General features: G+C 39.9%; 3 protein-coding genes across 4 annotated transcripts in view; all 3 read right to left on the reverse strand.

Moving 5' to 3' along the window:
- Positions 1-930: 930 nt before the first annotated feature.
- LOC130020256 (eukaryotic translation initiation factor 2 subunit 2-like) lies at positions 931-2,324 on the reverse strand. Its single transcript, XM_056110870.1, has one exon. It carries the CDS (start codon positions 2,221-2,223, stop codon positions 1,204-1,206), a length of 1,020 nt encoding a protein of 339 aa, XP_055966845.1. The 5' UTR covers positions 2,224-2,324; the 3' UTR covers positions 931-1,203.
- Positions 2,325-13,922: 11,598 nt separating this feature from the next.
- Positions 13,923-42,225, reverse strand: RPE65 (retinoid isomerohydrolase RPE65). 2 transcript variants are annotated; one of them, XM_056110868.1, is made up of 14 exons: positions 42,215-42,225; positions 41,153-41,235; positions 37,521-37,671; positions 34,025-34,132; positions 33,781-33,922; positions 29,037-29,184; positions 27,408-27,489; positions 27,056-27,188; positions 26,809-26,948; positions 25,319-25,448; positions 18,831-18,945; positions 18,628-18,722; positions 18,413-18,524; positions 13,923-14,074 (listed from the first exon to the last, which is right to left on the reverse strand). In XM_056110868.1, exons 1-14 carry the CDS (start codon positions 42,223-42,225, stop codon positions 13,923-13,925), a joined length of 1,602 nt encoding a protein of 533 aa, XP_055966843.1. The 2 variants fall into 2 exon arrangements, with proteins under 2 accessions (XP_055966843.1, XP_055966844.1); XM_056110869.1 differs by lacking the exon at positions 34,025-34,132.
- Positions 42,226-57,843: 15,618 nt separating this feature from the next.
- DEPDC1 (DEP domain containing 1) overlaps positions 57,844-72,089 on the reverse strand; it is a 21,335-nt gene continuing 7,089 nt past the window's right edge. The window contains exons 5-12 of the mRNA XM_056110959.1: positions 71,379-71,509; positions 69,991-70,038; positions 67,646-67,786; positions 64,274-65,122; positions 63,653-63,825; positions 60,457-60,633; positions 58,801-58,986; positions 57,844-57,984 (exon numbers count right to left, since the gene is read on the reverse strand). Coding sequence (XP_055966934.1) covers positions 57,844-57,984; positions 58,801-58,986; positions 60,457-60,633; positions 63,653-63,825; positions 64,274-65,122; positions 67,646-67,786; positions 69,991-70,038; positions 71,379-71,509 — 1,846 coding nt within the window. The remainder of the gene's footprint in view (positions 57,985-58,800; positions 58,987-60,456; positions 60,634-63,652; positions 63,826-64,273; positions 65,123-67,645; positions 67,787-69,990; positions 70,039-71,378; positions 71,510-72,089) is intronic.

Here is a 72,089-nt window from a genome sequence, read left to right on the forward strand (position 1 = left end):
GGTGATTTTAATGCCAAGATAGGACCGAGAAAATCAGCCAAAGAACTCCACATCGCAACCCATGGTGTAGAATGGAAGAAACAGGGTGAAAGACTGTCTGAATTTATCATGTAGACCAAGACCATCCATGGTAACTCACAGTTCCAAAAGGCAGAATCTAAACATTGGACTTCGGAGTCTCCTGGTGGACGGTTCCACAACAAAATTGACCACAACATATTCAATCAACGGTTCTGCCTGACCGATGCTGCTGTTGTCCCAAAATTCCAAATGGGATCAGACCACTGTCTTCTTCATGCAAAATTCTACTTCACAGAGTGGGGAGAAAGGGTTGTAAAGTTTAAGAAGAGAACTCCCAGAACAACCACCAACTGGGAGCTCTTTGGCACTATTGCGGCAACATGGGAAGATGCTGTCATTGACAACATTGATGAGGAATACGATTGACTGGTTCAGCACCTCCATGATTGTGTGAGGAACGCCGAGAGAGAGATAGTCACAAAAAGACGCCTGTCTTCAAAAACTCTTGAGCTTATTCATTAACATGGCTTGGTGCATACCTCAGGCAACCACAAACGAACGTCCTTACTCACAAAGCAGTGCAGAGAAGTGATAAAGAAAGACCTCAAAGAGAGAAGAGCAACAGTGCTGGCAGATGTGGCAGAAGCCAGGAAAAGCATTCACAATGCCCACCAGTCCTTCACCAACTACAATACCAAGAAGATTGCCCTCCGACGTCCTGATAGATCTATCATATCTTCCAGAAGGGCAATGGAGAAGATTATCCATGACTTCTACTTGGATCTCTTTGATTGCCACGTCCACCTACTCACATATCAAATTCTGCAGGATGGATATGTCGTTCCCAACATTCTCCCTTCTGAAATCTGACACGCCATTTTGTTTTTTGTTTTTTTTTGTTTTTTTTCCCACTGTTATAATAACTTTAATTTATCTTGCATTTTACAGAAGTCTATGAAGGATTTTAAAAAAGCATCTCCTTACCCCATCATGTTTCTGACAGTTGTTAAAGTAGGCAATGAGTATGTCAACAGCTTGCGCATCAGCATCCGCCAAGGATTTCGGACCAACCAGCCATGTGCCAAAGACGTTGGCAGCTTTTCTATCTTGTTTTAATACAATGGTATATCCTTTCTGATGGTAAACCTGTCCAGCCAAATCTCCACAACACACTTTGAAAAATCAGTGGTGATTAGCAAATAAGTTAGCTTTGGCACGGAGCTGTGCTTGCTTGCCTGTGACAGCCTGGAAGCCGGTTTTGATGCTGGCAACAGAGCATCGAGAGTGACAAGTTTCACACTGTAAGAAGTAGAGTCGGGTGTCCTTTTGCAAGATTGTGTCTGGCGATCGGCATGTGTGACAGGTGACATATTCCTTGATATATCTTCTCAAAACATTTTCTATCTGTTTCTGCTGGAATCTTCCTTTGATTACAAGCTGGTTATTACCATCTATAGAACCACTTGTACCCAATTCAGCCAATAAAAATGCAAGAAGATGTTTGGGTTGACGATGTAATAGTTTACAGATATCTGTAAAGTTGACAAAAGAAGTTTTCTTGGTTCCTACTCGGACAACCTGTGGAGGTTTCATCACAAATTTTCTTTTCTCTCCAGCAACCATATCTGGGTTCTTTTCCCTCATGATGTTGAACACTCGATTCAGTAACTCCTCATACGTGTAGTCTCTTTCTGAGCCTGCCCAAGCTGGGCCTGTCTGGTTACTGAATGAGATACCATCATCTTTTTTGCTGTCTTCATCTTCTAAAGCTTCATCTTTCTCTAATATTTCATCCTCATCGGGGAACTTAACATTCTTCCTTTTCTTCTTTTTATTTCCAAGCATAATGTCAAGGTCATCCTCTGGTTCAGCAGTTTCTTGAACATCACTTTCAATCTTAAGATCCTTTACACCTTCTTCAGCTTCATCAATATCAAATATCTTTTTTGTTTTTTTCTTCTTTTTCTTCTGATTGAGGAAGTTCAAGTCATCTAGATCATCAGAAGCATCTTTTTTCCTACTGTCCTCTTCATCAGCTTCTACATCTTTGTCTTCGGCTGGCTCTCGTCCCACTTCTTTTGTTTCTGAGGGCTGACTTTCTTCTGTCTGCGCATCCCCTTCCTCATCTAACATAAAAGGCTTCTTCTTCTTCTTTTTCTTCTTGCTCATAGTAAGATCAAAAATAATCTCGTCCCCGGACATGGCTGCGGCTCGAGTGGGCACGGCATGAACGGGAAGTCAGACGGGTCAGCCTCAGGCCCCGACGGCAGCGCGGCTCCAGCCAACAGCTCTCCCACCGCCGCACCAGGGCTGACACGCCATTTTGTCGGTAAAGAAGCGAACAGCACCTGGCCCAGACAAGGTCAGATCCGAACACCTGAAGAATCTGCTGTTGGTATTCATCAATAAACTGGCTCAGCTCTTCACACACTACCTGTCTGAATGCAAGTTTTCATCCCAATGGAAAACCAGCAGGACTGTACTACTGTACAAGAAGGGGAACATCCACAACAATGGCAACTATCCCCCCATCTGCCTATTGTCTGTAACCTACAAGCTGTTCACTTGAGTCATCCTAAATAGGATTGGCAGAACACTAGATGAAGGACAACCATGCAAGCAAGCCGGGTTCGCAAAGGATTCAGCACGATTGATTATATCCACACGATAATCAAGCTCATTGAGGTTTCTCAGGAGTTCAAGATGCCTCTCTGTCTAAAGTTCATTGATTTAAAGAAAGCCTTTGATTCTGTTGAGACGGAAGCAGTCGTTGAAGCCTTACTATCCAAAGAGGGCGTTCAAGCTCAATACATCAGGATCCTACATGAGCTGTATTACAAATTCAGAACCAAGGATCTCATCATTCTACAAAGAAGTGATCATCCATGTCAAGAGAGGGGTTCAGCAGGGTGATACCATTTCACTAAAACTCTTCAGTGCCACCTTCGAGAACGTCATGCGACAACTGAAATGGGAAGGAATGGGAGTGAAGATAGACAGTCGGCAACTACACAACCTCTTCTTTGCTGATGACATCATTCTAATTACACCAAACATTAGCCAAGCAGCACAAATGCTGGCCGACTTTGACTGTGAGTGTGGAAAGGTCGGACTACAGCTGAATCTCACGAAGACAATGTTTATGAGAAACGGTCTTGTTCCTGACATTCCATTCGTTCTCAACAGACTGAACATCTCCAAATGCAACAGTTATGTGTACCGAGGTTGAGAAGCCAACATAACCATTGACCTGGCACCTGAGTTGCACAGGAGGAAGAGAGTGGCTTGGAATGCCTTCAAGAGTATAGAAGAAATAGCCAAGAGGACAAAGAACCTCTGGCTCCGGGCACATCTCTTCGATTCCACTGTTCTTCCTGCATTAACATATGACTCAGAGACCTGGGCCCTAGGAAAACAGGATGAGAACACTAATTGGGTCTCCAAAGAGGAATTGAAAGAGCCACACTTGGAGTATCATGCTTCACTCAAATGAGAGAAAGAATCCGGAGTACCGACCTCTGTCAAAGGTCAAGAATCATGGACACTGTCTCGTTTGCCAAGGCATCGAAAATCAGATGGGCTGGACACATAATGAGATTTGGAGACAACCACTGGACTAGAGTCGTTACCGACTGGATTCCACAGGATGTCAAAAGATCACGTGGCCCTCAACCTACGAGATGGTCAGATTTCTACGTCAAGAGCCTGAATGATTGGTTTGAGGCTCTTCTTGTTCCTAGAATGAGAAGACGCTATTGGGATAGCACTCAACAGGGATGAATGGAGACGTTACTGGCAGCTGCTTCATCAAATCGATGAGTAACGGGATGTCAAGTGATCAAGTGATCAAGAGGTTTAAAAGTTTTTGTACTTATAGTTAGTCCTCTGATCATTATTCAACTTTTTTTTCACATAACATGTGTTGGGGGGAGTGTTCAGATTCATTCTTTTACTTATGGATGTCCAGATTTTCCAGCACCATTTGTTAAAAATATTTACTTTTTTAATTGTTTTTGATACCTATATTTAAAATTGTTTGACAAAGGCTGATCTGTGTTTTATATTCTGCTCATTTAATCTTTGTCCTTAACTTTGTATCGCACTGTCTTGATTTCTATAGTTTCATAGTGAATTCTGAAGTGGGAGCATATAAATATTTCAGTTTTGTTCTTCATTTTAAAACCTATTTTGTGCATTCTTGATCTTTTGATTTTAACAAGGATTTTGTCAAATCTTTCATTTTTATAAAAGAAACTGGGGCTATGATATAGATTACAAAATACCTGCAGATAAATTTGAGTTGTACTGACATCTGAATAATGTTGTTAACACATAAAATGTTTATTATAGTGTGGAAGATCCTTTGATCCTGATTTCCTATTCCTACGGTCCAATGCAAGAGTTGCACTTATGGATTGGAGAGACAATTTTTCTCAGCATCTGGAAGAAGATGAAGATATAAATATAGATAAATCCAAGTTTAAGGAACTTGAGGAAAAGTAAGTTTTGAGATTTTTTTGGTGCCAATTTATTAAGCATCTAGTATGATTTATGTTATAAATTTTATGATCAATTGAGAACAATCATACCATAAAAGATTCGATTTTTAATTTTAATTTAATCATATTAATAAACACTAGTGTGATTTTGGATTGAAAATTATTTGATTCAAGTATGAATTTATTTAAATAACACTTGTCTAGCCATGTTCCGGCATGATTAGAACTTTACCTCTTATTAGAAATTCAATCTTGGGGGTATGGTGCCGCCATCAGGTCAATCTGTACCTGTGAGGCGAGTGTATCAGCAATAGACCAGCAATAGAGTGTATCAGCAATAGAGTGTATCAGCAATATGACCAGCAATAGAAAACAAATTGTCTACTGTTGCCTTTTTGGCAGATCTGAGTGTTGGGGTAAAATCCCAAAAAATAATGGTGGGTCTGGTGTTGAAATGTTGAATGTGATCAATGTATAGAGAGAGTGATTTGGAAATCATCTGCCCTGCAGGTAGGGGGAGGGTATGGGATGGGGGTACACTGGGGTTTTGGGGGGCAGATAATGGGCACTGGTGAAGGTATGGGTGTTTCATTGTATGACCAAGACTTTAACCCAAAAGCTTTATAACTGCTCTCACGGTGATTCAATAAATAAAATTATAAAAAACGGGAAAAAATTTAAAAAAAAAAGAAAGTCAATCTTGAACAGAGGTTCTCAAGATTTCTTGGTTCACAAAGTTTTTCGTGTCTTAATAACTTTTTTTATAGCACTCTGAAAGAAATATTTAATGATACTATTTATTAAGTGCTAGTTAAGCTCAAATGAAGTAAAGCACATGTATTTGTTCTACCACCTTAGCCTCTTTGGAGCATTGTGTGACATCTCAAACTTGGCAAACAATGAATACAACCATTTTGTCTACATTTAATTTTTGTGTTGTACTTACCTTGTCACAGAAACTACTGAAGATCTAGCTTTTTGGAATATTGAAAGGAATATTGTGGCTAAAGATTTTTCATACTTCATCATTGGGAGTCAGATCTCTGTTCTTTGTGGAAGCTTGCACACAAGTTATTTAACTTTATTGATATTCACTTTCCTCACCCAAAAAAGAGAAAATCTGCACTTATTATTTTTATAGTGCTTAATGAAATTCCTGGAACAATAATTAGTGTATATGTGGTCACTGTTATTTGAGGATCATTTTGGCCCACAAATCAATCGTAAGGGTTTGTTTAACTGTCAAAGATTTTATTTGTTTCCAAACCTGATGAATTTATAGTAGAATTGTGGTTGTACTTAAATAAAAATTTAAGTTGGTAGAAAGTATCAGAAATCACATTCTCGGGGGCAGAAGAGAGATAGTATGGCAAGTAAGGTGCTTTTCTTGCACATGGGTGGCTGACCCAGTTTTGATCCATGGAACCCCATATGGTTTCCTGAGCCAGTCTGGAGTGATACCTTAGCGTAGAACCAGGAGTAAGCTCTGAGAACTATCAGGTGTTGCCCCAAAACCAACCACAGAAGAAGAAGAGGAGGAGGAGTATGAGGACAGATGAGGATGAGAATGATGATGAGGAAGAAGAAGAAGGAGGAGGAGGAGGAGGAGGAGGAGGAGGAGGAGGAGGAGGAGGAGGAGGAGAGAAATAAAAGGAAGAAAAGAAAAGGAAAAGAAATAATGTTTTCAATGGGGGAAATTCTTACATTTAGATTTCAGTTTAATGTTTGTTATTTGTTAGAAAATGACTTGTCCTCTCTTTTTTTGTCTTTTAAATGGAGAAGATAGTACATGATAGTAGTATTAGGAATGCTATGGTGCAGTATTAGGAATAATTTCCCTTTTCTGTAAAAGATACATAAGTGTTTGTAACAGAAGTTACCGCCAATTTTGTTTAGATTTATTTTTACCATTGAGATTGAATCTTATCAGACATGATATTCTTTAGGGGTGATCTGGAGGAGCTCCTTTGGAGGGTATTTCCCTTATAATTACTAATAATTGAAACTCTTTCTATAAGGCTAAGAGAAGAAAGTACTGCATTTTATTCTTCAGACAGACTGTGGAATGATGGAATAATTATGCCTCAGAATTCCCGGAAGGGTATGTATCTTTTCTAGTTGTACAGTACAGAAATTTTGCTTGTAATGTGAGACAGTCATCAATTATTATTATCATTTGTTGTTTTTGTCAAAGGTTATATTATACTTTCCCTTAACTGTAACCAAGATAAGGTGTTGGAATAGAAGATGTGGACGCCTAAGAACTTGTTTAAAAATTAACTACAGGGTTTAGGGCTGGAGAAATAGCACAGCAGGGATGGCGTTTGCCTTGCATGCGGCCGACCCAGGTTCGATTCCCAGCATCCCATATGGTCCCCTGAGCACCGCCAGGAGTAATTCCTGAGTGCAGAGCCAGGAGTAACCCCTGTGTAATGCCGGTGTGAACCAAAAAGCAAAAGAACAACAACAACAACAAAAAACCCACAAAAACCAAAATTAACTTCAGGGTTTAATAGCCCCAGGAGGAGATATAACAATCTTCACATACTTTCCTCTAAGGAAACTTTTTGGAACCATTTTTATCAGATTAGTCATAACAAGCAATACAAAATAAATTAGGTCCTGCTTTGGGGGAAGGCTTGGGTGGTGGTGGTGGTAAAATTTGAAATAAAGGTAGTAGGAAGGTGTAATGGTGGTGGGATATGGAATGCAATAAATTATTGTGAACTTTATAAAAATAAAATAAAATTTAAAATTATAAAATAAAATAAATATTAGTTACAGGGGCTGGAGAGATAGCATGGAGTGAAGGTATTTGCCTTGCGTGCAGCTGATCTAGGCTTGATTCCATCCCTTCCCACAGTGACCTGAATAGCCTGTGGTATTGTGAGGCCAGAGTGGCACCACATCCTCAGGTCCTTGCATAGAGTAACCTTGGGGTTGGCTAAAAATCACAAGGAGTGGCCCTGGGTTGTACACTTGCACACGGATTGTACACTTCTCATGGAAAATGGATGGAAAGAAGGCAGGAAGTGATTGACAAGTGTAGAAAATGGCAGTTTAGGGATTTTATTAAATTTGGATATTTTATTAAATATAAAACTTCATAATCTTTTTTTTTGCATTTAAAAATAGATAAAAAGACCTTCTTAGTGGAATAGTGTTTGTCTAGAGACAAAAATAAATACAATGTTCTTTTATGTATGGACCACATATCCCATGAAACTCTTTTTTTTTTTATGTAAGAGTACTTCTGGAACTGTGAGTTACCATGGATGGTCCTGGTCGACATGATGAACTTAGACAGTCTCTCACCCTGTTCGTTCCATTCTAGGCCATGGGTTCCGATGTGAAGTTCTTCAGCTGATCTTCTCGGTCCTATCTTGGCATTAAAATCACCCACAATGATCTTGTAGAAGGTGTGGTCTTCTTTATAGAACTTCTCCAGCTCCATGTAGAACTTCTCGATTTCTCTTTCATCATAATGATATGTTGGTGCATAAACAACGAAGACAGAAACTGCAGGCAGTGAGCCACATCTATTCAAATGTAAATGTCCGATTCAGGTTGTTAGGCATTCGAATGAATCAATGCTCTTGGCCAAGTTTGTGTTGACAAGGACACCTACGCCTCCGACACCTCTTTTATCATTTGTTCCGAGGAACAATTCTTCTCCAGTGTCGAAAACGGCATGGTGAGATTCGTGCCTTCTTGTCTCGGTCAGACCAATGATGTCGTACTTGATCATTCGCGCTTGTACCATCAGGTCCTCGATGGATGTATCTGATGCTAGCGTACGTGCATTGAAAGTACAGATGATCATTTTTGTCTTCCTTCGTTGTGGCAGCCTAGTTCGGCCTTGAGATTTTGTCGGCCTCTCCTTTCTCATCCTTCTCAGTGCTGCCATGTCAGTGAAGCCTTCAGGGTCAGGTGAATGAGACCAGTTGTAGTTACTGGTTTTGGCATATCGAATATACAATGGATAGCTTGCCAGGCTCTTCTGTGCGGGCGGAATACTCTCGGTAGCTTGCCAGTCTTTCCGAGAGGGATAGAGGCTTTTGGGGCGACCTCTAATCATCCTTGTAGGTGTTACCATATTTGAACCCTATCAAATATGGTATGACAATTCCGGAAGATGGGTATTTAGTGTCTTATTATGTGTCGTGCGTCCTGGAGTGTGGCGATGGCTGGGTAGTGGAGGTAGTGTCGATAGTGGAAGTCTGCCAGTGGGGTATTTATCTGGGTAGGGTGGGTCTTCTGTGCCCAATACGATCCCTGGGTGGTTGATGGAAGCAGACAGGGCAGGGTAGGGTGGGGCTCCTGATTAGAATCCCTTTGTCACCTGTGGTTGGTGGGAGCAAGCAGAGAAACTCTGTCCCTGGGTCCGCCGAGCTGGAGTCCAAGGTCTCAGAGAGTTCCGCTTATCTTGTTCTGTAGGTCTTCAGTTGTGCGTGAGTCTCGGACCATCCATGGTAACTCACAGTTCCAGAAGGCAGAATCTAAACGTTGGACATGGGAGTCTCCCGGTGGACGATTCCACAACAAAATAGACCACATCATATTCAATCGACGGTTTTGCCTGACCGATGTCGCTGTTGTCCCAAAATCTCGAATGGGATTGGACCACCGTCTCCTTCATGCAAAATTCTACTTCACAGAGTGGGGAGAAAGGGCTGCAAAGTTCAAAAAGAGAACTCCCAGAATGACCACCAACTGGGAACTCTTTTGCACTATTGCGGCAACATGGGAAGATGCCATTGTTGACAACATTGATGAGGAATACGATCGACTGGTTCAGCACCTCCATGAATGTGCGAGGAACACCAAGAGAGAGATAGCCACAAAAAAACGCCTGTCTTCGAAAACTTTTGAGCTAATTCGCCAGCGTGGTTTGGCGCATGCCTCAGGCAACCGCAAGCTAACATCCAAGCTTGCAAAGCAGTGCAGAGATGCAATCAAGGAAGACCTCAAAGAGAAAAGAGCAGAAGTACTGGTAGATGTGGCAGAAGCTGGGAAAAGTATTCGTTACGCCTGCCTGTCCTTCGCCAACTATAAGACCAAGATGACTGCCCTCCAACGCCCTGATGGATCCATCACATCCTCCAGAACGGCAATGGAGAAGATTATCCATGACTTCTACTCAAATCTCTTTGATAGCCATGTCCACTTGCCGACTTACCAAATTCCAAAGGATGGATATGTCGTTCCCAACATTCTCCCTTCCGAAATCCGACACGCCATTTCTTCGGTAAAGAAACAGACAGCACCCGGCCCAGACAAGGTCAGACCTGAACACCTGAAGAACCTGCCATCAGTACTCATCAACACACTGGCTCGGCTCTTCACTCGCTACCTGTCTGAATGCAAGGTTCCGTCCCAATGGAAAACCAGCAGGACCGTACTACTGTTCAAGAAGGGAGACATCCATGACATTGGCAACTATCGCCCTATCTGCCTATTGTCTGTCATCTACAAGCTGTTCACTTGAGTCATCCTAAATAGGATTGGCAGAACACTAGATGAAGGACAACCATGCGAGCAAGCCGGGTTCTGCAAAGGATTCAGCACCATCGACCATATCCACACAATAACCAAACTCATTGAGGTTTCTCGGGAGTTCAAGATGCTGCTCTGTTTAATGTTCATTGATTTAAAGAAGGCCTTTGATTCTGTTGAGACGGAAGCGGTCATTGAAGCCCTAGCCAATCACGGCATTCAAGCCCAATACATCAAGATCCTCCATGAGCTGTATTGCAGATTCACTACCGGATCTCACCATTCTACAAAGAAGTGATCGTTGATGTCAAGAGAGAGGTGCGGCAGGGTGATACCATTTCATCGAAACTCTTCAGTGCCACCCTCGAGAACATCATGTGACGACTGGAATGGGAAGGAATGGGAGTGAAGATAGATGGTCGGCAACTACACCACCTCCGCTTTGCTGATGACATTGTTTTAATAACACCAAACATCAGCCAAGTGGCACAAATGCTGGCCGACTTTGACCGTGAATGTGGAAAGGTAGGACTACATCTGAATCTTACGAAGACAATGTTTATGAGAAACAGCCTTGTTCCTGATGCCCCTTTCGCTCTCAACGGAATGACCATCTCCGAATGCAACAGCTATGTGTACCTAGGTCGAGAAGTCAACATGACAAATGACCTGGCACCCGAGCTGCGCAGGAGGAAGAGAGCGGCTTGGAACACCTTCAAGAACGTCGAGGAAATAGCTAAGAGGACGAAGAACCTCCGGCTCCGGGCACATCTCTTTGATTCCACTGTTCTTCCTGCATTAACATATGCCTCAGAGACCTGAACCCTACGCAAACAAGATGAGAACACTATTCAGGTCTCCCAGAGAAGAATAGAAAGAGCTATGCCTGGAATATCATGTTTCACTCAAATGAGAGAAAGAATCCGGAGTTCTGACATCCGTCGACGATCAAGAATCAGGGACGCTGTCTCATTTGCGAAGGTGTCAAAAATCAGATGGGCTGGTCACGTAATGAGATTTAAAGACGACCGCTGAACTAGAGCTGTTACTGACTGGATTCCACGGGATGTCAAAAGACCGCGTGGCCGCCCACCTACCAGATGGTCAGACTTCTTCGTCAAGATCATGAACGATCGGTTTGAGGCTCTTCATGTTCCCAGAGCGAACAGATGCCATTGGGCTACACTAGCACGCGACAGGGACAAATGGAGACGTTACTGGCGCCCGCTCGAGCAAATCGACGACTAACGGGAAGTTAAGTGATTAAGTGATTAAGTGATGTAGGAGTACTGCTATTTATTCAGCCACTGATTAGCTGATTGAATTGGGTATGAACTTCACTTTACTTTTATTTTTTTCATTTTTTATAATTTTATTTATTGAATCACCGTGAGAGCAGTTACAAAGTTTTCAGGTTTAAGTCTAGGTCATACAATGAAACACCCGTATCTTCACTGGTGCCCATTCTCTACCACCAAAACCCCCAGTAAATCCCCATCCTACACCCCCCCCCCCACCTGTGGGGCAGATGATTTCCACATTACTCTCTCTCTATTTTGATTACATTGAATATTTTGACACCAACCCACCATTATTATTTGGGATTTTACCCCAACACTCAGATCTGCTGAAAAGGCAACAGTAGACAATTTGTTTTCTATTGCTGCTTATGAATTACATATGATGTCGCATGGCTGCAGTAGTGGCTGCGAGATTTTGAACTTCCGAAATTTTAACACTTAAATCTGGAGGGATTTCTGTCAAAACCTGCTGTATTCCGAGATTTGTTCCTGAGTCTCTTGGATCATGGCCATTAAGCAGCTTGATCAGGAGCCAGAAAGGCCATTTGTGGGTGGAAACTCGGGGTATCGTTCGGACGGGGAGGAAAGAGCTGGCTCCACCCGCATCCTGTGAGGCCCCATGTGTCTCATCACTGAGGGCCCAAACCTGACTGTCCAGTGGCCTCTGGAGGACGGTGGCCACCGGGCCACCAGGGGGAACAGGCAGAGGGACAGCACCCTTTCCCCCCTGAGGTGGCCCGGCGCCAGTAACCTACTGCAGAGACTAGACACACTTCTGCCAAAAGCCGTTGGGTTTCGAGATTTGTTTCTGAGTCTCTGGGACCATGTTTGTTAAGCAGTTTGATCAGGAACCAGAGAGGCCATGCCTCCAAGTATATAGCTGAGCCAGAGGTGGGTTTGTGGGTGTGTCTCCCACATACCTAATTTTTGGCCGTTTACTTTTTTGGTAAACTTCTCCCCAAGTTTTTGGAGTCTGGCCAAAGGCACAGCAGCAATTTGGGGGTATCTGGAAGTCTGAAGCTGCTATTAGGCTGCTGATGCACTCGCCTCACAGGTACAGATTGACCTGTTGGGATCACCATACTCCCAACCATGAAACTCTTTGGCAGTTTTCTTTCTTGATATACCTTGAAGTTGGAATTACTCATGAAAAATAAAGACTACATTAAAATCCATATGGGAGGGACCAGAGAGAGGGAGTGTAGGGGAAGGTGCTTGCCTTGCACATGGCCAATCTGGGTTCAATCTCTGGCATCCTATATGGTAACCCTGAGCTTCTTCAGAAGTGCTTCTTGAATGCAAAGCCAGGAGTAATCTCTGGGCATTGCCTGGTATGGCCCCAAAGCAAAATGAGAAAAATCTCACGGGAAGGGGGAAAAACAGGAAAAACCAGTACCCAAATCTTGATGGTGGTTATATGAACTCTGTGTATCTCTATATTTTCTGTTTTTCTGCGACTTTATATTTACATTGAAGAGTATGCTTTTGTGAATATGGATGCTTCAATGAGCTTATGCTTCACCTAAATAAAAAGATTAAGTGGCTGCATCAAGTCCCCTGGTTAATATGCTGTTTAAGGTACTTTTCGTAGTCAAATACCGTGCTGGTGATCTTGAACATAATTATTTGTAATTGCTTTTGAGCATAAAACATATATCAGGATTAACATACAGGATAATATTTTTAGTATCATGTTTAGCAAAATGTAACACAGAGGTGAAACAAAACATAAAATCAATTAAAATTTATTAATATCTGAATATTAAGTAGTTAATTTATCTCTTTCTTTGTTCAGGTGATTACACAATCCTTAAACATAATTAAACAGAGGAAAAAACAAAGTATAACTTCCTACTCTAACTCTGTGCTCCCATTTTAAGCAGAAATTATATTTGTATGTATATTCTGCTGTTTTACAAAAAATTAGTTACTATTATATGTATTTGCTTTGGTGTCACATAATATTTTAATAGATATTTTAATCTCTGAAGTGTTAACTTTTGAGAGCCCTAAATTGATTAGAGATAAATTCCCCACTGTAAAATCAGAAATCATAGTAATTTCCTATATTAAATGGGAATGTTGAAGTTCATAAAGCTTGAGAATCTTTGAGCACTTGTATAAAATATATTTATGCACAAAATTACTATAATTGCTTTTTAGATGATACTCACTGATTTGAGAAAAGTTGGGGTTGACATTTAGCAATTAAATTTTTTTGCCTTGATCCTGTAAATCAGGTACAGAGGGCTTTGGCTTTTAAATGTTAAAAAATAATTGAAGCATATTAGTACGTAAGATGTATTTTTATATTAAGAATAATTAACATTTTGATAAATTCATTTCAATTTTCTAAATGAAAATTTGTAGATTTCAGTTATAGTCTGTCTCACAGAGAAAGTATGCTTCTCTAGATATGCATTTTAAGAGAGAATTGCTTGCTCAACTACTTTCTGTAAAACATTGCAAAAGCTAAATGCATCTACAACTTAAAATTACATTAAAATCATGGAATTCAGCCGCTAAAGTTGAACAGAATTTGATTGCAGACCTGACTATGCTTTTCTTGATTTCATCAAGAGAGAATAATCTTGATAGACCATGCTCAGGATTCTTTGAACAGCCCGTGCAATGTGACAGGGATATTAATCTCCACTTCAGCCCTGGCAACTTCACTCAGGTCCTTGGCATTCAGAATCAGGAGATAAGCTGGCTTCTGTCCTGCTCCAGGGCTCACCACCACACTGAGAATCACACCTGTTAATCATAGAAGGAAATAAGAGAATGTTCAGAGGACAAAGGTAGGACCAATTGAAGTAATTTATGTTATATTATACCGACAAGTTCAAAAAATCATATGACTTGTTAATATTGTTTGGGCTGTTCTACCACGTGGCTGTGTGATTAGCCAAAAAGAGTTTTTAAAATCTTCCTGTTTCCTCAACTATAAGTTGTAGGAAGGGAATGCTTATATAGCTTGCCCTTTGTTGTATTCCATTGCTGATACTAATGATTAGAACATAGAAGGTAAAAAGTAAAGTAAAGGCCCTCCCGTTGATCATCGATTTGCTCGAGCGGGCCCAGTAACGTCTCCATTGGAGACTTTGTTGTTACTGTGTCTGGCATATCGAACATAGAAGGTGTTCATTAAAATTTTTACTAAGTGAATAGGTATGTGTTCTTATCTGAAACTTAAGATTGAATAGCTGTTCTACAAACTATAAAAAGTGTGACATTCAAATAAAAATGTATACTAAAGGACTATGGAAAGCAATAGTGATATTATTGGTTTACTTCCATCAAATAAAATATTAACAAATCTTTGGTTTTTTGACTGGATAAACTGCATATGTAAAATTATTGAACATGAAATGCCTCTATAATTCTCCATTTATTTATTTCTCTTTAATTTTCATATTTTTAACCCCAGAGGTTTTAATCAGCTAGACAATAGCTTAGAAAAACTGATGCCTTATAAACGAGTTATTGGGTAGGCTGTACTTCTGGATTCCTTTCTAGTCCCAGCTGAGCATAAAAACCCAAAACAGGGTCTCAGTGCATTTCCACACTCTCTGGTCTGTTAAAATACTCAATTTTCCACCTTAGAAATCGGTGATATTCCCCATACACATACTTAGGATAAGAGAGTAAAAAATTAAGGAAGTGAAAAATCCTGAATTCCTGTTTCTGTTTCTTACTTATTCCCTCCCTCCTTCAGAACATTCATAAACATTCAGTCATGATACCAATAAAGCTTTCATTGGATTATTTAGTTCTAAGTATTTTAAGAAGTAACATTGGTTTGTCCTTTCTTCATCGCAAGGAGCTTAGATTTATTGAGTTATACCCACAACAGTACTTCTGAGGCACATCCAATTCCATCAAGCATTCTCTATTCTCTGTGCTTATCTTTAACCTCTCCTTTGTGCTCTTCATCCCCTATCTGATAATCACATATATCCCCAAATCAGACCCTGTAACCTGTAGGTCAAATCTTCTGAGGGCTCTGGATTTTGCATATGTAAGTGAAATATTTCTTTTCTCTTTCCTTTCTGTCCTTCGCATAATTTACTTTAGAGAATTGTCCTTTTTGTATAGACACAGGAAGACATTTAATGCTATACTTTTGTAACATGCAAATAATATTTACTACTGTGCATCCATCATATTTACTTGACTTAAGCCTCAGTTACCTAATACTTCCAAGGGGGGGGGGGGGCTCCCACTGAGGAACAAGGACGAAACCAGGGCAAACTGTAAGCTACCCTGGCATTGAAAAGATACAGGCTAAGCACCATAAGAAGTATAATAAGAGCACAGTCAGTCATGGAACAAACTCTGACATGACTCAAATAGAAGTGATTGAATAAGGATCCTAACAGGGTTGGGAAAGATTAAGTTGGCCTGAGGATTGTAGTCTGGGATATGCAGCAAGATGTTCCCAGGAAGAGTCACCCTTTAAGTTTAATATATCTCTAACTGTGTTCATACGAAATGACTAGAAATATTATTAAGGAATAAATTTAATATGACTGTTTAAATGGATTGCTAGCAAATGAAAGGGATATGCTCTTAGATGGAATTTCACTCCACCCTTGGGTGAATCTCTTAGTAGGAATCTAGAGTGCTGGAGCCCCTAGATGAGGTTCTATCCTTGGATGGATCTCTTAGAAGAACTTCCCCTGAAGGAAGGGCTTTACATCTGTTCATTGTTTATGATAATGTTCAGCCCACCAACACTTCATGATTGATTTCTCTATAACTAACACAGTGAGACTTGAATAAATGGCTCCTGATTACCAACCAGCCTGGTGGTCCCTGTTTCTTCATTCATCTATCAGCTGGCCAGGGGGACATTGATTGGCCCTGAGTGCACCTGGGGAGACCTGGATGGTGACCCCAGAATAACGACAATGACAATCTTTAGCAATTTTTTTGTGTGTCATCAAAAAGACCTCACCACAGATGAAACTTTTTTTGCAAATAAGTTTAAATTCTTTAGTGTTCTTTTTTATTTGTAATTGTATTAGGGATCATATGTGAACATTTGGGAATAGTTAGTATAACTCTTTTGGGAGGGTTCTCTTTTGTTTTTATTTTTGGGCCACACTTGGTGATGCTCAGGGGTTAGTCCTGCTCTGCACTCAGAAATCACACCTGGAAGTGCATGGGATATCATATGAGATGCTGAGGATCAAATCTAAGTTGTTCAAGTGGAAGACAAGCTCCTCACCCGCTGTATTATTGCTCTGGTCCCTGTAACTCTTAAATTAATATAGAGAGAGCTCTGATAAAAAGAGGGTGTTCACTGAAATTTATATGGAACAATAAGACCCCTCGAATAGCTAGAGCAGTTCTTGGGAAAAAGAAAATGGGAGGAATTAAGCTCCCGAACCTCAAACTCTACTACAAAGCAGTAATAATTAAAACAGCATGGTCTGGAACAAAGGCAGAGCTGCAGACCTATGGAACAGGGTTGAATATACTGACATCTCCCCTCAAACATATGATCATCTAATCTTTGATAAAGGGGCAAGGAATGCGAAGTGGAGTAAGGAAAGCCTTTTTAACACACGGTGCTGGCAAAACTGGACGACTACATGCAAAAAACTGCGCTTAGATCTCTGCCTAACACCATGTACAAAAGTAAGATCGAAATGGATCAAAGACCTCAACATCAGACCAGAATCCATAAGGTACATTGAAGACAAAGTTGGCAAAACCCTCCATGACATTGAAGTTAATGGTATCTTCAAAGATGTCACGCCACTGGCCAAGCAAGTCAAAACAGAGATAGACAAATGGGACTATCTTAAACTAAGAAGCTTCTGCGCCTCAAAAGAAACAGTGACCAAAATACAAAGACAGTCTACAGAATGGGAAAGGATATTCTCCAAATACACATCTGACAAGGGATTGATATCAAGGATGTACAAAGTACTGGCTGAACTCCACAAGAAGAAAACAACTAACCCCATCAAAAAGTGGGGCAATGAAATGAACAGAGACTTTCTCAAAGAAGAAATTCGAATGGCTAAAAGGCACATGAGAAAATGCTCTACATCATTAATCATCAGGGAGATGCAGATCAAAGCAACAGTGAGATATCATTTCACACCACAGAGACTGGCCCACATTCAAAAGAACAAAAGCAACCTGTGTTGGTGCGGATGTGGCAAGAAAGGAACCCTCCTTCACTGATGGTGGGAATGCCAACAGGTTCAACCCTTTTGGAAAACAGTATGGACGACTCTCAAAAAATTAGAAATTGAGCTCCCATTTGACCCAGCAATACCACTCCTGGGAATATACCCCAGAGAGGCCAAAAAGTATAGTCGAAGTGACATCTGCACTTGTTTGTTCATCGCAGCACTGTTTACAATAGCTAGAATATGGAAAAAACCTGAGTGCCTGAGAACAGATGACTGGCTAAAGAAACTTTGGTACATCTACACAATGGAGTACTATGTAGCAGTGAGAAAAAATGAAGTCATGAAATTTGCATACAAGTGGTACTACATGGAAAATATGCTAAGTGAAATGAGTCAGAAAGAGAGGGACAGACATAGAAAGATTGCATTCATCTGGGTAACATAAAGTAAGAAAATAAGAAACTAACACCCGAGAACAGCTGTAATAAATACCAGGTTGTTCACTCCATGGCTTAGAGGCCAGCCGCACACTCTAGGGGTAAAGGCAGCTCAGATAGAAAAGGGAGCACCAAATAAAGGGTGCTGGGAAGATCTGCGCAGGATGGGAGATGCCTGCTGAAAGTAATCTATGAACCGAACATGATTGCCACCCAATGTCTCTTCTGCAGACCACAGCACCCAAAAGGAGAGATAGAACAAAAGGGAGTGCCCTGACACAGAGGCAGGGTGGGATGGGGGATGGGGGGGTGGGAAGGATACTGGGATTGGTGGGGGTGGAGAATGGGCACTTGTGGTGGGATGGGTACTCGATCATTGCATAACTGAAACCCAAGCACAACAACTTGTAAGTCTACAACTGTACCTCATGGTGTTTCACTAATAAAAAAAGAGAGAGAGTGTTCAGACACATTCTCTACTTTCATTACTTGCACAATGCTATTACCATCATCTTCTTCCAAGGCATCTGGGTGAGAAACAAAGATGGGTTCTGATGGGTAAGAGTCGGCCTCTTGCCATACCCAAGTTTCTTTAGTTTTGACATTCAGCTTGCAGAGCTGATTGCAAGAAAGAAAAAAAAATCAATCAGTATATTTTATGGGACTAGACTAGACTAATGCTCAACATTATGTTCTAATATTTATAAAATAGATACCCTACCCTGTCAGGAACAAAGTGATTCAAGCCAAGTCCGTATGCGTATGTATAAGGTTTCCCACCATATGTTCGGTAATTGATTTGAGGAAACTCAAAGGCTACAAGAACAGTACAAAATAGAATAGTTACTTAGGAAAACTCAGGACACTTCTGGAAATGAGACATTCTGTACCCTCTCTTGAGAGTTTTCCTCTAAGAACTCTCACCTTGGCGAGGTCCAGAGAAGAGAACCTCAGGTTCCAGCCAGATGGTTTCATCACTGCATAGAATCGCCGTGGCAGTTGTATTGGGAAGTGTCACCAAATTCTTGCCTGTGTTAGCCTAAGAAAGGTGATGGAAATCTCAGTGAGCAGAGAGAAAATTTAAGAAATCATTAATGCATTAATGCAGAGACTGCAGTCTTGTTTCTTGGGTTCTTTGTTTCTTTAGTGAATGTGAAGGAGCAGCTCACAAAGGATCCCTTGAGGAAGGATTTTTTGTGAGGGTCCCTGAAGAAGTGGTCTGTCATTCATTGGTGGGGTATCATGAACAGTCACATACCTTTACAGGCCCTCAATCTTACCTATCTGAAAAATCAATCTGTTGTCTAATAACGGAGGGGTGAGGAAGGCGCTCTCAAAAAATATTACTGTTTTCTATAGAACAACAAACGATTGCCACCTTCTCCCCCAGCCCAGGGATCTATTTTAATGTTTATTTCTTTAATACTAATATATACATGAATTTTGTTTGAAAAAATCACTAATATTTTAAAAAAGAAAATAAAAATTAGAAAAACTACTGGATCTAGGTATTTTCTAAGATCTCTTGTTATCCATTCCCACCCCCAAGACTCGTAATTTTTCAGATTATTTTAGAAAAGGAATGAAGAAAAAGAGCTCTTTCTAAGAATATATTCATTTAGTCAAATTTCTTAAGCACTTGAGTGCGTCTTTTAGATTAGACTCTATGCTATTCATTGGCATATTTCTAAAAATGAAGTTTCTGTATCAAGAAAGCATACATTTTAGTCTGGGGCCATAAACACTATGTATAATAGTTAAAGAGAAGGGAAGGAGATGACAAGAAGATCCTGATATATTAAAATAGACTAAGAAAGACGCATGAAATTAAGTGAGGGGGCTGGAGCGATAGCATAGCAGGTAGGCTGTTTGCCTTGCATGCGGCTGACCTAGGTTCGATTCCCAGCATCCCATATGGTCCCCTAAACACCACCAGGAGTAATTCCTGAGTGCATGAGCCAGGAATCACCCCTGTGCATCGCTGGGTGTGATTTAAAAAAAGAAAAGAAATTAAGTGAGGGCCCAAGATGTCACCCAAGTGTTTTGTCTGAATAACGAAAAGTTGTCATTATCACAATAGAGATGAGGCTACTGTCAATAGGGGACATTTGTGGGTAGGGAAGATATAAATTTAGTTTTATCTTACTAAGACATGTCTATTGCACATCTAAATAAAGACATGGAGTTGGCCAAGACAGATAAAAGCCTTGAGCTGAAAAAAAAATTTGAAAATGTAGATTTCTTTAAAGGTCATGCAAGTGATCTTTACAAATAGAGTGAGTATATAGATTAATGGTAGAATTAAGGGCTAAGTTTGGTGCTCACCAACTTCTCTGAGAGGTCTACGAGAAGAGGAATGAAAGATGGCTAGCTGGAGGAAGAACAAGAGAAGTCAAGGCATCGTTTACTTAGAAGGTAAATAATAGCATGGTGAGTCATCAATGATAATGGAAATATAGTAATTAAATATGAGAGATTGAGAATTGTTAAAATCATGTCCTTGAGTGGGTGGCAGAAGAGGGGAGAGGGACAGATGATAGATAATTCAGTCTGGGTACAGATGCTAGTGGGTGGGTGGGTATGGTGGCAGGAGTCTCTGTTCTTTACTGATTTCTTTCATTTGTTTCATTGAATTGGGTAGCAGAGCAGTAAGCTGAGATTGAGTACAGAGGTGGGAGGTGTTAAGAGTTTTAAATGTTTAACTAGGAAAATGGAAAGTAAATGAAATTGGGAATGTAGCAGTAATATGTATGATATTTTAAAATGAGACAATTAGCATGATTGTGTCTTTTCAGCACTTAATTTCAGCTTCCAACGGTGCAATCATTGAGTAGGTGGAGAGCTAGATTTAACAAGGATTGAGGTTTTGAACTGTGAGTTCTATAAAATCAAGAGGCAAGAGAAAAAAAAGACATATATAAAGACGGGGGTGATTATAATTACTAACAATGGGATTTTATTTGAAAAATAAAGGAAAGAAAATCCTTAGGAAAGAGAGATAGTGAGAAGTTAGTAAATTCAATGAACTGTAGGATCTTGGTGCACCCATAAAAGTACAAGTTGGGGCCAGAGTAATAGTACAGCGGGCAGGGCATTTGTCTTGCATATGGCCGACCCTTGTTCAGGCCCCAGCATCCCTTATGGTCTCCCAAGAACTGCCAGGAGTGATTACTGACTGCAGAGCCAGGACTAACCCCTGAGCATCGCCAGTATGATCCGAAAAGTTAAATAAATAAATAAATAAATAAATAAACAAGTGCAAGTGATCTTGAAAGGTAAAAGGTAGTATTCAGAGTTTGAAATGAATGAAACAGATTATGGAAGAAGCACAGTCAAAAGCACAGTGGGTAGGGTGTGCAGACTGTGCTTTTGAAGAGTGAGCATGACCATAAGAAACAGAATCACTGGAAGACATCAAGGAACTGAGAAATCAGGATTTTGGAAGAGTCAGGACTAGATCTAGAGTGTGTGACATAGCCCTAGGGTATAGGGAATGATGGATAGTAGATTACTGTGATAGAAGGTGCAGACATGCATATGTGTATATAACATTTGGCTAAATAATTAGCTAAAATTAAACTGAAAATTTGAAGGTGAGAAGAGAGGATGGAAGGAATAACTGTATGAAAGTAGCAGAGTAGAATAAAAGGGACACTGCTCTAGCTGCATTACCAGAAGTTCAAGAGCTGTAGAGAAAAAGACCACCATCCCTGGAAATTCCTCTACAACATACCACTGTCTTCAGGAGAGAGGTAGTTTGGTTAAATAAGAAGGGAACCTTTTTAGTTTGTTTGGGGGCCACACCTGGAGATGGTCAGGGATTACTCGTGCTAAGAAATTATTCCTGGAAGTGCTAGAAGGGGGCTACATGAGATGCCAGGGATCAAACACAGGTTGGTGGCATGCACGGCAAATGCTCTACCCACTGTATTATTGCTCTGGTCCCAAGAAGGTAACCGTTTGAGATAAGAACTTTTCTGGTCTTATACAATGATTTACGAGGAACCAATGGAAGATTTTCTAGATGGAATATGATTGCAGGTGAGAAGAAAATAGAAGAATAGATGTTATGAAATGGAGCTTAAGGCTCTTAATGATGACGCTACTTAGAAGAAAGTAGACCATGTTGCACCATTGAGAATAGGCTACACCAAAAAGATTAGAAGCAACCTCTGTTAGAGGGGATGTGGTGAAAGCAAACCCTCATTGATTAATGGGGATGTTGTCTGGTTCGTTGTCTATGGAAAAAAATTATGGAGATTCACTGAAAAAGTATGAGTAAAACTTCCATATGACCCAGTGATTCAACTTTTTTTTTTTTGCTTTTTGGGTCACACCCAGCAATGCTCAGGGGTTATTCCTGGCTCTCCACTCAGGATTTGGCGGTTCTTGGGGGACCATATGGGATGCCAGGGATCGAACCCAGGTCGGTTGCATGCAAGGCAAACACCCTACCCGCTGTGCTATCGCTCCGGCCCTGATTCAACTTTTTGACATTTACCCCAAACACAAAAGCATTAATTTGAAAAGATATTTGTGCGCCTATATTCTTTGCAGTGCTTACTACAATAACCGGGAAATGAAAGCAACCCAAGTATCTAACGACATGTGAGTGGGTCAAGAACTTGTGAGACACAAACACACTCACACAGAATATTATGAACAGTAAGAAAAGATGAAAACATTTAGCTCACTGCAATGTGGATGGGACTGGAGAGTATCAGATTTAATGAATTAATTCAGAAGGAGAAGAACAAATACCAGATGATCTTACTCATCTGTGAAATATAGAGGGACCAAACAAAGGAAATAGACATTACTGAAGAATAGCAACCCCGTTCTTGGATTAAAAAACTTAGTAGCAAATAGCTGCTGCTGATCTTATTTATTCAGTTCAATTTTCTTACACTTTACAAGGTAAAGGTAAAGGTAAAAGGTAAAGGCCCTCCCGTTGATCATCGATTTGCTCGAGCGGGCCCAGTAATGTCTCCATTGGAGACTTTGTTGTTACTGTGTCTGGCATATCGAATACGTCACGGGGAGCTTGCCAGGCTCTGCCGTGCGGGCGAGATACTCTCGGTAGCTTGCCAGGCTCTCCGAGAGGGGCGGAGGAACCGAACTCGGGTCGGCCATGTTGGCTGCGTGCAAGGCAAACGCCCTACGCTGTGCTATTGCTCTAGCCCATTAGTATTAAGTATTGCTCCACTATACTGAAGAATAGCAACACCGTTCTTGGATTAAAAAACTTAGTAGCAAATAGCTGCTGATGATCTTAGTTATTCAGTTCAATTTTCTTACACTATACAAGAGGCAACGGGATTTTAAGGCTATGGAGTGAATTCTTCAGGAAAGAAGACAGTTGCAGGAACATTCCTAGAATTCACACACCTGATATTCAGGCCACCACCAAATGTTTTTCTTCTCTTAAAAACTTTATTGGTTCATCATCCCCTGCCTTGCAATGTATTAAACTTTTAGTTTGACTTTAGACCTTTTGAAGATTACACACCTAGGTGTTTAAATCTCCCCACACCTCTTAACCTTTATTCCACTGCTTTAAATAAAGTTCTAACCATTCCAAATGAAATCAGTGTTCTCTGCTTTTCTGTCCCTTCTCATATCTGCCATTCTTCCAACTATCTCCATCTTCACTTGTTCTGCTTTAATCCTACCCTATTTGCCAAAATAACTGCAAATGCTTTAGCTACATCAATATTCCTAAAGGGGTATGACTGGTTCATTTCCCCAACAACTAAAGCAATTTATCCCTCCCTTATTTCTATGAGGACATTCTAATTATTTTGGAACTATGTTCCTTTTCCCAGTATACTGCAGTAGGGAATGAGTTCCACAATAACATGCATATTCTATTGGTATATCCTCTGAACAGTAAGTATGGGGCATATTGGTTGTAGAGTTTACATCTTGAAGTCCCTTGCAAGAAAGAAAAGGCATTGTCTAAGGAGTCATTAGAAATTTTTTCATCATTATTTAACTTACCCATTTTGTAACTGTAAAGTCTTTAGATATTGATGATTACTCACTTAGAAAAGGACCTTCCTTTGTTACTATTTTTGAAATATTCAGAGAGGAAGTAGCACTGCACTGTAGTAGTGTCCTCCTATTGTTCATTGATTTGCTCAAGTGGGCCCAGTAACATTTTATCATGAGACTTGTTGTTACTGTGTTTGCCATATCGAATACATCATGGGTAGCTTGCCAGGCTTTGCCGTGCGGGCGAGATACTCTCAGTAGCTTGCTGAGCTCTCCGAGAGGAGCGGAGGAATTGAACCCGACTTGACCAGGCCAACTGTGCACAAGGAAAATGCCCTACCTCTGTGCTATAGAGAATATTAAATAATCCTCATAAAGGTAACTGATATTTTTACCATTATTAACAAGATAATCTTTATTAAAAGTAATTATTTCATTAAATCTTTGGTGCAGACACAACAACATAATAGAAATATGCTTCCTGAAGGATAAAAAGTAAGAATGTTTAAGATACTCAGACTCATTTTTCTCCATTATTTCTCTTTGGAGTTCCAGATTCACAAATACTTAGTATACTATATACCACTTATTCCTTAAACATTAAACAGTTCTGTCATAATAACCAGTGAGTATCTTAAACTTGCAAATCTTATCTTTATTATGCAAACTAGCACAATCTACTCCTGAGTTTCCAACTCAGTTCTTTTCTATCATCTTATATTCAACTGTTCAGAAAGAAATCTGGAAATCCCTTACCCCTCACATGCAACTGGACACAAATACCTGCTAACTTACTTAAATGTTTCTCAACTTTGTGCCTTCCTGTATCTCTAAATTTTCATTTTTGATATTTAGACATTTGTCCTCTTTTATTTTCCCTATCACATTAGTGCATAAGCAGAGCATCTAGCTTTTAGATCCTTCACTTTTCAGATGGTCTTTATGGTACTACTAGAGTGATGTTTCAAGACACAGATTTGATCCTAGGTGCCTAGGACTGTACCCAGGTTGACCATATGGCCAGCACTTTACCCTCTATATTAATTTCTCCAGCCACTAGAAAGAATTTTGCGTATGTTTAGATTCTGTTGGCTCTGCTACAGTAGTTCTTGATCAGTCATGCTACTTTTCTGAACTGTTTTTCTTGTTTGTAAAATAAAAGGAGCTGAATTCGTTTATTTAAAAAAATTCCTTCTATGTCTGAAATTTCAAGTTATTATGTATAAACATCCAGTAGGAGAACAAATCATAAAGAGCATGAAATATTCTGGTTATACAAATCAACAGGGCCTACTCAAAATTACTTTTGCATTTTACTTTCTGCAAGAAAAGTCCTGGGGTCAGGGTGTAGGAAAACTAAGTCCTTAAAGTTCAGATATCCTGAACTTAAAACTCTGTGTGAAGTAAGGGTGGTTTACCTTGTCAATATTCAAAGGCAGCACGTATCTCCTTACTTCCGGTTGGGGAGCCTTTCTGGCATTTTTTTTTACCTCTTCCCAGTTCTCACGTAAATTGGCTAAATATAAGTAATTATAAACAAATTCAAATCTGCAAAGACAAGAGATTACATGTCAGCACAGAGAAATAGAAATCATTTTAGAGAGAGGGTTCATTTCTTTTAAAAGCCTGACTATTCTTTACTTCACAACCAGAAATTGCTAATGACTCAGGCATGTTATAATCATTTTCTCCTGCCCACATTGTGGGGGCAAAAACAAAATTTAAAAATCTGTTCAGTGATTACGTTTATGTATTTATTTGGATCTTGGAGGCTATACCTGGTGAGTGCTCAAGACTATTTCTGGTTCTCTATTCAGGAATTTGCTTGGATTTGAAAAGAGATCAGTGGGATACAAGGGAAGTAGCTTAACCTCTGTATTACATAACTGACCCTTTAATTATCTCATATAAAGAACAATGAACTTTGATACTTCCTGTTTTGTTTCTTTACCTCCACTTCATGTGTCATTAAGGGCTTTTTTCCCCTTTTTTGTGACTTAGGCATTTGGGTGCGATGAGAAGGGGTGGTCCCAGGAACTCATATATGAAAAACATGTGCTCTACAGTTGAGATAAATCTCCAGTCCCTTGACTTGCATCTGCTGAAGAAAGCATGCCTTTTCCCCACCCCCTAAACCTGGCTGGGAAGAGTTCAAGGCCCTATTCAGGGATCTTGATGAGTTACATGAAACTGTGTTTAAATTCACTTTATCAGGTCACAGAAGCCTTTTTAATTTTTTGTTTGTGAGCCACACCCAGCAGTGCACAGAACTTACTCCTGGCTCTGTGCTTAGAAATCACTCCTGGTGGTATTTCGGGGAGCATGTGGCATGATGAGGCTCGAACCAGGATTGATTCATACAAGGCAATGCTAAGCCCTGTACTTTCTCTCAGCCCCAGATCGCAGAACCTTTTATTGTCAGGTTTGTTTCATGGACTTCGTTGGCTTTCATTTTGATGTTAGAGTTAGGAATGCTTCTGAATATCTAAATTTCTAACCCCTTTTTCAATTATATTTTATGGATTAATATACTTCTAGCCGTTTCAAAAAAATTAAGCTGTAATTTTAATTAAGCACCATAAGCATCTCTGGATAAGGCCCCTTATTGGGGCTGGAGCAATAGTACAGCAGGTAGGGCATTTGCCTTGCACATGGCCAACCCAGGTTTGATTCCCAGCATCCCATATGGTACCTGAGCACCGCCAGGAGTAATTCCTGAGTGCAGAGCCAGGAGTAACCCCTTTGCATTGCCATGTGTGACCCATAAAGCAAAAGAAAGGAAGGGAGGAAGGAAGGAAGGAAGGAAGGAAGGAAGGAAGGAAGGAAGGAAGGAAGGAAGGAAGGAAGAAAAGACCCCTTCTTTCCAGAAAGAACCAGAAATGTGACATTTTCCCAATGTCTTTCTTACCCTTTCCAGCAGCAGAGATCCACAATCAGAAATCCATTGTCTTCATAAGTATTGATGTGATGGAAGAGGTTAAAAGAAGAGGTCCTGTATTTATTATTGAGATATTTTTTTCCTTTTTTGTCAGCAATATGAAGCCAAACCTTCAAAAGTGCAGAAAAAATTTTTGGATGCATTTTAAAGAGAAAATAGTATGTTTTTAAAAATGCACCATCTTCAGAATCACAAACCTGACAGATGTAAGACTTACCCCCATGGTTTCATTGGACTCAAAACAATCCATGTAATTGGCTCCCCAAAGACTCCATGAAGAAAGGAACTTGAACAGGTTAATTTTGACCGGTGTCTCCACAAAAACAATATAGTTGGGAGTCAAACCAAAACTGTTTATAAACACAAGTGGACTTGTGAATTGGAAAGGGCAGAATAAAGAACAAAGAAATATATGCATGAGATATGCTCAGTTATAGGAATCAACAGTGCCTATATGAAATTATTTTTGAATTTAGATTTTTGCAAGAAAAGGTAGTGACTGGGATTGGGACCAAGGTAGGCAAAGCAGATTTTTCAACTTGAGCTTTTCTGAAGATCGTTTAAGTTACCTATGGACGTAAGATGGCTTGAATCGATCACTGCAGGGAAATTGTACAATGACCTCTGACTTGCTTATTGGATCTTCCTTGTCTGAAATAAAGTGGATTTAGAGGGCTTTGGAACAGCCTCCATTTTAAAGTTTTCATTGCAAACTATTTATAACATTTAAATTATAAATCATTTTAATGATGCATCATTTATAATCATTACAAACAAAGAAATATATGTTTAAATCTTTATATTACCTAGGGCTTATTTTCATTTTTTTCAGTCTTAACGTTCCTTTTAGTAAAACTTTATGTTAAGCTGCAATCACCTAGTAAAACCCAAAAAGCAGCAGATTTGGAAAACTGCACCAAAATAGACTTGTGGCAACTAGAGTTAACTCTTGACAACAAATGGAGGTGACTTCTCAAGGTATAAGGCAAAACTTGAGGATGACTCTCAAGTTTTATTTTATTTTGAGGATGACCAAGTGCCTTTTACAATTCTCTTAAAATACCTATGAAGTGTTACCACCTGTGGGTCGTGCCAGTAGACCAGTCATTCTTATGCACATTAAAGTTTGTTCACTACCAGGTCAGTGGGTACTCAAAACTTAGTGTGCATCAGAATAACGGACTACTAAAAGACTGATTATAGATTCACTTATTCAAATTATTCATTCAGTCTGCCTCAGGTGGTGCTCAAGAGTTTTATTTCCAAAACATTCCTGGATAATGCTTCCAGTCCAAGGACTCTGCTTAGAATTATACTAGACATATAATGCTAGACAAATTAAATAATGCTAGACAAAACCACTTACCTACTTCAATAATATTTTCTGTGAAGATGGTTATAAAATTTTGATATTGAGTAGAGGATATCAAAGGATATTAAAAGCTTTCTGTTTTAGTTTACTTTTCTATAGTGGAATTAATAATTTGTTGTTTGGGAGTACGATTATGTATACAACATGCATTAGTTTAAAAGTTTCATTTTGCCTAGCAAGTGAGTGAAGTACTCTGTAAAAGTTTCTTTTATTTGAATATAAATTTATAAATACTCAAATTTGCATAGATATTCCATGGACATACATAGACATCTTTAAACCAGTGTAGAACTGAATTTAGTCACTTGCTTCCTATATCTTTCAAGTTGTCATTTCTTGTTATGGTACTTTATGCATTGGTCCTGGGGTAGAGTAGGGGTGAAAGTAACTGTGATAATTTATACTGTATTGTGATATTGGGATCACGGTCACGGTCCTTCCCGTTGTTCATCGATTTGCTGGAGCGGGTCCAGTAACATCCCCATCATGAGACTTGTTACTGTGTTTGGCATATGGAGTACGTCACAGGTAGCTTGCCAGGCTCTGCCGTGCGGGCGAGATACTCTCGGTAGCTTGCCAGGCTCTCCGAGAGGGGCGGAGGAATCAAACTCGAGTCGGCCATGATGGCTGCGTGCAAGGCAAACGCACTACCAATGTGCTATCACTATTGTGATACTATACAGTATATATAGTGCTTACCCTGTTTATCTGATCTGGCAGACTGCATTTCCAGCAACATATATATATAAAACATACGTACACATATATTAATTTATATTTACAAAATCAATGCTTATTTTAAAGAGAGTCAAATTGGTAAACTGACCTGCTTGTAGTGGAGGAATTTTTACAATATTGTAGGCAATTGAAAAATTTTTCCCAAAGCAGTTACCAATGTTGTAAACAGTTCCATCCTTTTCAATGTGGGGGTGAGCAGTGGCTCCATTAACAGAGACGTAGTTGCAAAGATCAACCTACGGAAGAAAGCAGATGCTATTTCTGTTAGAGAGAGATTATTATTGTGTCCTAAGCCTGGCTTGACTCTTGGCGTCCTCACCTTATATACAGTTTGTCTTTTCACTTCCCTGGGTCCTACCCTGTTTCAGATCAGCTTGAATTCCTGTCTTTGGGGTGAAGCTCCTCTGTAAATCTCTTGCTGAACCCTCGTAACTCTGAAATCTTAGATTTCTTTCTGACTGTGATCTTTATATATATATATACCTATATATATGGTATACATATAATTTATATATACCATGAAGTGTTCAGATGTCTTTTCTTCTTATTTTAGAATATGCAGCTTTTTCTTAAACAGTGATAACATAAATTCTGGGATTTGCTTATTTTGTAAGATTGTTTCTTATTCTTATTTTCTTATTTTTAAATCAGATGGACTTCTTTCTTTCTTTATTTTTTTTTTTTTGTTGTTCTGTTTGGATCACACCCAGCAATGCTCAGGGGTTACTCCTGTCTTTGCACTCAGGAATAACTCCTGGTGGTGATTGGGGCAGGCAAACACCCTACCCACTGTTGCCCCAGTCCCTTGTCTTCTTTATTTTTCTGATGTTCAATAATTTCCACTTTTATAAAAATGACAATGACATATTGTACCAGCAAACTCAGTGTCTTGTACATAGTATGAATCTGAAACAGTAAAGCGCATCACAATTCATTAAATATAGGAACTCTCAACCCAAAAAGACCAGGGGAGACATAAGTTTCCTGGAACTTAACGCAAACAATTTTGAGAGGGAATTTTGTGCTATAGTTAAGTCTGAAGTGTCATAAAAAATTTAGAATCACAAATCTAAGGTAAACCTTTCAATGCACAGAAGGAGAAATTGAAGTCTCATAAAAGTTAAGTGACTTTATCTTATTGAGTCATAGTATGAAGTTATTTTATTAGTTTTAATTTACTTGTATTAGTTTTATTATTTTTGTATTTCTAATTTCCTTTTTTTCTTATAAGTCAATACCATATCTAAGTTATTATGATAATAACATTATCTCTTTCCACTTGTCTCATACTATGACTCAATAAGATAAAGACGCAAAAAGTTCATTATATACCAGCAATGGTTTGTGTAAATTAGTGTATATTTTTACTCTCTTCTATAATTGTAGAAAAAATTTAAAAACCTCAATAATAAAGTGCAAAAAATATTAAAAACTAAAAAAAAAAGTAAAGTGACTTGTTTAAGGAATCAAAGCCACACACAGGCAAATTCAGCTCTGAGATTTCTATCTGGGTCTTGCTCAACAAATATTTATTGAAAGAATAAATGATGAAGTATATATTTGCTGACAAAAATTCCTTCTACTTGATTGGAATATGTTGTAAAGCTGAGAATTTTTAGCACCCGTATTTAAATTTCAGTAAATTAAATTTCAGTATGCCAAACACAGTAACCAGAAGATGCCAAACACAGTAACCAGAAGATGGAGATGATACTGGGCCTGCTCGAGCAAATCGATGAACAACGGGAGGACAGTTTGTTTGTATTTAAATTTAAATAATAAGCAAGGCATTAATTCGTTTAATCATCATAAGTACTCATTGAGCTTCTGTGAGGAGCTACCAGGAGCTATGCCAGGGCCTAGGAAAACAGAGATTGGTTCTCGCTTTCAAAAATTTCAGACTAGACTTGTGTCCTCCAATATAGTAGCTGTATGCAGTGATTTAAATGGATATTAATTATATTTAAACTTCAAATTTTATCTCTTGACCACATTAGCCATATTTCAAGGGCTCACTGGCATTTGAACAATGCAGCTAAAGAACGTTTCTATCATTGTAGAAAGTTCTATTTGAGAGCACTGTGTTGGGCCAATAAACTGGCAGTTAGAACGGCACAGGCAAATCTCTTCTGTAGAGAAAGGCCATCCAACCTAGACTGGGAGATTAGGCAGAGCTTCCCAAGGGCATGCCTTCAATTGATGCTTGAATGATGAGTGAAAGCTAGCCAGCTGTAGACAGAAGACAGTGTGCTCCAGGGAGCAGAACCCCTACTGTACAGGGGGAAAACTGTAAAATATCACATGCTGTTTGAGGATTACTTGTCATTTAACATGACTGCATTGAAGGTCATGTATAAAGGAGGGGGATGGAGAATGGGCTAGTCTCAAAGTCCCTTCTTTGCATTTTACATGGAAACTAAGGGGTGCCCTAAATAAAATAATGCATCTATATTTGCATTTTAGAAAATGGAATTAAGAACACTGTGTATAAGGCAACAAGGAGGGGCACTAATTTGACTATAATAGCAAACAGACACACATAAAAATCCTTCAACACTTCCAAAGTAAATTTTTATTGAAGTCAAGAAGAGTGGGGCTCAGAATGAAAGCTGATGTACAACATAGATCCATTCTGAAGCCATAGCATGGACTTTCTATTAAAGAATCATGGCAATTTGAAAACCCGTTAATTACCAGAGGCAAATGATGGTTTAAAACTTAGCTTCACAGTTCTTTTCTAAGTTATTTACACACACACCACATTCATAAAAATATGCTATTACATATGTTTACACTGTATAACACTGTTCTCCCATCGTTCATTGATTTTCTTGAGCGGGCACTAGTAACGTTTCCATTGTGAGACTTGTTACTGTTTTTGGCATATCGAATACATCGTGGTTAGCTTGCCAGGCTTTTCCGTGTGGGCGCAATACTCTCAGTAGCTTGCCAGGCTCTCTGAGAGGGGCAGAGGAATTGAACTGGGGTTGGCCCGGGTCAGCTGCATGCAAGGCAAACTACCCACTGTGCTATCACTCCAGTTATTACATATGTATATCAAACCAAGAAAGAGCAATTATGAATAATTAAACTTAAGTAAATAGCATATTAAGAATCACCAAATTTATTTGTGATATTGAGACCCAATGTTGGAAATTTTTTTCTTTCCTTTTGTACTACACTAGATCTCTTGTTCTGGTTTTGAATTCACTTAATTTGTCCCCTAGTTATCTCTTTTGTCTTCCCAAACACGCATGGATTTGAAATGAATTGTCCCGAAAGCAAAAATTTTTAGTAGCTCCCTGTTAGCCAAATGACTTATGCCAATTCTTTGTGCATTGTTCAAAATTCTAGTTTCTTCCTATCTTGTGTCCCAGTATTCACTGTATCACTGTCATCCCGTTGCTCATCAATTTGCTCAAGCAGACATCACTAACATCTCCATTGTGAGACTTTTTGTTACTGTTTTTGGTATATCGAATATACCACGAGGAGCTTGCCAGGCTCTGCTGTATGGGCGGGACACTTGGTAGCTTGCTGGGCTCTCTGAGAGGAACAGAGGAATTGAAACCGAGTTGGCCATGTGCAAGGCAAACGCCCTACCCACTCTGATGTCACTCCAGCCTGTCCCAGTATAACCTTTAACATAATATGGTGTAAGTTCTCAATTGGGTGATTCTATCACCCCTAGAGAGCCTGTTGGAAATGATGGTGAACATTTTGGGCTTCCATAAAGATAGAGTATTCAGAAAATGGGACCAGATATTACAAAACGCTATGTCTGAGGCAGTCCCCACGATGGTGAATTACTTTGTAATTGTACCAATAGTGTCTTCATTGAGCACATAGCCAAGATCATCATTCTTTTATTTTCATGAAAGTATACTCTATTTTACCTCTTATGCCTTCGATCATGTTTCAGAAATTCCATCTGTCTGAAGTATCCATCCTCTGAATCCATTAAAGTTTGGTCCCTCCTTTAATCTCCAGCTCAAAAATAAGCCTTCAAAATGTTCCTTGCTCTTCCCCTCTTACATATCCCATTATTGACAGAAGAAATTTATTTTGTTCTGTATTTTCATAGAAGAATTTCCTTCTCCTAAAGTAATGATCACTTCTTATAGTTCAGCTATGTGTTTGTTTGATTTTTTCAGCTTGTATACTGGATATTTCCTGAATAGGCATAATGGCTTGCAAATAAGAATATCTTGGTATATATACGCTGAAAATATGGATCAATCTATTGAATGTTGCCTGAGAATTGACTTCACTCTCAACACAATGTGATACTTTCTAATATTGCTGATATTCTTTTCAATGCTCTTTTATTTAATTTATAGCCATATTTATTATCAAAAGGAGTCTACAAGAAAAGGAAAATTTGTGAAACACACCATGGATGGCAAGTTTTACAATATGGCAGGGTTTCAAGATTAATAGCTACTAATTTTGTTTGTGTGTCCAACATATGCCAGGTACTTGGTAGCTTACAATAGCCATGGAAGGCAGAGACCAGATGCACCCTTTACATCTTGTGTAAATTTTGATACATAGAGGAGATTAAATCAATATTTGTGACACAAAGGGAACAAATTAATATTTTAGGCATTTAATATGGTTTTCCTCCAGTCCAAATAAGAAATACAAAAAATTTCTTGTTAGATAAAGAAATATTTCTATATGTCAGCCAGAGATTAGTTGATGGCCAATCAAAACTTTGAAATGTAATTTATCTGGCTCTCATGTTCTTTCCACTAAGTGGCATTAGTGGGTTTAATTCTAAGCTGCACATTCTAAATTCCTGAGCGATATCAGCAAGCACTCTGTCCTACCTGTTTAATTGTCTCCAAGGTCTCAGGATTAATCTTTGTAATGAAGTTGGTCTCTGTGCAGGCATAGTAATCTTCCCCCACTGGGTAGATATTAACGAGGGCATTGTCAGTAATCTCCACTCCTCGAAAGTAAGAAAAAAACCTGCAGAAGCAAATGGATTTCTTCATTCCTATAACTTTCAAGCCACAAGAGAAAAAGAACTAATATAGAATGTCTAACAATATGCAGTTTGGGTTCAGTGACCTGGAAAATATGTTCTTGCAGGGATCTGGGAAAGCACAGGTGCCAAATTCTGTTATGACGATCCTTTTCTCGGTCATGGCTCGAACATAAGCATCTGTGCGAATGAACCTGGAGAACAGTGATAAATAGAGGAAGGTCATAGAATAGGGCAACTGTGTCAGTCACATAGAGCTTAGAGTGGTCATTTTATGGCCCCTGTTTGAGTTGGAATCATAAATCAATCCATGAAAAATGAAGAATACTGTCAGGTCCCTTTCCTGAGGTGACCCAAGAGGAATGAGACAATGAACCAGAAACTTAAATTTATGTCTTCTAAACTTCTCAGTGACAGATGAGGAGACAGACTCAGAGAAGTAAAGGAATTCACGTGGACAGTACAGCTAAGTTAGAACTCAAGGTGTCCAGAACTAACAAGAACTGAGTGTTGAAAAGGGGGTGATAAAGGGATATACCTTTCAGTTTCTGTGTTGCAAACCGTAATGCCCAAAAGTAAAGAGAGAGAGAGAGAGAGAGACAGAGAGAGAGAGAGAGAGAGAGAGACAGAGACAGAGACAGAGACAGAAACAGAGAACCTGCCTTGAGACTGGGTGGGAAGAGGGCAGGGGCAGGAGGGAAACTGGGGATGTGGGTGATGAGAAATATACATTGACGAAAGATGGATGTTGGAACATTATATGACTGAAAATCAATCATGAACAACCTTTTATCTGTGTTTCTCACTGTGCTTCAATTTAAAAATTTAAAAAGTTACACAAAAAAATGTTCTGACATGCATTTTCCACATACCACACAGCCTCTGTGTGTGGTTCACGTAAGACTTCTGACCTCCTGAGTCTTTCATTCATCAACACAGTTCCTAGGAAAATACAGTTCATGGTCCTGAATTCTGTTCCTCTGCATCTCCCTATGCCTGCCTTGGTGTTTTTTTTTTTTTAATTTTAATTGACCGCTTTGTTTTTAAAAATACTCCCCTACTTTTAAAAGTAGATCTTTATTTTTAGGAGCCAGAGGACAGTGAATAGAGCACTTGCCTTGCACATAGTCAACCTAAATTCAATCCTTGGCATCCCACATATCTCTCTGAGCCCACCAGGAGTAATTCTGAGTGCACAGCCAGTAATAACCCCCTGAGCACTGCTAGGTGTGACCCCAAAGCCATTTGTTTATATAAACAAATAAAATAAAAGTAGATATTTTTTATTTTTTAAATTTTATTTTATTTTTATAAACTAGTTCATTACATTTAATATTACATTAACACCAATCGCAGCATCATTACACCTTCCCACCAGCATATTTTGGATGTTTCCATCCCGAATCGCAAGCCCTGCCCCAAAGCAGAACCAAAATAATTTATTTTGTATTGTTTGTTATGAATAAACCACTGAAAGTCCTCCCAAAAAATTTTTCCTTAGAGGAAAGTATGTGAAGATTTGTATTTCACCAAGGGACATTATACCCTTTTATAAGAAGAAGTAGGTATTTTTGAATCCACTCTCTTGCTCCCCTGACCATGTATGAGAGGGCATAGATTTTTTTTTTATATATGGAGAACCAGCTCAGATTTGACTATCTGATTTTTTAAAAAATTTTTTAATAGTGAGACATCATGAGGTACAGTTGCAAACTTACTCATTTTTGTGCTTGGGTTTCAATTATACAATGATCAAATACCCATCCTTCCACCAGTGCCCATTTCCCACTACCACGGATCCCAGTATCCCTCCCACCCCCCATCCCCCACATCCCACCCTGCCTCTGTGGTTGTGACTATCTGAATTTTGTATTCTTACGAATCACGAATCACGACCATCCTGTTATTTGTCGATTGCCTCGAGCAGGCCCCTGTAACGTCTCCTTCATTCTAGCCCTGAGATTATATTCAATCTCAGATTATATTGTACTCTTACAAGAGTATCTTACAAAGAGAATCACCAAGGTCTTTAAAGGGCATGTGGCAGCTCTGTTTGGCTTCTACGCTTTAGGCTTCCAAACTTAACAGTATGTTTCTGCTCTATTACTAAGTTATCTCAATGACCCCAAACCTCCGTTTGCTCTTTTTTCTGATATCTCTTCAGAATGCCCAAAATATGGGGGTGATCTCACAGGTCTGGATATAAAAATTTAAGGCAAACTTTTATTGTAGTATTAAAAGCAGTTTCTTGGAGGGGCTGGAACAATAGCACAGCGGGTAGGGCGTTTGCCTTACACGCAGCCAACCCAGGTTTGATTCCCAGCATCCCATATGGTCCCCTGAGCACCGCCAGGGGTAATTCCTGAGTGCAGAGCCAGGAGTAACCCCTGTACATTGCTGGGTGTGACCCAAAAAGCATAAAAAAAAAGCAGTTTCTTGGAAAGATGACATAGAACTTCAGGCCAAAAGTTTTCTAATTCTAAAAAGAATTAATCTGATTTTTAGAAAACTTCTTTCATACATTACTATCACATAGTTGCTCTTTCCCTACTCCCCTCCCAGAGGCCTTATTATAAAAGGAGAAAAAAAGGTAAGAGTGGGAGGGATACAGGGATTAGTGGTGGTGGAGAATGGGCACTGGTGAAGAGATGGGTACTCCATCATTGTATAAATGAAACCCAAGCACAAAAATTTGTAATTCTACAACTGTACCTCATGGTGTTTCACTAATAAAAATTAAAAAAAAAAAAGAGTGAGAGGTGTAGTAACAGACCTAACAATGATCATTACTGAATAACAATGATCATTTCCAACAGGCAGGACCCTGGGCCTTTTCACTTACTCTTTGCAATGAATATCAAAGCATTGTCCCATTCCACTTCTCTTTTTGTTTGTTTTTGGCCCACACCTGGCCATACTCAGGGTTTCTCTTGGTGGTACTCAGAGGACCATATGGGATGCTGGGGATCTGACCTGTGTTGGCCGAGTGTAAGGCAAATGCCTTACCAACTGTACAATCTCTCCTGGCCTACACCCCCCTTTATGGGTGTCCAAATAAAGAATCAGAGAGTAGTAGCACTGTAGCACTGTCCTCCCGTTGTTCATCGATTTGCTCGAGCGGGCACAAGTAACGTCTCCATTGTGAGACTTGTTGTTACTGTTTTTGGCATGTCAGATACGCCATGGGGAGCTTGTCAGACTCTGCCATGTGGTGAGATACTCTTGGTAGCTTGCCAAGCTCTCTAAGAAGGGCAGAGGAATCAAATTTGGGTTGGCCGCGTGCAAGGCAAATGCCCTACCCTCTGTGCTAGTATCTTATAGAATTTTGTAATGATTTTGTAATGGTAAATGATCTTAGCTTTGAAACCAGGCATGTCAATTGCCAAAGCTTGGGTTCTTGGATGCTTCTTTATTTCCCAGCACGCCAACCAGAGGCCATGCCACACACCTGCGAAGAGGGCTTCGGAAAGAAATCCAGGGTCCAAGCCCTTGCTAGGATTCAGGTGATGGAGCAGTACCTAGAGAGAGTAGCTGTGGTAGGTACCCCCACTAGGAGGCAGAAGAGAACCTGGCAGTCCATACCTTCTGTGGTAGGTGACATGCCCTTCTTTAAAGTCAAACTTGTGCAGGAGGGCCTGACCATCGAACAGGTGATAAAATGGCTCAGATCCAACTTCAAAGAGTCCTGGGCCACATCGAAGGAGACTGCCAGTGAGCCAGAGGGGGATCCTGCCTGCAACGAAGAACAGAACCTTGTTCTCACCTGTCTTCTATGACTGCTGATGGAGCAGCTTCTTGTTTATAATGCTGTGACTAATTATCATGTCCAGCTCTTAGTCGAGATCTGTCACTGTCACTGTCCTCCCATTGTTCATCGATTTACTCAAGAGGGTCCAGTAACATTGTGAGACTTGTTACTGTGTTTGGCATATCGAATACGCCATGGGTAGCTTGCCAGGCTTTGCCGTGCGGGCGAGATACTCTCGATAGCTTGCCGGGCTCTCCGAGAGGGGCGGAGGAATCGAACTTGGGTCGGCCATGTTGGCTGTGTGCAAGGCAAATGCCCTGCCTGCTGTGCTATCACTCCAGCCCAGTTGATGTCACCACTAGGAAAGGTTCTCTTTCTGACATTTGCCCCTGCTTTCATTAGGAGACCAACAATGGGAAACCGGGCAATGGCACATATTTTAGATAAAGCACTGAGAGGAGAAGAAAAATAGAATTTTCCACCTAACAGACTTTCCCACATACCAGCGAATTTGCAGTGTGTGTGTGTGTGTGTGTGTGTGTGTGTGTGTGTGTGTGTGTGTTTGAACCATTCCTGGAGATGCTGACAGCTTACTCCATATGCTGGAAATCAAACCCAGATTAACCATGCTCAAGGCAAAGCGCCCTACCTGCTGTACTATTGGTTTGGCCCTATACTTGCCTTTTTCACCACCTTGCCTGAATTTGAGGACCAGGAAGATGGCTTAAAGGTTGAAGTGCATTGCATGCTCAGTGTGTTGGAATCCTGGGTTCCCTGAGCACAATAGGAAATAACTCCTGAACAGTATGCCAATAAGCAAGACCTTATTGAAGATGAAAAACTTAAGGGTCAAAGCTGTAGTTCCATGATAAAGCACAGACCTCACCTGTGTGAAGCTCTTGGCACTGCAGGAAAATAAATTTGAATGTCTGTTCTATATTTTGATGATATGTAGGAAGGAGGGGTGGGTTGAGAACAGGGATCAAATCAGAGAACAGGGATCTAAAAAGAGGAGGCTATTTAAATAAAACAGGAATGTTGGCTACTGTTTCTATGGCTGCCCTCATTGAGAGTCTGAGCTGTTACTCAGATGAAGGTCAACATGCTGCAGCAGGAAATCCAGAGTCAAGTGTCAGAGACCTGGATTCTGGTTCAGGGTTTGCCTTTCTCCATCTCTGGGACTCAGCATCTTCATCTGCAAAATGACGACCCAGAAAATCTTCATTTAAGCAATTAGGTTTGTGTCTTTTTGTCCTTTGAAAAGCAACATTTGTTTAATCCTTACCAATTAAAAAAATCCTGCAGGCTCTCTGGCACAGCCATGGCTCCAGAAGCACAAGGACTTAATGCAGAGCCCGGCAGCTTGCGGCAGAAAAGTGAATGGACTATGCATTAATCCATGCCACCATGCCTGCCCGGGAGGGAAAGGGTGTTGCTCCCTTCCGCCTTTTCCCCCCTGGACAGCAAGATGGCGGTCGCCTCGGAGCTTTTTGGAAAGCCAGGTATGAGCCGGTGGTGATGGGGCAACTGAAACCTCATGGGCAGGGGGGTGTTCTGGGCTCGTCCTTCACGCCCTACTGAGGTCACGGGTTGCCCCCCACGAGCAGCTCTCCAGAACGCCCATGACTCCAGAGCCTCAGAAACAAATTTCATAATTATCTGACTCTCGGCAGAAATACTTCCAGGCTTGATAATTAAAATATCAGAAATCCAAAATCGCGCAGCTGTGATAGTGGCCGCGCGACATCATTTGGCTCTTCTAACCAGCTGTAGAAAACAAATTATTCCACAATGCCTTTTCAGCAGGTCTGATTTTGGGGTGTAAACTCTAAATAATAATGGTGCATCTTGTGTCGAAACAATGAAACTAATCAAAGTAGATAGAGTGTTAACTAGAATTCATCTGCCTCACAGACATTGGGAGGAGTGGGAGGGGGGTATATTGGGGTACTTGTTGGTGAAAAATAAGTGCTGGTGAAGGGAAAGGTGTTTGATGATTGCACGGCCGAGACTTAAACCTGAAAGCTTTGTAACTTTTCCCACAGTGATTCAATAAATAAAAAAAAAACCTGCAGCAAATTCCATAAGCCCATCCAATAAGGATTTCTAGTTCTTAAAAAAACTAAAGAGGGACTGGAGAGATAGCACAGCGGGTAGGGCGTTTGCCTTGCATGCGGTCGACCCGGGTTCGATTCCCAGCATCCCATATGGTCCCCTGAGCACCGCCAGGAGTAACTCCTGAGTGCAGAGCCAGGAGTAACCCTTGTGCATCGCCAGGTGAGACCCAAAAAGCAAAAAACAAAACAAACCAAAAAAACCTAAAGAATAGAGGCTGGAGAAATAGTACAGGGTTTCCTTGCATGTGACACAACCTGGCTGTAATCCCCGGCACCCCGTATGATTCCCTGTGTGCTACAAAAGTAATTCCTAAGTGTAGAGTCAGAAGTAGCCCCCGAGTGTCACTGAGTATAGCCCCCAAACCAAAACAAACTTTAGGGGGCTGGAGTGATAGCACAGAGGGAAGGGCATTTGCCTTGCATGTGGCTGACCCAGATTTGATTTCCAGCATCTGATATGGTCCCCTGAGCACCACCAGGAGTAATTCCTGAGTGCATTAACCAGGAGTAACCCCTGTGCAACATGGGTTGTGATTCAAAAAAAGCAAAACAAACCTTAAGAAACAAAGCAGTTTAATTAAAGAGCACAGCACTCTTTCAACTGCTAAAACCCAGAGTGTTAGCATCTTTAGCATTGGAATCTAATCAATAAAGAGTGTTTGCCTCATTCTTTCTTTTTCACAAAAGAGGAAATGGGAGAAAAGAGACTTGTCCCAGCTTTGATCTTTCCCATAGCCATCAGATGCGAGCAAGGATGCTATAAGGGGCTATAGCACCTGTTTTGTTCTCACTGGATAATGATAAACACAGTAACAACAGTTACCATAATTTAATCTCTACATTTCCAGAAGTTAAAGTTTGGTTTTTAATTTTTTGGCAGTTGATAGCATTGAGGATGGGGACGTAGGATTCTGAGCACGTAAACTCCCTGAGCTGCACTCAGCAACATCTGCTTGACTCCAGGACTCTCTTCCAATGGAATTGGGATGAAATCTGCTGCCCTCTAGCGTGATCTTCCCAGATACTGTTTCTGGGACTTCGTTTATCCAGACGCTGATGGAAGCAACATTTACAGACTATTTACTCTGTGCCAGACACTGACTATTTAAAGATCACAAAGGCACAGTTCAGTCCTACAGGGTGTACAAACAGGTAATATTTTTTTCCTACAGTAGAGAAATAAAACAAAAATAGACAAGAGGACGTGTATCTAGCGGTACAATGCCCAGACCTCCAGGTTCTCTTCTATGCTGCTTGCAGGAGGAACCAGCACCGAGACGTGCCCACAAAGACAAAAGAGAGAGTTCAACAAAAGCAAGGAGGTAGCTAGTTAAGAAAACGGGACTTACCTGTGACGTGAGCAGTCAGCGGCGAGGCCAGTTCTTCCACAGTTTCGAACAGCTTCTTGTAACCACCTGCAGGATGCTCAACTCTGAAAGGGCAGAATGAAGATGAAAAAGCTCAGGTTAGACACTAAGTAATGGGAGTGACAGAAGCAGAGCTCCAGGGGAAAACTGCTCCAAGTGCTTGCCTCTGTCTGACCAGGGCTGGAGCGTTACAGCAGTTACGTGGATAGACCTCTACTCGGCTTTGCAAGACAAGTGTGGATCAGTGCTCCTTTGATGTCAGGAGGAAGTGACCTCCCATTTAATGTCACACCAGCTGTAATCCTGCCCTCTGCAGATTCCCCATATTTCTGAACATCAGGTATCAAGTGATGCTGCTCTGATCACATTTTTACCCCAAGTCCTTCCTGCAGAATTACTCAGTTCTGCATCTACTCTTAGCACAGGACTTTCTCTTGCCCAGCTAGACTTATTTCTTTCTTTCCATGAGTAGGGAGATGATTGCTTTGATACTCACCAGCTTATCACCATGCCCATCCTCCCTCTTTCCCTCCCTCCCTCCCTCCCTCCCTCTCCCTCTCTTTCTCCTCCTTCCCTCCATCTTCCCATCCCTTCCTTCCTTCCTTCCTTCCTTCCTTCCTTCCTTCCTTCCTTCCTTCCTTCCTTCCATCCTTCCTTCCTTCCTTCTTTTCAACCACAATGTGACTAGTACTACTCTTGCACTCATTTTATCTATGGAAACTCCTAGACTTCAAAGAGTTAAATAATTTGTCCAAAGTCCACAATCGAAAATGGCTAGGTAATAAGCAGAAAACCCAGCTCTGCCTCATTAAAATCTTCATGCTCACAGACATTCCCAAGGCCTCCTCTACAAGCATATACATCCCACTATCATTTAGACCTGAGATCAGGATCATTAATTCAGTTTATAAATAGGAAGAAATCCCACAACAACAGCTAGAGCCATCCTAAACAGGTCATCAGTACTTTTCAGGAGATCCCAAAATAGTCCATTTAACAGCAACCCACTGAGGCATGGGAACAAAATCTCCCAGAGTTACTTACTGGATGGACATTTTCTCAGCAGAGGATTGAAAGTTCTGGCACCAACGGCAGAGTGAGGAAGCAAGTCATCAACCAGGGTTCTTTATTCCTTCTAATTCCCCTCCCACCCTCAAGGGAATTATGGCTTTGGGAGTCTTTTCCCTGCTTGCAGCTCAGGGAGGGGAGAACAGAAGTAGCTTTCATCATTCAGATCCTTCTGATACTTGAGCATTATTTGGGCTTGTGATTCCCATAACAGTTGTTTGACTGCTTTTTTTTTTAAATGTAGTATTACTGCTATTTATTCAGCCTCTGATTAAGCTGATTGAATTGGGCATGAACTCCACATTACTTGTTTTCTAATTCAGAATGTTAATTTTATTTTGTATCACTTGTATCAATTGTCATCCCGTTGATCTTCAATTTTCTTGAGCGGGCACCAGTAACATCTCCATTTGTCCATGTCACGTGCTAGTGTAGCCCAATGGCATCTGCTCACTCCAGGAACACGAAGAACCTCAAACTGTTTGTTCAGGGTTTTGACGAAGAAGTCTGACCATCTCATAGGTGGGCGGCCACGCATCCTTTTGACATCCCATGAAATCCAGTCAGTAACAGCTCTAATCCAGTGGTAGTCTCTAAATCGAATTACGTGTCCGGCCCATCTGATTTTCGACGCCTTGGCAAATGAGACAGCTTCCCTGATTCTTTTTTTTTCTTTTTGGGTCACACCCAGTGATGCTTAGGTGTTACTCCTGGCTAATTCACTCAGGAATTACTCCTGGCAGTACTTGGGAGACCATATGGGATGCTGGGAATTGAACCTGGGTGGCAGCATGCAAGGCAAATGCCCTATGCCCTGTGCTATTGCTCCAGCCCCAACGTCCCTGATTGTTGATTGTCGACAGAGGTCAGAACTCCGAATTTCTTCTCTCACTTGAGTGAAGCATGATACTCCAAGCATAGCTCTTTCAGTTCCTCTTTGAGATACCCAAATAGCGTTCTTGTCCTGTTTTTGTAGGGCCCAGGTCTCTGAGGTGTATGTTAGTGCAGGAAGAATGGTGGAGTCGAGATGTGCCCGGAGCCGGGGGTTCTTCGTCCTCTTAACAACTTCTTCGACACTCTTGAAGGCGTTCGTTTCACACTGCTCTCTTCCTCATCTGCAGTTTTGGCACCAAGTTGTTCCTCATGTTAAGTACTCAACCCAGGTACACGTAACTGCTGCATTCAGAGATGTTCATTCTGTTGAGAGCAAATGGAACATCAGGGACTAGTTCATTTTTCATGAACATAGTCTTGGTGAGGTTCAGCTGCAGTCCGACCTTTCCACACTCGTGATCGAAGTTGGCCAGCATTTGTGCTGCTTGGCTAATGTTTGGTATTATTAAAATGATGTCATCAGCAAAGTGGAGGTGGTGTAGCTGCTGACCATCTATCTTCACTCCCATTTCTTCTCATTCCAGTCGTTGCATGATGTTCTCAATAAAATAATAACAATAAAATGAAATAAAATTTTATTTTATTCTTATTATTTTAATCACTGTGAGATACAGCTACAAAGCTTTCCTGTTTGAGTTTCAGTCATACAATGATTGATCACTCAACCCTCCACCAGTGCACATCTTCCATCACCAATAACCCCTGTATCCCCCCCATCCCACTCCTCCCCATACTCTCTTTTGTATTGCTTGTTATGAACAGCATAAAATATCACATGGCTGCAAGAGTGGCCACGTACTCCTGGAACTCCAAAATTCCATATAATTAGGGTCTGGAGGAATCTCTGCAGAAAGCTGCTCAGTTCAAAGATTCTTTTTTGTGTCTCTGGATCATGGCCGGTAAGGAGTTTAAGTAGCAGCCAGAGGCAGTTTGTGGGCATGACCTCCAGGGTCCAGTGGGGAAGGGGACTGGCCCATCTCCTATCCCTTGAGGCCTGGAGTTTGTTGTCAATGTACTCACGTACTTGCACTTCTCTTTGGGTTCTGTAAGTCGGTGGCCGTGGTGGTTTTTAGAGGGCAGGTGGAGGGACAACGCCTACTCCCATCTGAGGCACCCTAGTGAAGATGGATTGACTTAAAGTCTGGAGGCATCTCTGCAGTGAGCTGCTTGGTTTGGAGATTCTTTTGTGTGCTTCTAGATCATAACCCTTGTTTCCGTCTTTTCCAGAGAAATAAACTATTGGAATATGCCCTGTAGGGCACGCCATGCCACTTTTCTAATTGCGGTTTTTGATCTCTTTTGTGATTTATGGGTCTCTGAAATAAGGCCAATGAATGAGCTTGTATAGCTGAGCTGGAGATGGTTTGTGGGTGTGGCTCCCACATACCTAACTTTTGGCCATCTAATTTCTTGGTAAACTTGGCCCCAAGTTGTTGGGGTCTGGCCAAAGGCACAGCAGCAATTTGGGGGCATCAGAAAGTCTGAAGGCACCACCAGGCTGCTGATGCAGTCACCCTACATGTATAGGTCGACCTGTGGCAGCATCATATTCCTAAGCTTGACTGTTTTTGAGAGACATTCGTTTTTCCCAAGGAGAAAGCAAAGTTAATTGGAAAGAAAGAAGCTCTGTGAGAGTGGCTAGAATGGGAATTGAGCTGATCCGGGTTACCTCATTGTCCCCTGACCCCTGTCCTGGTTGCCCATCTCTCTACTATCACTGAACCCTTGTGTTCACCCTCATTCATTTATTTACCTACTGATTTAAAAAATATTGAGCATCATTTATAGACATGACAGAGATGGACATTGTCCCTGCTTTTATAGATCTTGTCACCGCATAGATTATAGGAAAGTAACAACTATTCGGTATAATTTTTTAAAGTGCTACAGAAGTACAGATATTTTGGAAATGCAGGGCAACCTCTTAGCCCTCTTTGGTCACCATATTGACCCTTTCAGTACCATATTTCTCACCAGGCTGAGGAATTCAGTTCTGTCCTGTTGATTTGCTGAGGATACTTCTAAAGCTTCCTTACTCTTGCCCTCACCTTCCTATGCCAATACATTGGTGTGTATTCTGCAGATGCAACTATTCTATTCTACTCCTCTTCCACACCTTTTTATTAGGCTTCAATATTTCACCAGTGCTTCAACAATTTTTAAATTAATAAGTTTTTGGCCTGGAGAGAGAGCTCAAGTGGTAGAACATATGCCTGGCATGTTCAAGTTCCCATTTGCCTTCTCACCGAGGAATCCTGAATATGGCCCTGACAGGCTGCCTTGCATTGCTGGGTGTGGCTCCCTACCCAAAATTAGTGTGTTTGGGAAGAGGACTCGATGGGCTGGAGGTATGCTTTGCATATAGGAGGCCTGAGTTCAATCCACAGAACTCACTACATGGTCCCCTGAGGATGAAACAGGAGCAGCGCCTGAGCACTGTTGAATGTGGCACCCAAGCAAATAAATTTAACTAATAAATAGTATGGCTACTCTCCGAAGGACTTTTTTTTTGTTTGTTTGCTTTGGGGCCATCCCAGGTGGTGCTCAGAGTTTACTCCTGGCTTTTTGCTTAGGAATTACTTCTGGCAGTGTTCCTGGGACCATATGGGATGCCAAGGATCAAATCTGGGTCCACTGCATGCAAGGCAAATGTTCTAACCACTGTATTATTGCTCTGGACCCACTTCAAAGAAATCTTAAGCAAAATTATGTCATGGTTAATCTGAAAATCCCCCAAGATAGGACAGAAGAGCTTCCTTTCCCAACCTACTTTGCAGTGAAGTCATAGGCATGTGACAAAGGCTTTGCCAATCAGAGGTAGGGACAGAGGTCTTGGTGGTGGCACAGTGTCGTTGTTGTCTACCCATCCAAGGCACTTATGTTGCTTGCACTATTTCCATTCTACAGGGAAGCTACTGGCTGTATTGACTATAAATTCCATCTTTTAATCACTTACCAGCCCTTAATATGTCTTCTTTAAGGAAGTGTCTACACATTTCCTGTCCCCATTCTTTTAATGGGACTGACCATTTTGTTGTTGTTTATGAATGCCAAGTTTTGAGTTATTCATTATAAAAAGGCTCACTGGGGACTCAGTTCTAAGGCTCTGTAGGAGGTGGTGTAAGTTGTGATATGAAGAATAAGCAGCATGTGGGCACAGATGATGGAGAGGCATTTTTGGTAAAGGTAAAGTGTAAGAAAAGGTTGAATGGGAAGTTTGGGAGACATACGTTAAAATAACTGTCTGTCTCTTACACTTTTCAATTGGATTTCGTTTTGTTGAAAGTCTTCTTGGGGAGTGCTATGGGCCATGTGTGATTGTCTGTATGCTGTCATTCCACTTAGGATAAATGCCTGAAACTCTAGGACCCTTTTTTAAAAATCATTCTCTCATTTCAAAGGATCAGAGGGCAGCCACATGTCAGAAAACCTGAATCGGCTGAGTGATAGAACACTGATCAACTGCATTTTATATTGAAGGTCACTTATTGAGAAATGAAAATAAGTTTTATCAGTGTCCAAACTGCAGCAAATATCTTCCTTGGGCATCCCTGCACTGTCTTTGGTATTCTGGGGTTTTGTAGCCATATTAGAACAGATTCTGATTTTGATTATTTTTGCTCTCTTTTTACATCTTTAGTAGCTCTGATATTTAACTTAGATTGAGCTTAAAAGTTAATTCTTTGAAGTCTGTTTCTTTTTAAAATACCATAATAATTTATTCCTGGAAGACTTACTGACTCAGAGATTATTTGAGTCATAAAAGGTGCATTCTCGATTAAAGTCAGGATGAAAATTAATTATTGTGCATAAAACATCACTGCAGCCTCATTTTTACTCCCATTATTTGGGAATGAAACAGGGAGACATGCAAAAGCATTTAGCCAAAAGCACTATATATAAATTATACTTCACAATGTTTATTGTCAGGAAGTTTGATTTCATGTCTAATGTTCTAGTTTATATCTCTCAGGGTTCCCACTTCCGAGGTACCCCTTTCCTTCATATTCTTCTGTTGGTTTGACTTTAAGATGTTAAAGGTATCCTATATTCATTAAACAGCTTTATAAAAAATCTCTTTGCTTCTAATACCCAATATAAAACTCCTTTTAAAGGTCTAACTAGAGCCATCTGTAATTTCTCTGTGACATATTGAATCTACACTGACAGAGAAGTATATTGATCAAATGTCCCTTTTCCTTTCATCTTCCATTCTTATTCTCCACCTTAATTTTTTGACATTTTGGTAAAATCAGACTTTCATGTTTAGTTTCTAGGTCTGCCAAATAAACGGTTTCATTTTGATACATATATCCAGTGACTTACTATCAGAAGTGGAGTTTTCTTGGCTGTTGACTATTAGCTCAAAGAAATCATAAGGTCATCTTGTACTTCAAGGGGAGTGAAAATAGCCCCTAACATTTTTGTCTTCCATTAAAAATTATAGTGCTACATAGCAAACGGCAAGGATACAGGGAAAGATGAAGAATTGAGGCAAAGCCGAACAGGATTTCTAGGTTATTGCTTGGACATAAGTAAGAGTATCATACAATTCTGTAAGATGGGATGGTTGAGTGGGAATAGCTATATCAAGAGTTCTAAATGAAATTTGAAAGTAAGACATGAATCTGACTTCCCTATTCCTCATTTCCTTGGGTCCTGGAGTACTTCTACCTTACCTGAAAGGAACTTAAGAGAGGTGGTATTCAAACCAAAATACTGATTCCAGAATCTTCACTCATTTAATAATATTTCCACCGACATCTGGAAGTTCTGTTAAATCACATTTTCTTGATTTCATAACACGACCAATAATATTGTAAGTGGTCTTTGTGGACAGATGTTCCCAGAAACTTCCCAGCTGGTTCGCTCCTAATTTTTGCATTTAGCCATTTACAACCATACTGCAGTAAAAGAAAATCAGATCATGACCTCTCTATTGGTAGAGCTCTTACAAGGTTCAAGACATCTGCAGCATGTACTAGATAAAGTCCAGGTACTTTAGCTTGGGTACAAGATCTTCCACACCCCTATTCCTGCTTACTTTTCAATGTCATTACCTGTACACTCCCACTTTCCTTTGTGCTCTATAGTAGCGAACTGTTCAGTGCTCCAGCTAGAATGCCCTCAAATTCCTCTTCCTTATATCCCCTTTACTTGGCTACATCTTCCCCTTGTCTGCCTGGTAAATTCCCAGTTTTCACCACAACACTGATAGGGGCAAGAAGCCTTCTGGGGTGCCTCAGACAGAGGCAAATGCTTCTTTGGTATGTTTTCCTAGAATAAATAAATAAATGTGTGTGTGATTGTGCACAAAATTTTGTGTTGATCACATATTGTTTCCTTTGTCTGCATGTCTGTTTTCTCCTTAGGTCACAAGCAACTTGTTTATTGCAGAAAATATAGTTAAATCACTTCAGAATAATGACATTTGGTAACACCATTCAGTACTTAACAAAATGAAAACCAGCAGGCGTTCCAGTTACCCTCTCAAGGTGAAAGCTAATAAACTGCACAAAAATCTGCACTTACTTCAGCTATACCCTCACAAATTGTATGCAAAGAAATCACCCTTGACTTCTAGTCCACACAACCAACAAAAAGGTGGTGTCCCTACATCCTTAAAACATGCAGGGGGTGGGGAATTATTTATAGACCACCAACAATGCATGCCTGACAGCAGTTTTTTTAAAAAAGCTATAGTTTAACTTCTAAAAATATAATTTAGGTATTAACATGGTTACAATAGTGACAATGTATTATTAATGTAATATATTCCAAACTTAGGGAAAAGTTTTTATGAACATACTTATTTCCTATGAAAGTGCCCAAGACCCTCTGCCATTGTCCTTTTGTCACCTCTAGTCTACCTCTTCATTCTTCCCACTCTTTCCCTCACCTTTTGATCATCTGATTTTGTAGTTCAAGTTGACAGAAGTCTTATCACACACATCTTTGATGGGGGGACTTCCAAGGGATGCTTAGAAGCCCAGGGTCTCCTCCTGACAGTTCTGAGCCCACCAGACTGGTGCTTCACTGTGTAGGATGCAGTGCTGCTTAATAAACCCTGTGATGCTGGGTATTACCCAGGCCACCATAGCATTGCTTGGCGACTTTGTAGAGCTGATGGTCAGCTGCAGTTGACTGCAATACAAAACATGCACCTTAACCCCGGTAATATTTCTCTGACCATGCTGATTTATGTATCCTTATGCTCAAGCGGCTCGAGTGATAGCACAGCGGTAGGGTGTTTACCTTGCATGCAGCCAACATGGCCGACCCGAGTTCGATTCCTCCGCCCCTCTCAGAGAGCCCGGCAAGCTACTGAGAGTATCTCGCCTGCAGGGCAGAGCCTGGCAAGCTCCCCGTGACGTATTCGATATGCCAAACACAGTAACAACAAAGTCTCCAATGGAGACGTTACTGGGCCCGCTCGAGCAAATCGACGAACAACGGGAGGGCCTTTACCTTTTACCTTTTTTATGCTCAAGCATTAGCACTAGAATTCAATCTGACCTGTTGTTGAACCAAGTTACTACAAGCCACCGGAAAAACTTCTTTAATGAATTAACCACAAAAATAATCTTTAAAGAGTGTTTATAAGTGGGTGTTAAGAATTTGGATTTGTCTTTCTTAAAGCATGTGAACTATTTAACTTTAATCTTGATTATGCTATTACTTTAATCAGTTCTTGATTCACATACATAGACAGAAAAAAAGACACAAAAGAGGATTCTGGGTAAGTCCTATTGGATTAATGATGACTGTTCTGTTCATTGACTGTCCCAGTGCACCTGTAAGTTCTTAGTTTCTGCTAATTGGTGTAAATGCAAAGAATAAGTAGCTAAAATCTTTTAGCAGAAACTTTCCCCACTCTCTGAGTCAAAGAACTGTTTTATTAGACAAAAAGAACAGCAAATGTGGATTAGAATGACTTATCTTCTTAACTACAGGCACATGAACATCAGACAAAGAATAATTTTAATTGCATGAGCAATCTGTACTGATCTGGGTCATGGAATTATTAAATGGGGTCATTCTGAGATAATAGAAGAATAGGCATCTGAACAGGATGATATTGTTAATAAGAAGTGAATATCCACACATTTCTGTTCGTCTAATAAGAATGTACTTATTATTTTAAACTTTTTTTTTTTTAAAAAAAGTTTGCTTCTATAGGGAATTGCATCGATCTGGTAATAAATAAACTATATTGTTGGGATAAACCAGAAACACGCATTGTCCTTTTAACTCTTTTAGATACTTGTTGCTGAACATTTATAGCCTCTGCAATTTTTTGGAGTTTCATTCTTGAATTGTTGAGTCTGGTAGAGAGCAAACAGGAAAAGCTGAGCATGACATAGAGGTAATGATGCTAACCAGAGCCCCAGGCACTGCAAGAATGCTGAAGGGCTGCTCCTCTCTCAGCCGGGGTCTTTTTGATGTGTGTCTCCTTTGATCCCTGCTGTGGTGTGATGGCCCAGGTAGATCTGGAATGAAGCAAAACTACTTACAGTTTCTGGTTCCCCAGATCCGGTGGGGAGAAGCTTTAGAGAAGGACTGGGTTTGTCTAAAGGCAAAATAAAATCATTTCCCCAAAGTGGCTTCTCCCACATAGCTGAGAACTGAAGGAGAAAATGAGGCTGCAGAGAGGACACTGCAGCATGTCGGAGAGAAGAGAATGCAGCAGAAAAACCGAGATGAGAGGAAGACAACAAATGCAGAAGGACAACGAGCCGTTAGTGCAGTCAACAGAGCTGTGCTTATAACCTCAGCCATGGCTGCAGACCCACAGGGTTAACTCAGCTTCTTGACAACACATGGAGAAACCAGTCCCTGGAAGGTTTGCTCAGGAGGGCGGCCAGTCATGAAATAGTGACATTCCCAGAATCAAAGATGATCCTGGCCCCAGCACGGAAGACAGGAATTGTGACCCAGCTGAACAGGAAGTCAGCAGGATGAATTTTATGCCTTCCTCACATCCACCCTCTACAGATAACAGGCCAGACCAAGCACATTGGCTCCACTGGTCTTTGTTCCCTCCTCCCCTCTTCCCCCCAAGACAATGTAAAAGTCCCCTTAATCTTTCCCAGGGCACAGCTTTACCTCAGCCTCATCAGAGGTTCCTAGAGTTCCGTCTAGGAGTGCACTCCAATATACTTCTCCTACGTCCTTCACTTTTACTTGTCTCTGCCTGTGTTGGTTGATGTTAGAGATCTATCAGCCCCTAAGAAACCAAGAGCCAAATTAAAAAAAAAAAAACAACGGCTAGGGGCAAGAGCAATGATAACACAAAGGGTAAGATGCTTTGCCTTGCTCGTGCCCAACCTGGGTTCAACCCCTGGCATCCCATATGGTCCCCAGAACACTGCAGGGAGTAATTTCTGAGTGCAGAATGAAAAGTAAACCTTGCACATCACTGGGTACAGCTTCAAAATAAAACAAGCAAAACCACCAAAACAAACAAATAACCTACTCCACCCCCAATCCAAAAGAAGAAAATACAATACCTCTTCCGAGCAGGGACTTTGGATTTATCTTGTCTTTCCCCAGATAAAGACAGGTTAAACTGCCTCAGGAACCTGCTTATATTTGCAGTTATGGGATGAGTGTGCTTGGGGACCAGTCCGAGAGGGTATTCATTGATCACTCTGGTATCCACCAGCCTCCGATTTGCAGTTCTAAAATTGGGTTTCCTTGCCTGCTTCTTTAGAAATAAAAATTGCTTTGTGTGACAGTGCAGCAAGGATGGTGACTTTGAGGACATGTGTCCACTGTCTTCCAGCCTTCCAATCTGCCTGCTGGCTTGTTGTCAATAAAACTCTCTTCACCCATCACCCGCTCTCACGATAACTTAGAATTAGGTGTTCCCACTTTCAATGGGACCATAGGTTGGGTCACTTCCAATGTCATTATTCTATGAAAAAGGACCACAACGTTGATAGATCATGACTGGGGGTAAGGGACACATAAAAATAGTGCTACTGCTTCCTGTAGTGAGGCCAAGTAGAACTAACAGTTGTATCATTATTAGCACCTGGCAGTGCTCAGGGGTTACTCTTGGAGCTACTTGGGGGGGATAATATATAGGAAAGAGTCAGGGTAGTCTGAGTGCAACGCAATAGCCTTACACTATTTCTCTGGTCTCTTGTGTCATTTTTATTTATTTTTTTATTCCCTCCGTTGAATTACACAGTTAAAAAGTTGTACATGATTGCCCTTTGTTCTCTCTCTCCTTTTGGGTGCTGTGGTTTGCAAAAGAGGCATTGAGTGGCAATCATGTTCAGTCTAAAGTCTACTCTCAGCACACATTTCCCATCCTGGGAGGATCCTCCCAACACCCTTTATTTGGTCCTCCCTTCTCTATCTGAGTTGCCTTTTCCCCAACTGGTGGAGGGATGGGTATTCGATCATTGTATAACTGAAACCCAAGCGCAAAAATTTGTAAATCTACAACTGTACCTCATGGTGTTTCACTAATAAAAATCTAAAAAAAAAAAGTTGTACATGATTGGATTTTAGTCAATGTTCCAACAGTTTTTTTCATCCTCACCCATGTAATATTTAGCATCACCAATGTCCCCAGCCACCCTCCTGCCAACAGTGTCATGATTTTTAGAAGCATAAATTGATTTTCTGAATATATTTTAGCAAGCAGATGAACTGGCAAACACAGAATTGTGTATAGTGCGGACCGACTCATCTCTGAGACTCAGAATATGGACTAGCCTCTCAAATTCACAGTCATTGTAGTAGAAGACTTTTTAGAAACACTTGCAAAAGTTTTCTTATGTTGGGCCCAGATTATCCTAGAGCCATTTGTTTAATTTATTATATCTTGATTACTTCTTAGGAATAAGCTAGGCACTCTAGGGCTGGAGTAATAGTTCAGTGGGAAGGGCGTTTGCCTTGCATGTGGCATGACCCAAGTTTGATCCCTGGCATCCCATATGGTACCCCACACGCTGCCAGGATTTCTGAGTGCAGAGTCAGGAGTAACCCCTGAGCATTACCCCATGTGACCCAAGAAGAGAAAAAAGAAGTAGGCATTTTAGCAGATATTGGAGATAAGAAAAAATAAGAAGTTTGTTTCTATAGAAATGCGTGCTTTAGGGGGCTGGAGTGATAGGACAGTGGGTAGGGCGTTTGCCTTGCACATGGCCAACCCGGGTTTGATTCCCAGCATCACATATGGCCCCCGAGTACCACCAGGGGTCATTACTGAGTGCAGAGCCAGGAGTAGCCCCTATGCACCGCCCAGTGTGATCCAAAGAGCAATAAATAAATAAATATATAAATAAATAAAATAAAAATTAATTTGTGCTTTAATTGAATGAGACAGGTGTATGAATAAGTCTTTTTAAAACAAACTATAGAAAGCCTGGTGGTAGTTGGGCATAGTGTCTTTAGTAGCATAGGAGAACCACTTAGTAAAGCAGTGGGTACTTCAACTAAGTTTAAAACAAACAGTTTGATTCAGCGAGAGGGGCAGGAAGGCGTGATGTCTGTGATAGTGAATACACAGAAACATTGAGTAGCAACAAAAGCTAATGAATTTGGATTAGAAGTCTTGGGAAACAAAAAGCCAAATGGTAGGTAATTACTTATCTAGCCTGCCTTTGGAACTGCATTGATCTTACTTTAACTCAATTAGATGAAACTGAAGTTTCTGGATCATCATAGGACAATTCAGGTCCATAATACGTCTTAAACGTTTTATTAGGTGGGTAATGGATCTTGTCTTGGTATAGAATTTATCAAGGTAATTGCGCTTATTGTCAGATTAGATGATAAACTCCCCCAAGGAAGATATTTTTCTGCAGAATTGTTGTATGCATATGTCAGCATATTCAAAGTTTAAAAGACAAAAAAACAGATTGAAGAGAGAACGGCTAATAATTATTCTAGGAAGACATTCCTTCATACTGTTTTTCTCTAAAAAGGTAATGGTAATAATCTATTTTACAACTTTTTGGATGTGTAATTTTGGTTTCTTTTTCTAGGGCTTACTGGAGCTTATGGTCTTCATCGGTTAAAATTCATCTGTCACTTTCACTGTCCTCCGGTTGTTCATCGATTTGCTCGAGCGGGCCCAGTAACATCTCCACTGTGACACTTGTTACTGTGTTTGGCTTATCGAATATGTCACGGGGAGCTTGCCAGGCTTTGCCGTGTGGGGAAATTCATCTATTAAAACAATTTTTGTTTCTCTCTTTTTAATCCAAGGCTGTTGCAGACTTCTGCTTTAACACCACAAATCTTTTATATCCTAGAAGTTACATATTAAATGTCTCTTAATTCTACCACTCCTGTAATTTGTGTATTTCTATTGATTATACCCCAAGAAGTTTGAAAGGAAAGACGTTTTAATCAGTGCCTATTTTGTTCAGCTTAATTAAAGAGGAAATACTGGGAAACTGAGCACAGATTCACTAATCTCAAGATTTAATTATCTCTGAATAATGATAAAATTTCATTAGATAGAGGGCATTACTTATGTGTCATAGATGAACAAACATGAGAGTTTAAATTGTCCAACAGCAGAAAGGAAATCATGGGGCTCCATGCATTTCCCCCTACCTGAATAATCTATGGCAAGAGCAGATCATCGTGATAGAACAATCAGCCAAAGCTATCGAGGATGATTGAGGGCAGTTACTTCTGGGGCCAGAACTCCAACTTATAATACAGATCTGGTGCAACCAGTACTTTCCCCCCAGCTTGCTAATGATTTCATACATCTTTTCAAAGGTGCAACCTACTCCTGACCTGCTTTACTTTCACCAGATGATTTTATTTCCTGCGAAGTTAGTTCTATAAGAAACCAACATAAATTCAATTGCCCCATCTGTAACTGACCTTAATGGAATCTGTGTGGCTCTAGACAAAGGCTAAGCTCTCTAGCTCTGTCCAGTGTGCCACATGCTTCCGGTCACTCAAGGATATTGCTTTTGAAAATATTCATACTTTTCCTTCCTTATTATATCTCCTCTAAATATTAGAATCAAAATTTCAAACCCAAAACTGTCTTTTTTCCCCTCTTTTTGGGTCACACCCAGCAATGCACAGGGATTACTCCTGGCTCTGCACTCAGGAATTACTCCTGGTAGTACTTGGGGGGACCATATGGGATGCTGGGAATTGAAACCGGGTTGGCCGTGTGCAAGGCCTATCCGCTGTGCTAATTGCTACAGCCCCCCCGCCCATCTCTGTCTTATAATTAAATCATCTTAAATAAAACATTACCGGATGATATGGAAACTAGGACCAGAAAAGTAACTTGTCTGAGTTTACATAGTAAATAGCACAGGTGTAATATTAACCTAAGATTAGGTTTCGAACCTAACCTCAGAATTTGCCTTATGAAAATGTCAACACATGTTTTACACTCTCAGCTGCAAGCACAGGAATGTAGATGAAAATTTAGAATGTTTTTATAACATTTTAATGTTTAATATCAATAAATATAAAACAAATGAAACAAATGTTGTTATAAAACCAACAATAACTTTAATCAATATGCAATATAATTCACATAAATACACACCTTTAAACAAGGAAAGTTTCAGCTTACAAATACCTTGAGAAAAATTCTAATTTGATTCAATAATTTTTGGGGGGTTGGAGTGGGCTTGCAATCAGCTGTGCTCAGGGATTACTCTTGGCTCTGTGCTCAGAGATAATTCCTGCTGGAAACCAGCTGGGGTGTTGAGGACAGAACATGGGTCACTCATACACATGCAAAGCAAGTGCCCTACCCACTGTATTATCACTCTGGCCCTAGGTTCAATAATTTTATAACTAAGGTTTTGGGCTGGAGCGATAGCACAGCGGGTAGGGCGTTTGCCTTGCACGCGACCAACATGGCCGACCCGAGTTCGATTCCTCCGCCCCTCTTGGAGAGCCCGGCAAGCTACCGAGAGTACTCGATATGCCAGACACAGTAACAACAAAGTCTCCAATGGAGACGTTACTGGGCCCACTCGAGAAAATCGATGATCAATGGGAGGGCCTTTTACCTTTAAGGTTTTGGGCAAAGGATATAGTTACCATTTCCTGCCCTAATTTTTTGTAAAAAAAATAGTAATTTCAGATGGAACATCCATTTCAAAGAAAAATGACAGGTCATGACATAAAGGTACGGAAGTCATTGGACATTACAATTATCTTTATATTAAAGTAATAGATTTTATGTAATCCTGGATTAAGATGTGGGGAAATAAAACTAATTCAAGTTTGTACCAAGTCAGTCAAGTAGAAATCAGAAAGCCTGGTACTGAGATGAGAGGAACTTATATTTGGCATTTTATTCTAATGAAATAAGCAGCATGTCATCATCTTGACATTTACTTAAATGTTTTTAAAATCTGCGAGAGCTCTGACTCTCAAAGTTGGTTAGGGACTGGAATCACCCAGAGTTTGAAAAAAAAACAAAACAAAGCTATGTTCATTAGTTAAAGTTCATATTTAATTGGAACAAACTTCCAGTCCTCAGTTATAGGAATCCCCACGACTTGATTTCAGAGTGTATCTGTTATTTTTATCTCATTGGTGTATCTCCCTGATAAGGAAGTAAACACTTAAGGGAAAATATTTTTTTTCTGCTTTATTCATTATTGTCTTTATCTGAAATAATAAAAAGCACAAAATACTTGCTAACAAATATTTTTGGATGAATCTATGACATACTTGATTGCCTTATGCTTCTTTTATAATATCTTCTAGAGGACTCAGGGATACCGGAAAGCGAAAGACACTAGGGACAAGTGGGTATCTAACAAAGTTAGGATGATACTTAAGAAAAACCAAAATATACACTTATTTTAAAAACACACACATATATAAATAGACCAAAAGTAGAAAAATAATATACAAAAGAGTGCAACATTTAGTAGGTGAGAATTGTTTTCAAATACTTCTTCACATTCTCCAAACTAGGTCTTCATGCTACTGTCCAAAAGCACGTGAACAGGAATGTCTTCTTTTAAAACAGAATTCTAGCTTAATCTTGATGAAAACATCATTTTTCAAAATTCAAGTAATAGTTAAGCATAGTCCTTGATAGCTTTTACAGATAGTTAAATTAAAAAAACAAAACACTGCTCCCAGTTAAAATAGCTGGTCTGATCTACTTTTATTTGTTCAGATCCACTAGTTTCTTTATAGTCTCACATTGGTTAAAAAAACAATAAAAACAAACAAACAAAAAAACAAAACACACTTTTAGGGGACTGGAGAGATAGTACCTGGGTTAAGGCAAATGTCTTGCACACATCCATCCTGGCACTGTCATCCATCCCTAGCACCACCTGGTCTCTGTGTGAGGGCAGCGCTGCAGGGCCCCCTGGACTGCTGCATGGTATGGGGAATCCTTGATTCAATCCACAAAACCCATGCATGCAGGGTCCAGGGAAATGGCTCAAAGGGCTGGAGCATCCGTTCTGCATGTTGCAGGCTCGGGATCAATCCCTGAGCACTGCACTGGGAGTAGCCCCAGTATAAAATCCAAAATACTCAGGGGTGTAGCTTCCCCCGGCCCAAAAAAAAAAAAATATCTACAAAAACAAAAGCACATGCAAAAAACCCATAAAATTATTTTGGCAGCATCTTATAGGGTTTTTTCTATAAACAAATTTATTAAATAGCTTTTTCTATAGTTCTAGATATGGCTTCTTTACTGTGGTTCCACAAGGATAACATAATTTTTAAATTTAGTATCTCAGACTACGAAACTTTGGCTTTTTTAAAATTAACATTGGTTGCTTAATTGTAGGTCTATCACCAAAAATTGCTGCTTCACTCTCCATGGTTGGAAATCTTTTCTGATATATCAAGGGGTATTCTTTCTGAAACTAAAAAATAAGGCAAGGGTTAGAAGGTATTTGTAAAGTCAGAATTCAAGATTTTATAAGAATTCAGAACCATTTGCATATCATTAGAGATTAGTATCCTTTCACTTTTCCTTCGTTAGACCCTCCTATAAATAGGGTCTTGGTGACACTATACAATTTCTTAAACCCCAGCTAACAATGTCGTAAGATTCTCTCTTCTGCCGCTAATTCTCTTCCACCCTCTGCTCTTGTTTTCCAATGCTAAGAAAGGCAACAGTGATTTAGTATTATCTTATATTTTTGTTTCAGATCTTGAATTGGATTTGCCAGAATCCATTGACTAATGAGTTTTAATACAAACAAAAAAAATCCTGAATTTTAGTGATGAATCACTAAAGAGTTATGTAGAAAAATTCAAATGATTTGTCTTCCCAGGTGAATCTTTAATTATATAAAATACCCAAAGTAAAAGATAACATCTCTAACTATTATTTAACTCTCAGAGTAAAGAACAAAAATAGGGGCCGTAGCGATAGCTCAGTGGAGAGGGTGTTTGCCTTGCACAAAGCCAACCTAGGTTCGATCCCTGACATCCCATATGGACCCCTGAGCACTGCCACGAGTCATTCCTGAGTGCAGAGCCAGGAGTAACCCGTAAGCATCGCCAGGTGTGACCCGAAGAGCAAAAAAAAAAAAAAAAAGAATAAAAGTAGATAGTCCTAGTCTACGTATCCAAGCATAAAATCCAAAATAAGAAATTAGATGCTAAATAATATTCGATATCAACAATGACAATTTAGAAAATATTTATGCCTTAGGTCTTGTTTCCTTGCTTACTTGTTTTAGTTTTTTTCTTTTCTCCTTTGGAGGCAAACTGTTGTTTTTGATAATATTTTCCAAAAGTTCTGAAATTGCAGCTTGTGAGGTAGAAACTTTCTGTTCGTCGAACTCCCGTGTGCTGATCTGCTGACAATAGGAATATGTTGGCAAAGGAGGACTGAGTTCATCTCCAGGGTTTCTGATCTGCAGTGAGAAAAATGACAAAATACAAGGACATGATTCTCATCTTCATACTCGGTGACATGCTTTTTGGGTGGGAATTGGTCCCTATTATTTTGCTTCCAAGCATTAAACATTTTAAGAAAACTGGTGAATTGGGTATAGAGGTCTCTAAATCCTGGGCCTCCCACCTTTGAGTTTTGTAATCTTAGGCAAGTTATTTAACTTCTCTGGGTCTATTTTGCCTCAACTGTAAGAGGGAGTTATATGAGATAACATACACCATGTGCCTAGCACTCAGTGAAGTGTTAAATAAAACATCCATTATTGTCAATTGTCATACCATTGGTCATGGACTTTGTTCTCTTATCTATGAAACAATGACAAGACAGTATTTTGATTCATTGTAAAATATTAATGTTCTTCCAAGGTAAAGATCAAAGTATCATGTCATTTTGAGGTGAAGAGCATGGGCGAAGTCTCTAATATCTATTGATAAGTGAATGAAATTGTAGGTGCTAGTGACAACAATAAATCAGGGTGATAGCAGAATGTAAGTATGAAAAGAAACAATGCAGACAAAGATTGAACATAACAGATATCTGTTGCGGGGCTGGAGAAATAGCACAGCGGGTAGGGCATTTGCCTTGCACGCAGCCGACCTGGGTTCAATTCCCAGCATCCCATATGGTCCCCTGAGAACCGCAAGGGGTGATTCCTGAGTGCAGAGCCAGGAGTAACTCCTGTGCATTGCCGGGTGTGAATCAAAAAAAAAACAAACAAACAAACAAACAAACAAAAAAATAGACATTTGTTGCTTTGGGCTACTTAGTAGGTATTTTTTTCCCCCTTTTGGTATTCATTTTCTTTCATTTCACCCTCATTTTCTGTGTCTCTTTTTGAAAGAGATTATTGTCTAGACAGAGTCCATCAGAATAAGGCCCTCTCCCGTCTTTACCATCCACTACCCAAAGGCTGGACCTTGAACTTATATGGGATCAAAGATGAAAAAATGGCTCTTTTTTTCTTTGTTTAGGAAACTAAGTCTGTGATGATTATATACATATATATATATATATATATATATATATATATATATTTTGTCTTCTGGGTGACACCTGGCAACGCTCAGGAGTTATTCCTGGCTCTGCAACACTCCTGGTGCTAAAGAGACCTTATGGGATCCTGGGAATTGAACCCAAGTAGGCCACATGCAAGGCAAATGTTCTACCTGCTGTACTATCGCTCCAGCCCAAAGTCTGTGATTCTATTTCCATCATATGAAAGAATCATTGGTTAATTAAAGGAGCACTGTGGAAATATGAGATTGAAGGAAAGAAGTAGAATTGCTACTCGAATCTGCAGTCTGTCTACATTCCTTTGAGTTGTCAATTGATATGAGATGCTCAATCTTCTTCATCTTTGATGAATCTAGTTTGAGTTAGCTTGCCTCTTGCAACTAATAGGAATTATTTTAAGTCGAATAAAACTTACCTGGCCCCTTTTTAAGTAGTCAAGATGTCTCTCCACTGCAGTCTGTAAATAAGAAGGTACCTGAAGAATTTCCTGATGATGATCCATTAAAAAAGAAACTAATCTTGCAGCAAGAAGCTCATCAAGATCTACTTCTTCGGCACAGCATAGCACACACCTAGAAAATGTGTGTATCATCTAGAAACATATGAAGGGATGTGATTCCAGTTAGCAGTATGCTGAAGTACTGAGATTAAGTGTTAAGTGGAATTCAGCTTACAGATGCGACATTATAAATGAAGACATTATAAACTTGTTCAATTTTCCTTAACATATTCCGAGCAATAAAAAAGAACTAAATTTTTCTTTAATTTTATCAGCAAACACAAGGATTGCCATAGCACTCTTTACAATAGCCAGAATCTGGAAAAAACCTGAGTGCCCAAGAGCAGATGACTGGTTAAAGAAACTCTGGTACATTTACACAATGGAGTACTATGTAGCTGTTAGAAAATATTAAGTCATGAAATTTACATACAAGTGGTACTACATGGAAAGTATCATGTTAAGTGAAATGAGTCAGAAGAAACGGATAGACACAGAAAGATTGCATTCATCTGGAGAACATAAAGTAACAAAATGGGAGACTAACACCCAGGAATGGCCGAGATTAGTACTAGGAATTTTGCTCCATGACTTGGAGGCCAGCCACACGTGCTAGGGGAAAAGGAAGCTCAGATAGAGAAGGAAGCACCAAATAAAGGGTGTTGGGAGGATCCTCCTCCCAGGATGGGAGAAGCATGCTGAAAGTAGACTATAGACCAAGCATGATTGCCACTCAGTGCCTCTCTTGCAAACCACAGGACTCAAAAGGAGAGAGAGAGAACAAAAGGGAATGCCCTGCCACAGAGGCAGGGTGGGATGGGGGAATGGGGGGTGGGAGGGATGCTGGGACCCGTAGTGATGGAGGATGGGCGCTGGTGGAGGGATGTATACTTGATCATTGTATAACTGAAACCCATGCACAAAAAATTTTTAAGTCTATAACTGTACCTCATGGTGTTTCACTAATAAAAAAAAAACTGTTATAGAGAACTGCTTTTATATACTAATACGGAAAAATACAAACCCAAATATACAACATACACAGATCAGTGGTGTATACAAACACCCCTCACTCTAAATAATTTGAATATCAAAATTCTAATTTATATAATAAATGATAAGTAAATTGACAATTGAGATATTCTGGTTTATTTCTCCAGGTTTTCCTATCCTTTCCAATATTTTTTCTATCCCCTCCTACGGCTTTTTATTCTTTCTCAGCTTGGCAAAGCACATCTATTCTCAAAGCTTCAACAACTACCTTTCCAAAAAAATTTGCTCTGCTCTGACCTTTCTTCACTGGCCTTACATTCCCAATATTCTGTTAAATTTCCCTTGAATTTTGTTAAATTTCCCTTGAATTTTGTATAACCTCAAACTCAAAAAGTGTAAAAACCAAAATTATTCTCTATACTTGTGTCTTGCAAAATATCTTTCTCTACTAACTTCCCTAAGCTCTGCAATGGTATCACGATGACTCAAGAATAATGCTTTCTCTATATTTAGTTCGACATGGTTAAAGACCTTTAGCTAATGAGTGAAATAGCTCTCAGTTCCTGATTTCTTGCTATGAGAAGCTCTTTTAAGTGGCAACTGCTCTTTGGCAGGATGATGGCTCTTGAACGAAAGAGGGAAAAAGACACATTAGAGAGTGTCTCAGAGTTCACTTCCAACCAATAGCTGCAGGGAAATGCCTCTATCTCATCCGCATGCAGAGCTCAGCAGCCTTATGGTAGTTTCTTCCAACTTCATGTCTACAATAACACGCCATCCTATTTAACATAATTCTCTAAGCTTAATTTCCCCACTATTGCAATTTCTGATGTGCTTTGGTTTATTGTACATGGATTTTCCACTAATTCTTGACTTCACAGATTTTCAGTGTCCTCTTTCTTCCCCATTGAACAGAACTGGCATGAGGCGTTATGTGGCAGTCTGGGATCAATTACTAGATCTGGTACAGGAAGTAAAGAAGCAAAGATCTGGGGCTGGAGCGATTGTAAAGCAGGTAGGGCATTTGCCTTGCATGCGGCCGACCCGGGTTCGATTCCCCGCATCCCCAGCATCCCTGAGAACTGCCAGGAGTAATTACTGAGTGCAAACCCAGTAGTAAGCCCTGTGCATTGCCGGGTGTGACCCAAAAAACAAAACAAAAGAAAAAAAAAGCTCAGAAAAGAGAAAGATTGTCACTACACTGTCACTGTCCTCCCATTGTTTATCGATTTGCTCAAGTGGGCCCAGTATCATCTCCATGGTGAGACTTGTTGTTACTGTGTTTGGCATATCGATTACTTCCTGGGTAGCTTGACAGGCTTTGCCATGCAGGCTAAATACTCTCAGTAGCTTGCCGGGCTCTCTGAGAGGGGGGAAGGAATTGAACTCGGTTCGGGTCGGCTGGGCCACCGGCTTGCAAGGCAAACGCCCTACCACTGTGCTATTGCTCCAGCCCAAGAGAAAGATTAAGATGTGGAAATATAACAGACTGGGCACAAAAGACAAATGCATCAACATTCTGTTCTAGGAGTCGACTTTTTGAAGAGCTTAATATAAGAAACTAAGATTTTAAGACCATGCTAGCATTGTAGCACTGTCCTCCCATTGTTCATTGATTTGCTCGAGCGGGCACCAGTAATGTCTCATAACAAACTGTGAGACTTGTTGTTACTGTTTTTGGCATATCGAATATGACATGGGTAGCTTGCCAGGCTTTGCCATGCAGGAGGGATACTCTCGGTAGCTTGCTGGGCTCTCCGAGAGGGGCAGAGGAATTGAACCCGGGTTGGCTATGTGGAAGGCAAATGCCCTACCTGCTGTGCTATCACTCTAGCCCAAGACCATAGTAACTCAAGTTATTATTTTTTTACGTCTTGACTTTTCTTTCCTCCTTCACCTCACCTTTTTTTTTTTTTTTGGCTTTTTGGGCCACACCCAATGATGTACTCTTGGAGGTGCTCAGGGGACTATATGGGATGCTAGGAATTGAACCCAGGTTGGCCGCATGCAAAGCAAATGCCCTACCCTCTTTGCTATCACTCCAGCACCCCTCTCCCCACCTTGTTTGTTTATGAACAAGATTTACTCTTTCCTTAAAAAGATAAAAAAACAAACATACCAGTGATCTTGTACCCATGGCGTCGTGAAGTTTGGGCATGTCAACATTCTGACTCATCCGAGAAATCATGCGCATTAACAGTTGCAGCTTTCTACGATTTGGTGGGGGGAGTAACAGGCAACATAACTGCAGTGCATCAATGGCAACCCTCTCTAAGTGAGGTTGCAGCAAACCTAGAAAACCAGCCGGCCCCACACCAAAAACAAAACAAAACAAAACAAAACAAAACAAAACAAAAAAATTAATGACGATAGTTGCTTTTCTATTACCAGTTATCGACAGAGCAAATATTTTAGCATTCCATTCCTTTCAACCACTCTTAAAAATTTCCACTTTCTTCAAAAGCACTCTAAGACTTTTGCGATTTGCTTTACAACCTGATTCTGAGTATTCAAACCCTTCACTTATTACGCACCCCAGAAGAAGTGAAATTAAGGAAGAAAGTAAGTACTTGAGGGGAGTGGAGTAAATTTGGGTTATGCCACGACAAAAGCCTTTTATGAAAAGAAACATTCAATTTTGAAGAAATATAGAAAGCCAGGTCAGAAAAGAAGAGCCAGGTGAGCGAAAGTTAGTAAACATTAAAAGTTAATATGACATGCATCAAAGCATCGACCTTACTTTGTGTGCCAGTCAACAGAGAAGAAGCTGGAGGCAAAGAGTTTCCTGAAAGTTCTATGGTACTTTTGCAGAGTCTTTTATTGACTGTGGTACTAGACTTTGCACCTTCGCTTTCCATAGCTGTTTTGACTCGGGTCCTGCCGTGTCCAAGATTTGGTTTCATGATAATTTCAGCCACTGGCGTATTGATAGAACTATTTCTTCTTGTACTACTTCTTAAAAGTAAACTCTGAGATCTGCAAAGCTGTTTTGACTTGCTCTTTCCATCACAAAACTCCTCTGGATCGTGAATACTCAGGGCAGAGGTTCTCTTAACGCCGACACCAACTGTCTTTTGAATCCTTTCCTCCGCCTGGAGATTCATGAGGGATTCCTGCGTGGCTTGAGACTCTATAAACTGTTTGCTATTTTGTCCGATATTTAGGACAGACTGGTGAAAGATGCTGGCGACCTCTTTCCTTGAACTCCCTGGTAAATCTACAATTCCTTCTAAAGAATAGCACTTTGGCTTGATTTGAGAGGACAGAACATGCATACTATTTAGACCTGTTAAATTACGACAACTTCCTCCCATTATGTCATTAGCACTGGCTCTTCTGTTTTTTAGATGAACTAGCTGCATTTTCTTAGCACATTTTTCTGGAGGTCCTCGATCACTTATCTGTGGCTGCTCAGAAGTATCTGATTCTTCTTTGTTTGCATCTTTCTGAAGAAGACTGAGAAGGAGACACTCAGTTGATTTGAAGGAATTCAAACCATTTAAATGCCTGGTTTTTGAAGACTGTGGATCATCTCGGATTTTAGGAATCCCACTGGGTCTATCTGAAACTGTGCTGTAGCCACAAACAACTACCAGGAAATGAAACAAAAGTTAAGATGCAACTGTACGACAGTGGACAAAATAAAACTGTATGACAAAAATAAACACAATAGTAAAAAAAAAAAAAAGAAAGCATTACCATATGTTGTTAGTATGGTACAAACAGCCAGTTGCTCAGAAGCCACTTATACAGGACACGTGCAACATTCAGTTACAAAGTGCAAGACTAGTTTTTTCAACTTGTGATATAAATAACTTTGAAATGTAGTTCAACATTTTAGTTATAGGTATTGGATCAAATACATGCAAAAAAAAAAGCCGCCTCCTCGGTCTATAAGTATTACAAAGCTCTTAATTTTCACGAAATTGTGGTCCAGTAATTAAAACCCAAGTTTGGAGTTTTGCCTCTGATCAAACTCAGGCTTCCCTCATGCAAAGAACAAGTGGCCTGTTCGACCATCAATGTGGATCCCAGACGTCTTTCCCTTTCAGTTTTTCAGCCACACCCAGCAATGTTCAGGGCACAGGGCTCACTCCTGGTGTGCTTTGGGGACCATATGTAGGGCCGGGGATTGAACCCAGGTCTGTACTATAACAGGCAAGTGCCCTTGCCCCCACCCATTTGGTTTTGAGAGAACATTTGGAGGTTCAAACCAAGGCACACAGCTACCAGTGTACCTTTCACTGAAGAATGAAGGAGAGTTGGTACCTAGTTCAGGAAGGCCATTCTTTTCCACTGAAACAAGGCTTCAGGAGGGATGCACGGGGGCCGGGGGGACGGGAGAGAAGAAGACAACTTGTCTGGCCAGCCCCATGAGCTGTCAACCCTGCTGATGAGTGGGGTGACAGATGTTGCAGATATATGACCCTCCCATCCTAGATAGGGTCTGTGTCTCTAGCCATGAATTTCTTCAATGTGGGATTCTTTAGTGTTTTTGTTATTCAAAATGAACATATTTGTGGGGCTGGAGCTATAGTACAATGGGTAGGGCATTTGCCTTGCATGCGGCCGACCCAGGTTCAATTCCCAGCATCCCATATGGTCCCCCAAGAACCGCCAGGAGTAATTCCTGAGTGCAGAGCCGGGAGTAACCCCTGTGCATTGTCACGTGTGACCCCAAAAGCAAAAAAACAAAAACCAAACCAAAAAATGGATTTGAACACTGCTAAGTTTAAGACAATGAGGTGACTCATGCTTGGGACTTCTAGCATTAAACCCAGACCGCCCTGGAGGGTGTTGGGGTTGGAGATCGAGTTCAATCACCAAGGGTCAATGATGTCATTCATTAAATCGAAGGAAATGTAATGAAGTCTCAGTTATAAAACTCTGAAAGAAAACTAAGAAAGCTTCTGAGTTGAACATAGGGGCATGCCAGAGAGCTCAAGTAGACTAAGCTATCCACTTGCAATCAGCGCTAAAATTTGGATTCTTTTGCTGAACTGCCCCTTTATTCTGTGGAAGATCCACTAATTGAATATGTGACAGAGTAAAGGACCTGCCTTTAACTGGCGGCGGTCTAGGCTAATTCTGGGCTGTCTAGTACCAAGACTGAATTGAAATAAACTGTAAAATACCAATTGGCGTAGAACTTCTCATGGGAAATTTGGTATTGAAAAGATGAATTTGAATTATTTGTAAAAATACACATGGTTGGGAAAGCCAGGTATGAGCCAGTCATGACAGGGTGACAGAAACCTCATGGGAGGGGGGGCGTTCCCAGCTTGTCCTTCACGCCCTACCAAGGTCACGAGTTGGCATCCACGAGCAGCTCTCCAGCACAGCCATGGCTCTAGGGCCACAGAAACCAATCTTATAATTATCTGACTCTTGGCAGAAATACTTCCAGGCTTAATAAGTAAAATATCAGAAATCCAGCGGCCGCGCGACATCATTTGGTTCTTGTAACCAGCTGTAGAAAACAAATTATTTCACAATGCCTCTTCAGCAGGTCTGATTTTGGGATGTAAACTCTAAATAATAATGGTGCATCTTTTGTCAAAACAATGAATCTAATCAAAGTAGATAGAGTGTTAACTAGAATTCATCTGCCTCACAGGCATTGGGAGGGTTTGGAGGGGGAGTATATTGAGGTTCTTGGTGGTGAAAAATAAGTACTGGTGAAGGAAAATGTGTTTGATGATTGCATGACCGAGACTTAAATCTGAAAGCTTTGTAACTTTTCCCACAGTGATTCAATAAATAAATAAATTTTTTTAAAAAAGAATTTTTAAACATTAAAGAGATTATTGAATGAATAAAAAAAAGTTACTGTCTAAAATACACATGGCTAATTATCATATTCCCAAATTAAAAAAATTGCAGTCTTCCAACTTTGTATTTACCTATTCTTTTATCGTTTAAATTATGAAGACTTACAAAAGTCAATACTCATACATTCCCAAAATGTTCACAAATAATTCCCAATACTCAAAAGCACATGGGCAATTATCATATTACTGAATTAAAAAAATGTAGTCTGCCAATTTCATAATTACCCATTCTTTTGTCTTTTAGATTATGAAGACTTACACAAGTGAAAATCCATACATACCCAAAATGTTCACAAATAATTCATAATATTCGAAAGTAAGCAAAGGTTCAGGTAGATCTAAAAAGTAATCTGCAATTGTTCTGAATACATCTCGCTCAAATCCAGCATATGTTGGATTATTCAAGTCATTATTTCTTGGCCCTAAGAAATAGAAGGGTAGGGAAACATAAAATATATTTAAAAACAATTTAAAACTACAAAAACTGTATGTCATGATGGAGCTATGTTTAACAACAGATTCTGCCACAATTAAAAAATTCAAAAGGTTATACCTATCTCATTACTCTAGTTATCTTTTTTTTCTTTTTTGGGAATGCTTAGGGATTACTCCTGGTTCTGTTCTCAGGGATTGCTCTTGACAGTGCTCCCAGCAGTATGGGGATCAAACCCAGGTCACTCTCATGCAAGATAAGCACCTTACCTGCCATATCATCTCTCTGGCCCCATGCCCTTCTTATCTCTTTATTAGAAATTACTGCAAGCAATCATTAACATTTTGTTTTATTAAACTGCTTAGATGCTTCAAAAACTATATCTAGAACAAATTCTAAAATATACTTTGAAAGTATATTTAGGTAAATTGATTTTAATTTAACAGCAATTCACTTATAAAGCAAGGCGTGGGGAGAGAGAGTGAGAGTGAGCGAGTGAAAGAGATATGATTTGGGCCCCAAGTGATAGTCCAGTGAGTAAGGCGTTTCAAAGCTGCAGCCAAATCTAAACCTGACATTACGTATGGCCCCCTGAGCATGGCCAGGAGTAATCTCAGAGCACAGAGCCAGGAGCCAGCCCTAAGCACCAATAGCTATGGCCCTAAAATAAACATACAAAAGTTAAAATCTGAGTGACTCTGGCATCTTTCAAGTTAAATCTTTTCCCTCCCAAACTCAAATTGTTTTCCTTCTGTCTCCAAACCTGTATAGCCAAAGACACACACACACACTAGCTTGAAAGTTAATAGAAACCTTTAAAAGAGAAAATACTGGGATTAAAAATACAGAATTTGTACTAAGAAAATCTCAATTTGGGTACCTAGCTCCTATGTATTAGCAGGAAGCTTTCGGAGTTTTTATTTTCTCTTCTGCAAACAAATTTGGCATGTATACCACTAGCATGTATACCACTGATTCATTTATACCACAAAATTAGCATGGGAGGCCAAATAACAAGCTAAGTAGAAGCTTTAACACGGTCTCTGACTAGATATATATTCTTATCAAACAAATTCAGTAAGCTCTGTCTTTGGTCCAAAACATGAACTGGGAAGAAAGATGTAACTCCCTTGAGATGTGACATCAGAGACTTCATTTGAAGTAGGCAAATCTGAGTCATCAGCGGTGACTTCAATTACAAAATCACCTGTACAGTGAAAAAAGCTCAGGGCTCTATAACACATTCCACTTACAAAGAAATGTCACCAGCTATAGAATACGAGAGAATGGCAGTTAAGATAGTGGGAAAGGTAGAGAAACTAAATTTTTAAGCTTATGATCTAACAGTTCATTTCGACTTGATAAAAAAAGTTTCTCTAACTTACTTTATTTCTGGTTATTTTTGTCATATTGACACCCAGTGGACAACAAGGGAATTTATACTTATCTTGACCATTAATAAGATACAAAGGATTATATCTTTAATTTACCTTATATCTTTAATTTACCTTAAATTTTACTAGAAATTTAGTTTTAATGTTACAAAAACCAGAAAGGTTATTTAGTAGCAAATTTAGTAATTTTTAATTATTTACAGGTACCATCTTCGTACATTTTGGAAGCTGATTTTGAAAGCAATAAGGGTTTGGTATTTGAACCATGGTTTCAGATGAGAGCAATTAAAATTGATTACTATAGAGAAAAGTTAAGGATTGAAACTGTAGAAGATAATTAGTTACTGACAATTTTTTGTTTTTAGTAACAAGAAATTCCACTGATAGATTCTATGGAGTTGAAGCAGCAAGCCATAAAGTGCATGAATGCTGACACTGAGCACAAAGGGAGCTGAAATAAATGGGTTTGATGAAACTTCATATGTGATTGACCCTTTTCCACTTCACAATCTGCTCTAGTCATTATTTGTGATTGAACTCCCTGGGCTTCACTGAGGCAACGGGCGGACTTCAGACTTTAAAATCCCCTGAGTTTCTCTTCAGTTTATGATTTCATAATTTATGAGAACTAAGTCATCAGCGGTGGACTTAAATGACAAAATCACCTGTACAGTGAAAAAAGCTCAGGGCTCTATAACACATTCCACTTACAAAGAAATGTCACCAGTTTGCTGGGTTTTCATTTAAACATCAAAAAATGATACACAGACATATACACACATTTTTTGGTTTAACTTACAATTTGCTAGGCACTTCATGGCAGATAATACCCAGTGAGGAAGGTCATCTGTATACACACATACACAAAATTATATTGTTCAGTAGATCACACAGTTATAATAATTGTACATTTAAAAATTAACCACATGAATTAGTATACATACATGACCATTCATGTATTAACAGATCTCAAATTATATGCCGAAAAAAAGTAAAGGTCAAGCCAATAGTTTAAAATACAAGTTAGAAGAGTTATAGAGATTTTGATCTGCCACATGAAAATATCAGCTGTCCCCAAATCAAGATTAATTATTTTTGGGGCAGGGGATCATAAGTAAATAGTCATATTTATTTACTACCAGTATCTCCACACATTATAGCTATGTTTTAAATATTACAGATTTGAGTGTGACCTATGACCAAGATGAACTATATTTGATATTAAGGTTCTTTCTAAATGAAATTTGCCTAACGTCTTTCCATTGTCATAAACTAAAACAGTATACATAAAACCGGGTATTTTATTTTGGACACAAATACTAAACCTTACAGCATACACAGTTCAGTAGACTATTTTAGGCTTTAAAACACAAGGACTATTATCTGTCACTGATCCAATGTTACATGAAAATACAATATAACAAACTCTGAGATTTACTTTTCCCCCTATAACTAATATCTTCAAGTTCTTATTCAGAGAAAGAAAAAAGGAACATCAACTAATTCTACAGAGAACAACCAATATTAAAGAAAAGTTAACATTCTAAACATGAATAGATTAATTCTACTAATATAACATTTAATAACATATAACAATTAATAACTTCTAAATATAAATAATATATATAATATATTCCTTGTAATACAAATTTTCTATTGCATCTGGCTTGATCTATTTTCCTAATTTTCCCATCTGAAATTAAAACATTATATAGCCAGTAATACAAAAATAAGTGCTCTTTAAAAAGCCAGTTTTGAGAGTTGGGATTATTTTGTAGCATATTATTATGGTTCTATATATATATGTCTTGGCCCTTATAAATCTGTACATAATTACTCATTAAATTCTATAAAGGCACAAATCGCTTCTATCTTGTTTATCACTGATTCCTTGACACAATACTTCACATATTCTAGGCCACCTATTAAAAAGGAGGCTAATCAACAGTTCAAATTATCTTCCCATAGCTTTAGATACTTAACTTTGCAATTAAAAAAAAAAGCTATTCATACCTTATGAACTTATTTCACAGAGATTACTATTATTAAAGTATGCAGAAAAAAAATCTGATGTTCCCCAACTAAAATATCATGATATCATGCTTTCTAGACTTCGGTGTTTCTGTACCCCACTATAGCCATATCCTTAGCAAGTTTAAAGAGACGCCAACTTTTATTAATACTTACCTGATTTGTCTTGTAGTGTAACTACTCCATGTTTACTAGTATTGGTCATGTTGTACATAACATACTGAGGAATTACTTGTTTTGGATGTATCACTTCTTCTAGGGATGGCACACCTAAAATGGTCTGCAGACTAAATAGGAGAAATAATACAATTCTCTTTTATTTTTAACTCCATAAAATAGCACTGTAGCACTGTCCTCCCGTTGTTCATCGATTTGCTTGAGCAGGCACCAGTAACGTCTCCATTGTGAGACTTATTGTTACTGTTTTTCGCATATCAAATACACCACGAGGAGCTTGCCAGGCTCTGCCATGCGGGCTGGATACTCTCGGTAGCTTGCCGGGCTCTTCGAAAGGAGCGGAGGAATTGAACCCAGGTTGGCCATGTGCAAGGCAAAAGCCCTACCCGCTGTGCTATGGCTCCAGCCCCCATAAAATAAGAAAAACAAAATATAAATATAAACAAGTACAACTGGAAAACAAAGCTACCAGATTAATTTTTTTCCCTTAAACCAAAACTTGAAGGTTCAGAATGTTTATTTTCAAGTATACTTGAAAGTTCATAGTGTTCATTTTACCTTAATAACATTTAAAGGATTCCAATATATACCCCAAACTATCATTATGACTTTGATTCAGGGAAAAACGTAAATCATACTGAAAATAATCTATTGTCCACTATTTCAGAATTATCCTGTGAACATTCATTA

Source organism: Sorex fumeus, unplaced genomic scaffold, assembly GCF_029834395.1.
Source record: "Sorex fumeus unplaced genomic scaffold, SorFum_2.1 ptg000011l, whole genome shotgun sequence".
NCBI lineage: Eukaryota > Metazoa > Chordata > Mammalia > Eulipotyphla > Soricidae > Sorex > Sorex fumeus.

Excerpts from the sequence above, each read along its gene's own strand:
- LOC130020256 (XM_056110870.1), bottom strand. The coding sequence starts at position 2,223 with ATGTCCGGGGACGAGATTATTTTTGATCTTACTATGAGCAAGAAGAAA.
- RPE65 (XM_056110868.1), bottom strand. Across the intron at positions 33,923-34,024 it reads TGCAAGAACATATTTTCCAG|GTTTTTTTCTTACTTTCGAG; the intron begins GTCACTGAACCC and ends TTGCTTCTGCAG. Across the intron at positions 14,075-18,412 it reads TGCCTTGGAAGAAGATGATG|GTGTGATTCTCAGTGTGGTG; the intron begins GTAATAGCATTG and ends TATGATTAACAG.